At 40.8% G+C, this 60637-nt stretch overlaps 1 protein-coding gene and 1 non-coding gene across 2 annotated transcripts; one reads left to right on the forward strand and one right to left on the reverse strand.

Moving 5' to 3' along the window:
- Window positions 1-14882: 14882 nt before the first annotated feature.
- Window positions 14883-59896, forward strand: DDX58 (DExD/H-box helicase 58). The gene is made up of 18 exons (XM_006060270.3): window positions 14883-15125; window positions 21358-21492; window positions 24435-24616; window positions 25580-25727; window positions 26767-26889; window positions 28368-28469; window positions 28870-29023; window positions 29770-30028; window positions 32161-32323; window positions 34634-34753; window positions 38108-38265; window positions 39227-39362; window positions 40438-40586; window positions 43358-43448; window positions 46026-46196; window positions 47646-47797; window positions 56325-56468; window positions 58700-59896. Exons 1-18 carry the CDS (start codon window positions 15020-15022, stop codon window positions 59036-59038), a joined length of 2832 nt encoding a protein of 943 aa, XP_006060332.2. The 5' UTR covers window positions 14883-15019; the 3' UTR covers window positions 59039-59896.
- TRNAG-UCC lies at window positions 30566-30637 on the reverse strand. The gene has a single exon. It is a non-coding gene; the product is annotated as a tRNA-Gly (tRNA).
- Window positions 59897-60637: the final 741 nt, after the last annotated feature.

Consider the following 60637-nt stretch of genomic DNA (forward strand, 5'->3'; position numbering starts at 1 on the left):
GCCTGATTGATGTAAGATTGATTGCCAATGAACAGTGGAACTTGGATTAGGTTCTAAATTTAGGTGTCACTTTGCCTGGCTGCGATGTTAGTTCATTGTTCAACAGAAATTAGAATGCCTGCTGTGTGGCAGGTTCTGTTTTAGGTTTTTAGAGATTCGGTGACAGAACAAAGCAGGTATGTTCCCTGTCCTCATGGGACATTTATGTATATATATTTATAAACATTACAGACTATAAGTTCTCTCGAGAGAAAGTATAATTTTCTATAAGAGCATACAGTGGGGGCCTAATCTTAGGTGGAAGTGATGGTTGAGACAAGTAGCTATTAAGCAGGAGCAGAGTTGTTAGTAAAGGAGATGTACAGAAATCCAGGGGTGAAAAGGAGTCTGGTATATTCCAGGAACTAAAGGCAGGTTTCGTTACGGGACAAGAGTGTGGGACCAAGCTTTGTAGGCTGTGTTTAGCCTACGGGCAGTAGGAAACTGGTTTAAAGTGACGAAAATCTAAAGTTGATACTGACAATTTTGGTAAGCTCAGACATTGAGAAGTTTTGGGATGATTATAGTTAATCAAGAAATATACTTTGAAATTATGAAGTGACTAGTTTTTCTGAAGTATGTAAGAGTGCTTAAAAAGGTAAGAGTGCTGTTTTATTGCACATTCTGCTTTTGCATAGTATTTTAATGAAAAAGCTCAAAGCACTAGTGAAAAGCCATCTTCATACATGGCTCCATTACATCATTCTAGGTGTTCCGGCCCCAAATTTCCAAGTTTTTGATTCTTTTTTCTCCTTCAGCCTTCTCATCCAATCAGTAAATCCTGGTTATTAGATATTTTTCTAATATTTCTAATGTGTCTGTACCATCATCCAGTCTAGACAGCCATGATCTCTTCACTTGTGCTACCATAATGGGTCTGCCTGCATCCACTATTTGCCTCCATCCATTCTTGATATAGCTTTCAAAAGACCTTTACAAACATTTTTTATCCTTTCATTCTACTTAAAATCCTTCAGTAGCTTCCTGTTATTCTTAGGATATTTATTAAAAGGAAACGAAAGTCCAAAATAATATGAATTACAAACATCTGCTTAATTAGAGACTCTAGTCCATCTTCAGCTTTTCTCTCTCTTCATTTGTGCCTGGGCCTCACTGACATGCTTTGGGTCTGTGTGCATGGTGCTCCCCACTAACTCACAGCCTTCATGCATAGCATCTTTCTTCTACTGGAAACTAACTGTAGCTAAACTAGGTTAGTGTTAGTGTGCCCTTCCACTCCATTCCTGTCAATCATTTGCTCTTTTAACAACCCTGGATTCCTTTAGAGCATGCATCACTGCTTGCAACTGGTTACTAATGTCCTCTTTCTCACCGCTTCCCTTGTGGCTCAGCTCGTAAAGAAGCCACCTGCAGTGCAGGAGACCTGGGTTCGATACCTGGGTTGGGAAAATCCTTGGAGAGGGGAAAGACTACCCATTCCAGTATTGTGGCTTGGAGAATTCCGCGGACCGTATAGTCCATGGGGTTGTCGAGAGTCAGACGCGACTGAGTGACTTGGACTTTTTTTCTCTCTCACCAATCTGAAAGTTGTTTGGCAACTGTGTGTGTTCTGCTGTATTCCTTCTCTTTCACATAAGATACGCTTAAAACCCTTACTGGGTGGAGGTATAGGTGCTAGAGATTTTAAAAATTGCCTGAGGCCTGCTTTCATGAAGCTACATAATAAACTTTCAACCAAACATTACATTCACTTAGCTTATTCATCCAAATCTATTGTCAACGAGTCATTTTCTTTTACCTCAGGATTTTAGTTTTTGTGACTTATTTGTGTAAAGGACATGCAGGCATTTGTGTTTGTACTTATCCTCTGATAAACAGGAAAACTTACTGCTGTTTACTCTAAATACTTAAATTCAGCCTTAGCTCTTGGGGAAGGTAATCCAAGGGCTTTCCTAATCTTTCTAGTCTGTAATAACAAAGGGTGGTGTGTACAAAGGGGCAAGGGTTTATACAAGGCCATTTGATTGCCTCTGCTTATTGGGAATTATTCTTCCATCATGGAGAATAATTTCAGTCCCCTCTAGCATAGGCTGTGGACACTTGAGCTAGCTGGTAATGTGTCTGTGAACTTGGAAAGTTTTTTCAGAAGGTGCTTTTGGGTGCTGGAAACCACCACCACCCATTGTCCCTACCAGTGATGTCAGGGGTTGAGAAATGGGAGGGGTTCTTCATGGAAAACATTTCATCAGTATTCAGAGCGTGGATCCATTTCTAACATTAAGCTCAATAGACCTTTGTACTACTGAAATGGTGACTGATTAATTACTATGATAATATAGAGACCAGAATTTGTATAGGTCTGTCTGGTGATTGGTGCCTTTAGGAAAACCCACTTGGGCATCTGAATCATAATCATTATGTAACCTACCCTCAAATGGTTCAGAAAAAAAACATAGTTGGAGAGGAATAATGATAAATTGTGGCAAAATTTAAAAATTGGTGAACGAGGGTAAAATACAGGAATTCTCTGTACTTTTTTTTGGTAATTTTTATGTAAGGATGAAGTAATTTCAAAACAAAAGTGCCTCCAGGCCTTCAGGGTTGCCTGCATATGAGAATATATTAGTTACCAGCCTTGAATATTTTCCAAAAGGGGGCAAAAATGATAAAGGAAACGTGTTTATTAAAGCCATTTTCTCTTCAGGAAAATAGAAGTCATTAGACTGTTTATAAGGCTACACCTGTTGAAGATGAGGGTCTTGCCTGAGATACACAGTTAACTACTCTTGGTTCTGTGCTCAGAAGCAAGCTTGTCAGGGTATAAAACCAAGGGAAAGTTTGCTTAATTTTTAAAATTTTGAATGGGAGGGAGACAAGATTTTGGGGAAGGAGCTCCTAGAAGGAAATGGCAACCCACTCAGTATTCTTGCGTGGAAAATTCCATGGACACAGGAGCCTGGCAGTTTACAGTCCATGGGGTCGCAGAGTCAAGACACAACTGGGCATGTGCACACATGCTCCTGGAATAGGAAAAGTTGAGAGTAAAGGGGAGGGACAGCTGGTGAAGCAAAATGGAGAGGGGTGGTTGCAGAGCACAGGTACATGAACTAGCAGCAGCAGAAGGAAGTAAAAATGCAGAGTCGTTGGTGGGTAGATGGTTATGATGAAGTAGTTCATTATCTAAAGCCTCTCTTCTCCATGAAGTAGGAAGCAGTGCCATCCTCTGAGAAAGATGGATGGTCAATAGGATTGGGCTTCAGGAGAGGAGTGGAAAAACGCTTTTTAAGGCGTGTGAAGGGATTAGCCACGAATTGCTGGCGAATGTTGAGGCCTCATGGTGATAATGGAATGTCTGTGGGGCCCTGAAACTTGTGGTTTTGCTCTGGTAGCATTCAACAGAATGGAAGTAGAAGCAGAAATTAAAGTTGGACATGGAGTATGCATTCAGTGTTTATACAGCAAATGAACAAATGGATTTATCTACGGTTAAAGTATCGTTGAATGTAAGTAGCAAAAGAAAGGGTGGGCTAGGGAGTTGAGTGAGATAGTGTAGTTAAATTGGTGTATTCTGGCATCTGGGCTGGGTAGGGAAGGAAGTGAAGCTATGAGATGACCGTTAGAGAACAGTGATTGTCAAGGGATGCATTTTCCAGTGAGGTTCAAGTATGTGTATGTGGGGGTATGCCTTTTTCAGAAGACTGAAAAATGTTTTAGAGAACGCCTAATTCTAGCCATGATTGAAAGTAACCAACGTGACTGGAGGTGAAGGTGATTGGATTTGAGGACAGTGATCTGTGAGGCTATTGTCTACATGGAAGAACACTCTGGGTGATGCTGGGATATAACCGGATGGAGAAGAAAATGATAGTTGTGTCACGGGTATTAATTACATCTTGTCCTTTAAACTACACTCATTGCTGCTGCAGCAGCTGACTCTTGTACCGGAGGTAACCAAACCTTGGGAGATGATTAATTTCCTCATTTTGAGTTTTCAGTCAATAACTGAATCTTTTAGGTGTTGGGAAACAGTAAGTGAGTGGTATCAGATCAGATCAGATCAGTCGCTCAGTCTTGTCCGACTCTTTGCAACCCCATGAATCACAGCATGCCAGGCCTCCCTGTCCATCACCAACTCCCGGAGTTCACTCAGACTCATGTCCATCGAGTTGGTGAAGCCATCCAGCCATCTCATCCTCTGTCGTCCCCCTCTCTTGCCCCCAATCCCTCCCAGCATCAGAGTCTTTTCCAATGAGTCAACTCTTTGAATGAGGTGGCCAAAGTACTGGAGTTTCAGCTTTAGCATCATTCCTTCCAAAGAAATGCCAGGGCTGATCTTCAGAATGGACTGGTTGGATCTCCTTGCAGTCCAAGGGACTCTCAAGAGTCTTCTCCAACACCACAGTTCAAAAGCATCAATTCTTCGGCGCTCAGCCTTCTTCACAGTCCAACTCTCACATCCATACATGACCACAGGAAAAACCATAGCCTTGACTAGACAGACCTTTGTTGGCAAAGTAATGTCTCTGCTTTTGAATATGCTATCTAGGTTGGTCATAACTTTCCTTCCAAGGAGTAAACGTCTTTTAATTTCATGGCTGCAGTCACCATCTGTAGTGATTTTGGAGCCCAGAAAAATACAGTCTGACACTGTTTCCACTGTTTCCCCATCTATTTCCCATGAAGTGATGGGACCAGATGCCATGATCTTCGTTTTCTGAATGTTGAGCTTTAAGCCAACTTTTTCACTCTCCACTTTCACTTTCATCAAGAGGCTTTTGAGTTCCTCTTCACTTTCTGCCATAAGGGTGGTGTCATCTGCATATCTGATGTTATTGATATTTCTCCCAGCAATCTTGATTCCAGCTTGTGTTTCTTCCAGTCCAGCGTTTCTCATGATGTACTCTGCATATAAGTTAAATAAACAGGGTGACAATATACAGCCTTGACGAACTCCTTTTCCTATTTGGAACCAGTCTGTTGTTCCATGTCCAGTTCTAACTGTTGCTTCCTGACCTGCATATAGGTTTCTCAAGAGGCAGATCAGGTGTTCTGGTATTCCCATCTCTTTCAGAATTTTCCACAGTTTATTGTGATCCACACAGTCAAAGTCTTTGGCATAGTCAATAAAACAGACACAGATGTTTTTCTGGAACTCTCTTGCTTTTTTGATGATCCAGCGGATGTTGGCCATTTGATCTCTGGTTCCTCTGCCTTTTCTAAAACCAGCTTGAACATCTGGAAGTTCACGGTTCAAATATTGCTGAAGCCTGGCTTGGAGAATTTTGAGCATTACTTTACTAGCGTGTGAGATGAGTGCAATTGTGCGGTAGTTTGAGCATTCTTTGGCATTGCCTTTCTTTGGGATTGGAATGAAAACTGACCTATTCCAGTCCTGTGGCCACTGCTGAGTTTTCCAAATTTGCTGGCATATTGAGTGCAGCACTTTCACAGCATCATCTTTCAGGATTGGAATAGCTCCACTGGAATTCCATCACCTCCAGTAGCTTTGTTCGTAGTGATGCTTTCTAAGGCCCACTTGACTTCACATTCCAGGATGTCTGGCTCTAGGTCAGTGATCACATCATCGTGATTATCTGGGTCGTGAAGATCTTTTTTGTACAGTTCTTCTGTGTATTCTTGCCATCTCTTCTTAATATCTTCTGCTTCTGTTAGGTCCATACCATTTCTGTCCTTTATCGAGCTCATCTTTGCATGAAATGTTCCTTTGGTATCTCTGATTTTTGTAAATACTGAGAAAAGTGACTTGGAATCTTTGCTATCAACCTGCGATAGCACTCATCTTTGCACTCAGTGAAGTAAGTCCTCTTTCTCTCGGCCTCTGTTCTCAGACTTTCACATGCATCAGAATCACTGGGAGAGTTTGTTAAAACATAGATTGCTGGGCTCCACCCGCACAGTTTATGATTCAGAAGGTCTGGGATGCCAAGAAATGTGTTTTTCTCACAAGTCTCTGGGTGGTTCCGCTGCTACCGGCCTGCACACCAGTTTGAGAACCACTAGTTGAGGCTCATCCCTCCCTGTGTGCTCTGGGTTTCACTTCCGTTCACTTTAATAACAACTTTGATTTTGCAGTTCTCCTCTGTTTCCCTTATCTCTGACTTTGCTATCTAGACTGAGGTCTGTGGCCCACCACGTCAGCATCACCTGGGAGCTTGTTAGGAATGCAGAGTCTCAGGTACACTGGATTAGAATCTGTACTTTCGTCAGGATGATTCGTGCACACATTGATGTTTGAGAAGCACCACCTGTGGGTTGTCCTCGTCAGCAAGTGAGTGAGCCTGTTCTTGATCTCCTCCAAGCTCGCCTCTCTTCCAGCGTCCATGTTAGCAGATGGCACCCCTACTCTTGCAGCTGCTCGGGAAACCAACAGGCATTCTCCTTGACTCCACGTATCCTTCATCCAGTCCGTCAGCAAATTGTCGTGGGGTTTTAAGGTTACACATCCAGCAACTTCAGCACTGCTACTGCTTTGACCCTAGTTCAAGATTCCATTCTCTCTCACTGGGACCAGTGCTGTCGCTTCTTAGGCCGCTGCTCCCACCTCCCCCTTGCAGTTTGTTTTCTGTTCTCCCACTCAAAATCCTGCATTACTTACCTAGTGTACTTAGGATCAAAATCGTCCTTGTCGTCTGTCAGGCTTTATATGAACTGCCTTGGCCACCTCTCTCTCCCCTCTCTTTCCCCAGTCCATCCCACTCCCACAGCCCTGCTTACCTTTTTTTTTTTTTCCTGCAGACTCAGTTTACTACCGCCTTCCAGACTTTGCAGTTTCTCTTCCTTTTGAGTAGAATGCTCTTCACCCAGTTGGCATGTTCTCACTTGATATGAATCTTGATCATACGAATATGATCAATTCATATAGCATAAGCAGCCCCCATTTACTCTTTATTCCCTTATTCTGCTTTATTCTCCTCACTGCTCTTACCTGACATCTAGTTGCTTGTCCGCCTCCCACACTAGAATGTCGTAAAGTCTAAACGTACCTTCTCCATTTTAGTCACGGTGCAACCATTTTCAGTCATTCAGACCAGATACCTGAACGGTAGGCTGGATTCTTTTCCCTCTTCTTTTCTGCTATTGACGCAATCCTGTCTCTAAAATATATCTCTTCTTCTACTTTCCACTGCCACTGTCCTTATCTAAGCCTTCATATATCTTACTTGAGTCATCTCCCAACTGAACTACTAGTTCTGCATAGGAACCAGACAGTTCTTTTAAAAATGTTATCAGATTAAGTTGTTTTGCTTAAAACCTTGCGGTGTGTTACCACTGCCCTTCATTCCTTGCGTTACAAGGCCCTGCTTGCCTTTTTAGCAGCACTGCCTACTATTTACCACTTGTTCTTGAAGTTCCAGCTACCAGTGTTTTTTACTTTTTCTTGTTGACCTGTTTCTGTTTTCTGTCCCCCTGCATGAAATCCACTGTCCCCGCTTTTTGTGAATAGTGATTCCTTCTCATTCTTAAAGATCCAGCTGAATGAAATGTGGCCTATTCAGAAAAAGATACCCTTACCATTGTATTAAAAGTTTTTTCCCAATGTCCATTATTTTCTGACTCATGACTTTACTTGCTTTCTTTGCATTATTTCACATTGGTCAATTTCTTATTTATGCTTTTCCACCTGAGGGAAACTTTTTTCACTTATCTCCACATACCCAGTTCTTTTCACAATACCCCTGATATAGTAAATACTCTGCAAATGTTCTGGTTAAAATTAATGCCCAGGTGAGCTAGCAGTTCTGCCGAATCCAAATCCTTTCTTCTCATCGTTCTGTGATGCTTTCCTTCTTCCGCTTCCTCTCTGACCTCTCAAATGACTCTGTCTATGGAACTTCAGTTCTTTCAGATTCTACACTGTAATTGTTGATGTTTAATTAATTCATTGTTATTCAAAGCTCTGTAGCATAAAAGGAGGCATGACTTTCTTTTTTTAAGGAATTTTAGATCTGATTTTTCTTCCTCAGTTAAAAATTTAAACCCAATTAGTGGCAGAATAGCTTGTATTAGAAAACAGTGATAAAAATGGACAAAATATAAAGAACAAGTACTTGAAGGCATTGAAAAAAAAAAGCAGGAACTAGAGGGAAGTAGAATACTGAAAGACAGGAACTGTACTGCATGAGAACTGCATTTATTTGGCTTTTCTTCTGAGGGTTCTCACTAGTCCTTCTTCAGTTTGAACACAAGCAGAGAGTCACTGAATTCAATGACAAGCAGTCATTGAATTAGAAGCTGAACCCTGGGGCTTCAGTGATGATACTGAGGGGGAAATTTCTGAAAGGAAACAGAGGGACCCCTAGAATTTGTATATAACGTTCACTCAAATCCTTCCATGGAGGGGAGAATCCAAGGGCCCAGGTAAGCAACGGCTGGAAGGCTGGAAAAGCTCAACAAGGTAGCTGGAAAGGGAAGGCAGAATTTGGAGTCTGAGTTTCACCAACTTGGAAAGGCAGTGGAAACATGTAGGGCTTTTCACTGAAACCCCTCAGTACCACACCTGAACAGAAAAGACTGTATCCCCAAATAAGGGAATCACCTTGCATAAAGGCAAACCTTTAACAGATGTGTGAAACCCACCAGAACTATGAAACAAGGCCTCTATGATTTCAAAATTAAGAGCTGGTAAGTTAGTATATTAGACAAAAAGCAACACTCCCCAAAGTAAAATAACAGAATCCAGAGATTCTACGGCATATCTGTGATGTCCAGTGTGAAATAAAAGATTATTAAACGTGTGAGGGAATCCATAGTCAAGAGAAAAAAGTTACAAAACCATAGTGGGGCACCTCCCTGTGGTCCAGTTGTTAAGACTCGGTGCTTCCGATGCAGGTGTGCAGGTTTGACCCCTGGCCAAGGAACTAAGATCCCACATGCTGTGTAGCATAGCCAAAAAAGTAAAGAGAAAGAAAAAACCCAACCACATACTGTGAGATAATCCACATGGTGGAATTAGCAAAGATTCTAAAGATATAATTAGAAATATATACATGAACTTAAAAGACAGCCATAGTGATGAACATAGAGTTTCTCAGCTGAGAAACTGAAAGAAGAAAAAAGCAGTGGAAATCTTAGAACTCTTCAAAACAATATTAAAAATGATAAATTCATTGGAAGCCTAAACAACATATTGGAGGAACCAGAAGAAATGACATCAGATGGGAAAAAACCATTATCTACAAATGGGAATGAATAACACTAGAAATTGTAAATGGGAAAATAAGAAAATAATTTTCTCATTTTATTTAAAAGACAACTGACTTTTTACAATAAAGCTTATAGCATTGTATTATGTGGTTTATAATGCATAAAAAAGTAAAAATTAGGACAATAAAATGATGGGCTGGGATGGATGGTTGCAAGGATCTTATATTTTTACTTGATATGGTATAGTATTAATTATAAGTAGACTGATCAGTTAAAGATGCACATTGTAATCAATAGAGCAACCACTATATATGGTTGCTCATACATATATATATACACACACACAAACACACAGGGACAAAACTAAAAAGAAAACAATTCATAGCTAACAAAATCAGGTGCAACAAACAGCAAAATTGCAGTTTTAAACCAATAAAGTGACTAAATATAAATAGATTTAATGTTCCAATTAAAAGGCAGAGATTGTCAGACTGGATAAAAAAGGAGCACCTAACTATAAACTGTATACTAAAGGTACACTGTACATATTAACGGAGAAGGTGAAAATAATAGGATGGAAAATGATATACCACGCAAACAGTAAGCATAAGAAAGCTGTTACAGGTTCTGTAATAACACATGAAGTAGACTTTGATATAACAAGTATCAATATAGACAAAAAGACATTTCATAAAGACATAATTTATTAGGAAAACAGCAATTCTAAATGTGTATGCATCTAATAACAGAGCTACAGAAGTTATGAAGTAAAAATTGATGGAACAAAAGGGAGACATGGACAAACCAGCAGTCATACCTGCAGACTTTACCCCCTCAGTGCCTGATGCAACAAGTAAGCAGAGCTATGAATAGTAAGGGTATAGGAGACTGGAACCACGCTTGTAAACCAGCCTGACATAATTGAAATTTATCAAATCTTCTACTCAAGAGCTATAGCATACACATTCTTCTTAAGTATATCTGAAAGGTATATCAAGATAGTCTATATGCTGGGTCATGAAGCAAATTCCAATAAATTCCAAAAGATTGAAATCGTACAACATATGCTTTTGGATCACAACCGTTTAAAATTGGAAGTCAATAACATCAAGCTATTTGGGAAATTCCCAATATTTGAAAAATAAACAGCATACTTCTAGTTAACTCATAGGTTAAAGAAGAAATCACAGGCATATTAGAAGCTGTTTCAAATGGAATGATGTTGAAAATAAAATCTATCAAACTGATGGGATTTTAAAACTTCTCAGCTGAGGAAAGGAAAATTTATAGCCTTAAATATCTTTTATTAGGAAAGAAAAATGTATAAAATTGTGATTTAAACTTCTAATTTATCAAACTAGTAAAAGAAGAGCAAATTAAACCCAGTGGATGTAGGAGAAAATAATGATTAGAGCAGAAATCAATGAAACAGAAAATAGAATAACAATGAAGCTATCAAAGCCAAAGTTAGTTTTTGAAAAAACAGAGTTGGTAAATTCCTGGCAAGGCTGATTTTTTTAATTGATGTATATTTGATTTGCAATGGGTTAATTTCTGCTATACAGCAAAGTGATTCAGTTATACATATATATATTCTTTTTCACATTCCTTTCCATTATCGTTTATTACAGGATATTGAATATAGTTCCCAGTGCTATACAGTAGGACCTTGTTTATTCATCATATGTATAATAGTTTGCATCTGCTGCTCCCAAACTCTCAGTTCATCGCTCCGCCACCCCGCTCCTTCTTGGCAACCACAAGTCTTTATTCTCTATGTCTGTGAATCTGTTTCTGTTTTGCAGATAAGTCATTAGTGTCATATTTTAGATTCTACAAGACTGATTTTTCTAAGGTAAAAAGATAATGAAGAATTTCATGAATAGCTTTATACCAACAAATTTAATGATTTAGAGGAAATGGCCAAATTCCTTAATAAGCACAACTTAACCAAAACTGATTTGACGTCAGGTAAAAAATTAGGGCTTCCCAGGTGGCTCAGTGGTAAAGAATCCGCCTGCCAGTGCAGGAGATGAGTGTTCAATCCCTGGGTCTGGAAGATCCCATGGAGAAGAAAATGGCAACCCGCTATAGTATTCTTGCCTGGAAAATCCCATAGACAGAAGAGCCTGGTGGACTTCTGTCCATGGGGTCACAAAAGAGTCAGACACAGCTTAACAACTAAACAACAACAACAACAACAACAACAACAAATTAGAATGGCCTTATATCCAGTAAAGAAACTGAACTGTTATGAAGAATCTTCATGTATCAGTCTAGAGGGGTGGGAGATGGGAGAGAGGTTCAAAAGGGAGGGAATATATGTGTACCTATTCATGTTGAGGTTTAACAGAAAACAACAAAATTCTGTAAAGCAATTATCCTTCAATGAAAATAAATTAATAATAAAAGAATCTTCAAACAAAACTCCAATCCCAAGTGCCTTCACTGGTGTATTCTGTTAAATATTTAAGGAAGGAACAATACCTGTCTTACACAAACTTTTGTTTTATAAGGTCAGCATAAGCCTAAAATTACAAGAAAATGTATGACCATAGATACAAATATATGACCATAGATACAAAATATTAGCAAACTGAATCCAAAAATATATTTTTAAAAGGGTGCTACTTCATGATCAAATGTGATTTATCCTGAGAGTTCTAGGTTGATTTAATATTAAAAAATCAATAAATGAAATTCAGCATATTAACAATATATGATCACCTCAATAGATATTAAAAAGTTGAGAAATTTGACACCTATTCATGATTAAAAAATAACTCTGAGCAAAGCAGAAATGAAGAAAACATGATAAAGGGCCTCTAGGAAAAACCAATAGCCAACCTGTTTACTGAGTCCAAGCTTGTACCACTCTCTGTATGACTGGCCAATAAATTCAGAGACAAGTTGCTGGGGCAGGGAATAATGACTTTGTTTGGAAAGCCAACAGACCAAGAAGATGGTGGACTAGTGTCCTAAGGAACCATCTTTCAAATGTTAAAACCAAGCCTTCTTTTATATTATGACTTCCCTGGTGGTGCAGATGGTAAAGCATCTGCCTACACTGCAGGAGACCCAGGTTCGATCCCTGGGTCAGGAAGATCCCCTGGAGAAGGAAATGGCAACCCACTCCAGTACTCTTGCCTGGGAAATCCTATGGACAGAGGAGCATGGTAGGCTAGAGTCCATGGGGTCACAAAGAGTCGGACACAACTGAGTGACTTCACTTCTTTTATATTAAAAGGGCTGGTGTGGCTGGTTGTTGCAAACTTCTTGGCATTGGAATCCTTTGTTCTTACTGCTGTTGACCTAGGTCTGGCATAATGTTCCTACAAACCTCCGACAAGACAAATATTATGCTCTGCTTTCAAATTTTTCTCTCTCCATGAATGGAAAGGTGTTACACCTCTAAAGATCGGAGTCTTGAGAATGGACTATCCTGTATATTTCAGGCTCCAGGCAGCATTCTCTTGAGTTTGAGGAGCCCTTGGTGCAGTCAGTGTGACTAAGCACAGGCAACAGACCACACAAGTTAGAGCTAAAGGAATGGATTCAGTATGGAATCAGGTTTGTTATTCTCTGTTACAGAGTTTGTAATTAAAGTGAACATTATTTCCCTGCTGAGATTAGTAATAAGGTAAGGGTATCAACTCACCAGTTTTATTCGGCTTTCTTCTGAAGCCATGCCCCTGCTGCTGCTAAGTCACATCAGTTGTGTCCGACTCTGTGTGACCCCATAGACAGCAGCCCACCAGGCTCCCCCATCTCTGGGATTCTCCAGGCAAGAACACTGGAGTGGGTTGCCATTTCCTTCTCCAATGCATGAAAGTGAAAAGTGAAAGTGAAAAGTGAAAGTGAAAAGTATAAGTGAAGTCACTCAGTCGTGTCCAACTCTTAGCAATCCCATGGACTGCAGCCTACCAGGCTCCTCCGCCCATGGGATTTTCCAGGCAAGAATACTGGAGTGGGGTGCCATTGCCTTAGGAGGTGCCATTTGGGAAAGAAGCAAAATAAAAGGCATAAAGATTGGAAAAGAAATAAAACCCTGTATTCCCAAATGGCATACTGTTTACATACAAAATTTTAAGGACTCTACAGAACAGTAACTCTCTAGAGCTAATAAGTGAATTAGTGAATTGCATAATACAAGTGAATTAGTAAATTCTATATACCAGCAACAAAAAATTTGAAAATGACACATGAAAAACAATTCAATTTACAGAAGCATCAAAGAATGTAATAGTTAAGAATAAACTTAATAGATATTTAGAAGATCTGTACTTGTAAAACTATAAAATAATGCTGAGGGCAATTAAAGACCCAGATAAATGAAAACTTATGTTCATGGATTTGAAGGCTCAATACTGCTAAAAATGTCATTTCTCCTCAAGTTCGTCTGTAGGTTTGATGTAGTTCTGATCAAAATCCCCATATGCTTTTTTAAAAATAGGAATTGGCAAACAATATTTCATGAAAGTCATTCAGAGGTGTCTGACTCTTTGCGACCCTACGGACTGCAGCCCGCGAGGCTCCTCTCTCCATGAGATTCTCCAGGCAAGAAAATTTCATAGCAAAATCCAAAGATCCCAGAACAGTCAATGTACTTTTTTTTTCTTTTGTATTTTTAAATTTATTTGGCTGTATCAGGCCTCAGTTGCAGCACACAGGATCTTTAGTTGCAGCATGTGGGATCTAGCTCCCCACAAGGGATCACACCAAGGCCCTCTGCACTGGGAGCAAGAGTTTTAGCCAATGGACCACCAGGTAAATCCCAATACAGTCTTTACAAAGAGACATAAAGCAGTATCAACAGATAGATAAGTGGAACAGAATAAAGTTAGAATTAGTGCACAGTCAGTTGATTTTTTTGACAAAGGTGCCAAGCCTATTCAAAGGGAAAAGTTTTTGAGGAAATAGTTTGTGTGAATCAAGTACAAGTATGGAAAAAGTGAAAGCTTGACCTCTACCTCCTCCCACAACGAAATTAATTTGAGACGCCCATAACCTAAAGGTAAAAGCTGAAAACACAAAGACCCTAAAAGAAAACACAGATTATCTTTAGTAGGCAAAGATTCACCAAAGAGGACACAAAAGGCAGTAAACAACGACAAAACTGGTAAATTAGGTTTCACCAAAATACATTGATGCTCAAAAGACACCTTAAAGAGAATGATGTAAGTCACGGACTGGGAGAGGATATTTGGACTACATATATTTGACAACAGCGCAGTATTTCATACCAGGCAAAAGCCCAAACCAAACCAAACAAGCGAACAACAAAGTGACCAGCGTGTGTATTTCCTGGGCTTGCAGCACCTGCAGCTCTCTCAGCTCCAGGTGGGAAGGCCCCACGGGATGGCCACTTTGGAAAACAGGTGACAGTGTCCTGTGAAGTTAAGACACTAGACCACAGGACCCAGACAACCTGGGCAAAGTGGTTACACCCGCATACATTTCCCCAAACTCAGAGAAGTATAAATTAACATCTATGCATTTTACCGTATCTAAACTTTACGGCTCTAAAAGCCAAACAGAAAGTAAGATGAAGTGAACACCAAAGAGCAACTCGCAGGGGTCCCCTTGGGTCCCTCGGGATCCGCGAGCTGGCGAGGAAACGAAACCGAAACGGCGCAAGTTGATTACGGAGCCTGGGGGGCCCCCCGCCCCCAGTTTCAGTTTCTATTTTCCCTCCGCAGCCCGGCTTCCCCTGCAGCTCCGCCTCCGCGCTGGGCGCTCACCTCGGCAAATTTCTCGCGCCTCACGGCTGTATTTAGGCAGAGCGGAGCCGAGCTCTGCGGAGCCGAGCAGAGCGCAGGAGAAGCAGGGGGTCGCGGGGAGCGGAGCCGCAGGCATGACGGCAGAGCAGCGGCGGAATTTGCACGCCTTCTGCGGCTATGTCAGGAAGATCCTGGACCCTACCTACATCCTGAGCTACATGACCCCCTGGTTTAGGGACGGTGAGTGGTTGCCGCCTGCCCCTTGGTGCAAGAAAACAGTTCAGGATTTCTTTCTTATTCCACCCCTCAACCCCCATCCCGGTCTTGCAATCAATACAGTTAACGCCGGGTTTGTGGCGAGATCTTTGCAATATTTTAGACTGGGGATTGTCAAGAGTTTGAGAAGCCCTTGGAAGCCCACATGGGGAAACTGAGTCCTAGCGAAGTGAAATGACTTGCTTAGAGCTGCACATTTGTTTAGACTTAAAGCTGGGGAAACATGTCGCTGTCCGTTTCATTTATTTCTACTAATACTTGTGTCCGTCTACTGTGTTGGTCTTTGCGCTGACATCAGAGATTCAGAATAAGATACATGCCCTTCCTTAAAATACTTTGAAGTCCAAGGGGTTGGTGGAGACAGGTGAGGACCGAAGTACACAAATGATAAGAAAGTGCTGTACTCCGGAGGAAGTTGAGACTCACTCTGCCAGATCTGGATCTTATCAGCAAATGACTGGAAACTTTTATAAATTTTATTTTTATTTTATATTGGTATAGTTGATTTACAGTGTTGCATTGGTTTCATGTACAGCAAAATGATTCAGTTATACCTATACCATTCTTTTTCAGATTCTTTTCTCATATAGGTTATCACAGAATATTGAGCAGAGTTCTAGGTGCTATACAGTAGGTGTCCATAGATTACCTGTTTTGTATATAGTAGTGTGTGTATGTTAATCCAAGACTCTTAATTTATCTCTCTCCCCCACCTTTCCCCTTTGGTAACCATAAGTTTGTTTTCACCGTCTGTGAGTCTATTTCTGTTTTGTAAGTAAGTGCATTTGTATCATTTTTAAGATTCCACATATAAGGGATATGATATGATATCTGTCTTTCTCTGAGTTCACTTGGTATGATAATCTCTAGGTGCATCCATGTTGCTGCAAATGGCATCGTGTCATTCTTTTGTATGGCTGAGTAATTCTCCATTGTATGTATGTACCATATCTTTTTTATGCATTCCTCTGTCACTGGACATCTAGGTTGCTGCCATGTCTTGGCTACTGTAAGTGGTGCTGCAGTACATACTGGGGTGCATGTATCTTTTCAAATTATGAGAGGAGCAAGACTCACTGGAAGGAATGGCTTTAGGCTTCAATTCAGGTGTTTCCCCACAGCGTATGAGTCCCATGATGATGGATAATGGCCATTTTACAGATCTGTATTGAGGTACTTTGTGCCAGAGGTGAGCAGAGCCTTGGGGAGAAGAGAAGGGAGGGGGTGCCTGGAAAGAGTTGAGATGAAAGAAGGAGTGTGCTCCAAACGCCTACATAACTTTCCTGATGTGAGGTAGTTTTTTGAAACTGTATTAAAGCAGACAGGTAACTTGCATGCTAATTGCTGTGTACAGCCAAAGCACAGCTTTGTGCTGTGGAGTGAGGAGTGAAAGAATGCCACCAACACGAAGGACTCCCACTTTGTAGCTATGCTCAGACAAAAGTAACAAAATAACATCCTAATGACTGTAGAGTAGTTGGGGCCCTTGAAGAATGTAAGCCATGTAAGCAAGACATCTGTCTCTTCTAGAAATCCTCCAAAGAGTGAAACACTAACAATGATGTGAATCCCATTCTTTCATGTACTGTGTATTGATTTAATAACCAGCAACTTAGCAGTTAAGGTGTGTGTCAGGCATTAGGCAAGCACTGGCTAGCATTAACACACATTACTACACATATTAGTTAATAGGAAGCATCCTTTTAGGAAATGAAGGATCGATAGGAATGGTTCTGCCCTGAGATTAGAGTGCATGTGTGAAGTCAGGTAACTGAACATAATAAAGTGTGATGAGTACGTTGATGGAAAACCATAGTGTGCTTATGGGAGTGCATGGGTGGGAGTGTTTTTTAATATATATTAACTTTAATTTATAGTTATAATACAGCACAATAAAAATACCAAAAGTTTCTGTGGAGTATGTATCTCCCTGAATAAACCTTAAAAAAAAAAAAAAAGACAATAAACTCCTCATAAAATAAAAAAAAGCCAAAAGGTAAGTTCAAAAAGTGAGCTTGAGGGCTTCTCTGGTAGCTCAGTGGTAAAGAATTGCCTGCCAGTGCAGGAGAAGTGGACTCAGTCCCTGATCCGGGAAGATCCCACGTGCTGCGGAGCAACTAAGCCCGTGCGCCGCGACTGTTGAGCCCGCGCTTTAGGGCCCCAGAGCCACGACTGCGGAGCCACCTGCCGTGACTGCTGAGGCCTGCATGCCCAGAGTGTGCCCCACAACCAAAGAAGCCACTGCAATAAGCCTCCACACAACTAGAGAGTGGCCTCAGCTCTCTGCAACTAGAGAGCCGCCCACGTGGCAATGAGGACCAGTACAGCCAGAAATAATTTTTTAAAAGCAAGCTTAAAAATACTGTGTATAATATTATCTTATTTCAATATTTATCAATACCGTAGAGGTCTTATTTCAAGTCCAGCCCCATAGGCAGCTGTTCTCATATAGTTGGTTGACATCTTTCTTGTTCATTTCTTTGTATTTTATCACATAAACTCTTTGCTTTCCCAGCCCACTTTTTCTGTTTCTGTTACACTGATTAAATTCTCTATCCCTCCCCTGCCTTGTTTTCTCAGCTCTTTTGGTTAAATCCTAACCCCAGGCTTCAGAATGTGACCTTAAGACCCAGCAATCTTGTGCCTAGCAGTATATGTACTTAAGAGAAATGAATATATATGGCCACACAAAAACTTGTACATGAATGCTTATAACATTACTGTTCATGAACGACAAAATGTATAAACCTAAATGCCCATTAACTGATGAATAGATAGATAAAACTGGTATATCCATACAATGGAATATTATTCAGCAAGGAAAAGGATTAAATATGATACATGATTACAACATGGATGAACTTGAAAACATTATGCTAAGTGAAAGAACCCAGCCATGAGGACCACCTACTCTATGATCCCCTTCATATGAAATATCCAAAATAGGCAAATCCATAGTTTACCATGGGGGAAATGGGGAATGACTGCTAACGGGTATAAGATTTCTTTCTACAGTAATAAAAAGGCAGTAAAATTATATAGTGGTAATGGATTTACAGCTCTAAAAGCTGTAAATTTTATACTTTAAAAGGGTTTGTTTTATTGTTGCAGAGACCTTGGCAGAAAAGGGAGGCGTTCCTTCCTGTCTTCTTACATTCATTCAGCATACCTTTGTTAAGTGTACATTGAGTACTAGGTCTTCTAAACTCTGAGAATACAGAGGTTAACCTGCCAGACAATTGGAATTACTCCTGAGAATTTACATCCCACTGGCAATAGGACTTTCCTGGTGGCTCAGATGGTAGAGCGTCTGCTTACAATGCAGGAGATCTGGGTTCAATCCCTGGGTAGGGAAGATCCTCTGGAGAAGGCAATGGCAACCCACTCCAGTACTCTTGCCTGGAAAATCCCTTGGATGGAGGAGCGTGGTAGGCTACAGTCCATGGGGTCACAAAGAGTTGGACACGACTGAGCAACTGATTTCACTTTGCTTCGACAGTGGGGAAAATTATCAAATGTCAGGTCATACGAAGGTAACTGTTTGGTTATCAGCCCAGACATGGAGTTACTGTGCAAAATCAGTAAGACCACCAGCTGGTTGGTGGATAGTTGTCTGTTACCTGGCCTCACTGTGTTTTCTTTAGCTCCTGCTTTTTCTTTTCTACCATATTTCCTACGGGCATGAAATAAATAGCCTGTCAGATATTTCTCCAGCAAACACAGACTTTTTCAGGATCAGCAGAGAACTGCAATCTGGAATCTGCAATCATGGCAGCCCCATGCAGGTCCCTGCAGGGCAAAGGAAGAACACTTTTATAGAGGAGAAAAGGAGTCTGGGAGGGGCTGGAGTAAACAGTCATTGGCTTTTCCTTGGCTCAGTCCTTGCCAGGAAAGAAGTCTGACTTCTTCCTCTTGGGCTCTGCTATGGGCACAGGGCATGAGAGCGCCCCCTTCTGGTCTCCTGACTCTATTGTGATTTCTGTTTACTAATTTTTTTTTACATGTCTGAGCAAAAGCCTCGGAGAAGGCAATGGCACCCCACTCCAGTACTCTTGCCTGGAAAATCCCATGGACGGAGGAGCCTGGTGGGCTGCAGTCCATGGGGTCGCTAAGAGTCGGACACGACTGAGCGACTTCACTTTCACTTTTCACTTTCATGCATTGGAGAAGGAAATGGCAACCCACTCCAGTGTTCTTGCCTGAAGAACCCCAGGGACGGGGGAGCCTGGTGGGCTGCCGTCTATGAGGTCGCACAGAGTTGGACACGACTGAAGCGACTTAACAGCAGCAGCAGCAAAAGTCTGGAAATAGGACCATGAAAGGACCTCTGTTTATTCTAACTCTGGTTGCTGTTCAGTTCAGTTCAGTCACTCAGTCGTGTGTGACAGTTTGCAACCCCATGGACTGCAGCATGTCAGGCCACCCTGTCCAACACCAACTCCCGGAGCTTACTCAAACTCATGTCCATCGAGTTGGTGATGCCATCCAACCATCCCATTCTCTGTCGTCCCCTTCTCCTCCTGCCTTCAATCTTTCCCAGCATCAGGGTCTTTTCAAATGAGTCAGTTTTTCGAATCAGGTGGCCAAAGTATTGGAGTTTCAGCTTCAGCATCAGTCCTTACAATGAATATTCAGTACTGATTTCCTTTAGGATTGACTGGTTGGATCTCCTTGCAGTCCAAGGGACTCTCAAGAGTCTTCTCCAACACCACAGTTCAAAGCATGAATTCTTTGGTGCTCAGCCTTCTTTATAGTCCAACTCATACATTCATACATGACTACTGGAAAAACCATAGCTTTGTCTAGACGGACCTTTGTTGGCAAAGTAATGTCTCTGCTTTTTAATATGCTGTCTAGGTTGGTCATAACTTTTCTTCCATGAAGCAAGTGTCTTTTAATTTCACAGCTGCAATCACCATCTGCAGTGATTTTGGAGCCCCCCAAAATAAAGTCTGTCACTGTTTATCCATCTATTTCCCATGAAATGATGGGACCAGATGCCATGATCTTCATTTTCTGAATGGTGAGCTTTAAGCCAACTTTTTCACTCTCCACTTTCACTTTCACCAAGAGGCTTTTTAGTTCCTCTTCACCTTCTGCCATAAGGGTGGTGTCATCTGCATATCTGAAGTTATTGATATTTCTCCCGGCAATCTTGATTCCAGCTTGTGCTTCATCCAGCCCAGCATTTCTCATGATGTTCTCTGCATATAAGTTAAATAAGCAGTGTGACAATACGCAGCCTTCACATACTCCTTTTCCTATTTGGAACCAGTCTGTTGTTCCACGTCCAGTTCTAACTGTTGCTTCCTGACCTGCATACAGACGTCTCAAGAGGCAGATCAGGTGGTCTGGTATTCCCATCTCTTTCAGAATTTTCCACAGTTTGTTGTGATCCACATAGTCAAAGGCCTTGGCATAATCCATAAAGCAGAAGTAAATGTTTTTCTGGAACTCCCTTGCTTTTTCAATGTTCCAACGGATGTTGGCAATTTGATCTCTTGTTCCTTTGTCTTTTCTAAATCCAGCTTGAACATCTGGAAGTTCACGGTTCACATACTGTTGAAGCCTGGCTTGGAGAATTTTGAGCATTACTTTACTAGTGTGTATGAGTGCAATTTTGCGGTAGTTTGAGCATTCTTTGGCATTGCCTTTCTTAGGGATTGGAATGAAAACTGACCTTTTCCAGTCCTGTGACCACTGCTGGGTTTTCCAAATTTCTGGTTGCTGTGTCCACTGTAATTGTCACTGATGACAGGAGTGGTCCTGTCCTCACACCCTTTTAGTCCTGCGATTAATTCAGACTTTTGAACAAGAAACTTTCAAATGTTAGAAGAAGCCATGGTTTTTCTACCTAACCTGGTGCTACCATGAGTTCTCACTTGTTAAGGGGAGACTCTTGCAGACATCTTTAAGAGACTCCTTTTCTTAAGGGCTGCCCTCCAACGTGTGTCCAGACTTCCACAACAGACTAGGAGAAGTTTCCAGAGAGGCTGGGGGTAGGGTTGGGGGGTAGTGAAGAATGGGTATGATTGACCAAGACGGAGAACTTGCTGCCTTCCTGCAGGTCCTTCCATTGCTGTGAATCCCCAGCCCTGTTTGAGAAGATCTGACAACCCTTCCAATGATTAGTGGTTTTACTTCCAGTGATTAGCAGTTCTGCAGTTTGATGAGTCCCTCTTGCCTCTGTTTGTAGATGTGGTGCAGCATATTCAGGCCGAGAAAAACAACAAGGGGCCCATGGAGGCTGCCTCACTTTTCCTCCAGGTCCTATTGGAGCTCCAGGAGGAAGGCTGGTTCCGCGGCTTTTTGGATGCCCTTCAACAAGCAGGTTAGTTCATTCTTTTTACTCACAAATCAGAGTTATTACTTGATTGTTTAAGGATTCTGTAAAGGTGAAATTCTATTAATTTATAAGTATCCACATTTAGTTTATGTCTCTTAATCTGAGGCAATGTAAAGAATATTTTCAGGCAGATGCTATAACTGCATACTTGAAATTTCCAAAGGAATCTACAGAAAGGTTATTACAACTAATGGAACAGTTTAGCATGTTTATTGGATAGAAGATCAGTATACAAAAATTAGTTGTATTTCCACCCACTGGGAAAAATGGCAAATGTAATCCAAAATAAAATACCATTTCTAATAGTAAAAAAAGTTATATTTAGCAATAAATCTAGCCAAAGGTGTGTGGAGTCTGAATAGAGAAAATGACAAAAGGTTTTTGAAAAAATATAAAGAAATTCTAGGGAATTCCTTGGTGGTCGAATGGTTAGAACTCTGTTCTTTCACTGTCATGGCCTGGATTCAATCCCTGGTTGGGGAACTGAGATCCTGCAAGCTGTGTGGCAAAACCAAAAAAAAAAAAGTCCTAGCTAAGTGGAGACATATACCTATGCACGTGGAGAGGAAGACCATAGAAGTGTCAGTTCTCCCTACACTGAGCTATACATTCAATACAATTCTAAATAAAAATCCTGCATGCTTCTTTATGAACTTGACAAGCAGATTCTAAACTGTATGTTGAAGAATTATGACCCAAGAATAGTCAGTATACTTCTAAGGAAGAATTCAGTAGGTTGGGGGTTCCTTTTTAAGATATCAAGATCTATTAAAAGTCACAGGCATTGATACAGTGTGATGCTGGTCCTGGTATTGAACAACTGACCGATGAGATACAATGGAGAGCCTTTAGTCAGACTCGTATATTTATGGAACTCTGATGTACTGGAGATCAGTGGGAAAAGAAGATTATTCAGAAAGGAGGGACTTTTTGATACATTGCAGTGGGCATTTAAAATGGGATAATGTTAAAAACCAGGCAAACCCTAACTTTCATATCCATGTGGATACAAATAAACTTGTCTTCCTTACCTCATTCCATGTACATACATACACTTGCACACACACAATAAGTCAAAAGAATTCAAGACTTAATTCATAATAGCAAAAGCTCAACTATTTTAGACCAGTATATAGAAGGGCATTTTTCTGACCTTAGGGTATGACAGGATTTATGAGATAAGACATTAAAACATTAACCTAGATTGATAAATTTGAGGATATTAAAAGTATATGTTTATCAAAAAACACTATACAGAAAGTGAAAAAACAAGTGACACACTGGGGGAGGATATTTTCAAACTACATTATCACCAAAGAATTAGTATCCATGATATATTTAAAAGGCTTAAAATCAATTAAAAAAAAAAGAAAATATTTACAAGGCAAAAGATGTGAACTGAGTCTTCAAAGAATAAGAAGCATAAAAGGTTAATACACATGAGGAAAGACTCTCAGCCCAATTAGCAATCAGGAAGTTGTACATTAGGAACATAATAGCAAAATCTAGGAAGTCCAAGAGTGGGAAGGCTCAAAGAGGATTTTTAATAATGGGAAATCTGAAGGATGACAATAGGGAGTGTAAATGCTACAACTGTTTTGAAAAACAATCGGCATAAGCTCGTATAGTTACAACTCTCCTTCTATCTAGCAGTTTCAGTATTAAGTATATGCCCAGAGAAATTCTTAACACATATATTCCAGAATGTACATACAAAGAATGTTCATACTGTAATCAGTTGGTAATGCCAAAAACAAGCAAGCAAAGAAACAAAACTAGAAGCAACACCAGTATCCTTCAGAAATAGAATGGATAAATGCATTTTGTGATGTTCACACAAGAGTCGATTATCCTGCAGTGGAGATGTGTGAACATAGCTACAGATGACAGCATAGGCGAAACTTAGAAATGCAATATTAAACTTTCTAAAAAGTCAGAGAAAATTGCATTTAGTGAAGAATAAAATTAAAACATTTCAAACAAGCTTAAATTAAACATGTATTCTTTAGAGAATTGAGCATATGCCACACAACTATTCCAAGAAATCAAGAGTGATAAATCAAATACAGGATAGTGCTATCTTTGCAGGAAGATAGAAGAGCAAGAGAGAGGAGACACACACCCACAAAGGTACTGGAATATTCCAGGTATTAAGTCATATGTGCTAATATGGTCTTTATAGCCCAGTGAAAAGAGTGTGGGCCTGATAGTCAGACAAGCCTGGTGGTTCTCTGAAGAGAAACTTAGAGCCAAGCATTCCTGGATAATTCTAGTTGGAAATAATTTTTTCACTCAAATTTCCCATTGTACTTACTATTCTTTCCTTGGAATAATGTAGGCAGTAAGGCCCTGAGGGGCAGGAATTAACATTTATATTTCTTTTTGCCCTTTTTACTACTTTGCACTGAGAAGATACTTAGCATGATGGTTTGACTCAATTGAAAGGCAGATCAGAGATTGTGGGTGAAGTCCATGGGGTACCTTGGAAGGAAGAGGTCTTACTAAGACCAAATATAAGACCTCAAATTTATTCTCAGTGAAAGTGTTAGTCACTCAGTCGTGTCCAACTCTTTGTGACCCATGGACTGTAGCCCGTCAGGCTCCTCTGTCCATGGGATTTTCCAGGCAAGAATACTGGAGTGGGTAGCCATTCCCTTCTCCAGGGGATCTTTCTGACCCAGGGATTGAACCCAAGTCTCTTACATCGCCTTCATTGGCAGACAGGTTCTTGCCACTAGTTCCACCTTAAATGTGGGGTGCCTAAAATGAATATTGAATTTTCTTTTTGAAAGATCATAAATAATGGAAGTGATTTACAGTTGTTTTCAATTCTCTCACAATACATTCAAATGTGATTTCTAAATCTTAATCTCAACATATTTTTTTAGTTGGTGTCCTAAGAGCCCCATTTTCCCCCTACTCTTCAGGTTATTCTGGACTTTATGAAGCCATTGAAAGTTGGGATTTCCAAAAAATTGAAAAATTGGAGGAGTATAGATTACTTTTAAAGCGTTTACAACCAGAATTTAAAACCACAATCAATCCAGAAGATATCCTTCCTGAAATATCTGGATGTTTAATTAATCAAGAATGTGAAGAAATTATTCAGGTATTTTAATTAATATTAAATATTGAATTTGGGGGAAGAATTTGACCATGAGGAATGTCTTCTGTTTTCTATGTTATTTTAGAACTGAACAAGATCATTAAAGTCTACTAAAGTCCTCAAATCTAAGGCATAATTACCTAGAAGGATACTTTTATTTGTCATCTGAGTAATCAATTTGTGTCACAGATTTTTTTCAGGTTTGCCCTATTTTCAGCTAAAATTACTTTACTACTTTTGTGAATAATGTTTTATACAAATTTAAATAAAATCAAACAGTTTAGCAAATAAAAAGAAAAAAGGTTATGGACTCCAGTGGTTAAGTATTCAGTCTCTGGACACAAATCAATTTTGTTAATCCAAGCTCATCCACTTACTAGTGGTGTGATCTTGGGCACATTTAGTTTCTCTAAGTCTCTGTTTCCTGTATGAAATGGGAATACTAATGGTACCTTATTAGTAAGGTATTTTTATAGGCTTTGAATGAGATAATATATGTAAAGTGCTTATAAATCTCTGGCACATAATAGTAATTGCTCAATGAATTTTAATTATCATGATTAATAATAAGAACCATGTAAGTCTCACTATCCAGAAAAAACTATTTGTTAATATTTTGTTATATCCTTCCGAATATGCCTATGCCAGTATACCCATATTTTGAATAGGTGTGAAGTAGTTTGTTATCCTGATATAGCTGATGTTAATATAATAACATCTCAGAGGAGGTAAGAACACATGGCTTGACCTGGTGATATCATGTGTAAGAGGACAAGGATAAAGGGAAGTGTATCTTAAAAGATCAAGTTGCACTGGGGCAAGAACGGTCATGAAAGAGACCTAGTGAACCAGAATATACAGTGATTTTAAATTTGATAGTATTTGAATTGACGTTTCTTCAGTAAAAACTCATAAAATGAAAACTTTTGAAACACTTGATCAGTCCACTACAATTGTCTTCCTTAGATAAGTTCCAACAAGGGGCTGATGGCAGGTGCAGAGAAAATGGTTGAATGCCTTCTCAGATCAGACAAGGAGAACTGGCCCAAAACTTTGAAACTTGCATTGGAGAAAGAAGAGAGCAAGTTCAGCGAACTGTGGATGGTAGAGAAAGGTAGGATACTTGGAAGGGTGTGAGGGTCTGAAAATAGGCCCTTCTTCATAGTTCTGCTTAGAGCTTCTTGCGTTCCTACCTGCTTTTCACACTGTCAGAAGCATTTTCCCTTCAAATACTCTTGTCTATATCTCTAGTGAGAGGCCAGCGTGAAGTTGAGTTCTGGGAGGTAGGTGGTTTTTTTGTCTACAGAATTAGTTGGGTTGTATATATCCCCTGAAAATGGATCAGGACAAACCCTTTCATCCAGAATTAGCCTATCTGCCCAGAGTATTTGGGGGAAAGGCAGAGTCTGAGCTCACTCTCCAGGTTTAGATGATGAGAGAAATAGCTTGAAAATTCTAGAGTTAAAGGTTCAAACTCCACAACTCACTGCCTTTTCAGAATAGAATCATCTTAGACACTATCTGGTGGTTCTCTTGTCTAGAATCCATCTGGAACCAAACTAGAACAAGATTGAAAGGAAGAATCTGTTTTGATTAAGTGGCTGAGCTATCCCTTGGCTTCCTGAAGCTAATAACATCTTCTCAGAGCATTATTTTAAGAGCTCAGTTTGATAAACCATCTGAGTGTCTGGTCTTAGCCTTTCAGAGTCTTCTTTAAGATCATAAATTGTTTCAGAAATTATCTGTCTAAATACACATCTGGTGTCTTGGGTTGGGTCAGGAATGGAAGACAAGAGTGTTTTTGCTAATAGGTGTGCTAATTTGGTGTGATTGTGGATCACCTAGGGATCTCGTTAAAATGAAGCTTCTGATTCAGTTGGGGCTCAAGAGTTTGCATTTCCAACAAGCTCCTAAAGAAGTTGCTGGTCCGTGTTCCACACTTTGAATAATAAAGTCCTAAATGACACTGGAGTTCAAACTTCAAATCAAGATTTCAAATTCAAAAAGATTTCATTTAGTTGTTTTAAAAGGTAGAGGGAATGGTTATGAGAAATCATAATGGAAGTTTAAAATTTTATGACCTCTTTGTAGGGCTTTCACCATTAAGATCATAATCAGATAAAGATTATGAGATGTGTTTTGTTTTCATAAAGGTGCAGAAAATGTTCAAATGAAAGATCTTGAGGATGATGAAATGAAAACTTTGGACGTACACATTGTCTACAAAGAAGAACCAGAAAACCAGAATCTTAGCCAGAATTCCTGTTCTTCTTCAGGTACTCAGCATTGTTCGTTCTTCTCTGTAATGATGCTCTTGAGGTATTTCGAGTAGGGTCGTGTCTTGCAGTGCCAAAAGTCATAGCCTAATGGAAAGGTTTTTAAGGAAAAATCAGAATGAAAAGAGAATATATGTTAAAACAGATATTTTCCCTACAACCAGAAATACCATTCTCTCCCTTCCATGGCACTTGCCAGCTTCTTCCTTTTCTTTTTCCTTCTTTTTTTTTTTTTTTTGGTCTTCTTTTATCACTAAGGATGTGCATGTCTACATTGAAAATGCAAATAGAGTCCTCCCAGAAGCTCAGTGCCTGTGACATCTGAAATGAGCCCTGCTTTCTAAAGAAATGCTTCTGCTCTTTGTGAGTCACTTGTTCAGTTTCCTCTCAAGATCCCAGGGCTGCATGTATGTTGATAAGTGTGTGCACTGTACAAATGTGTGGGCCTGAGAGCTTGAGCTGGGGCTGAGAGCCAGCCTGCGTTGTTTGCCAACGCAGTGCAGTGAGGGGCTATATCCTCCAAAAGGGAGTCCTTTCTCTAATTCACACAAAGGCACTATGAGTTAACTGCATCCCTATAAGGCCTACTTTATGTTTCTAGAAGCATATTTTCACGAGGAGACCAGAAAGCAGCATAATAAATTAAGCCAAGAGTTATTTATAAAAGGGCATCAGAGAAAAAAATAGGATCAATAAAGAAGTGTTGGAAGAAGGATGTGATTTGGGGTTAAGAACATAAGGTGAGAATTGATGGACTGCTTCTGCAATAAAATGATACATATTTTTGTCACTCCAGAATAAAATCAGTGAGTGTCAATTGTTTTAAGTTTTCTGACAGGTAAAGGTCCTTAGCGAACTCACTTAACCATTTAGAAATTTCCATTTACTTTAAAATAGGTAGGTTCGACTCAACAGATGATTTCCAAGGTCTTTCTAGCTCTTAACATTCTGTACACTTATCTGTTAGTGAGATACCTCTGATTATTTTTTTAAAACTTTTGATTCTGTTAAGAGAGAATACCATGTGAGAGCTTGCAGAATTATAAAGCACCGTTGCTTGTCAGTAAGAGATTATTTTGGAGTTTGGTATTCAGTTTGGTGTTTTTCAAAGACCTTAGAGGGATTTGTTGTTTTGTCTCATGCAGCATTTCCTTCAACCGGTGGCAATCTGTTTTGCCCTGGATTAGGTTTAATTTCTCCTGATTAGGCTTCCATGATTGTTTCAGAAAGAAATCTTTGTGGTTTTTTTTTTTTTTTTTCCTTTTTTCCTTCCTGCCATTGGTACTTTGTTATTGAGGGAGAATTCTGTATTTCAAATCAGTTTAGAAGCTGGAATGTTTAATTAGAGACAAGAATTCTAAACTTTCTTAAATGAGGTCTTTCTTGCTAGAGTCAAATTTCTTGTCCTTTGGAGGAAGTGTTGACTTGATTCCTCAGAGTGGTCACTGTTTGCTAACTTAGTTTCTGTTGTATTACAGAAGTGCCTCCTACTTATAGCCCATTGAAACCAAGAAATTACCAACTAGAGCTCGCTTTACCTGCTCAGAAGGGAAAGAATACAATAATATGTGCTCCTACTGGTAAGCGGATGCAATTACTGAAATAGTTTATTTCTCTGTTTGCTTCCTTTTTTCCACTTTATTGAACACTGGGACCAAGTAGCAAGTTTCAATTGTTTCATTGTTCCATTGATCTTTTGAAAAAACCATTATTCATATGGTTTCGTAGTGTTTTCAGGGACACGAGCAAGGAGAGAGAATGCTTTCTTTTAGCTTCCTGCAGTCCCTTGCTGTGTGCAAGTGCCTAGGAAGTAGCTTGGTTTTTGAGTCAGAGTGTGAGTTCTACAGTTGTTAACCCACCCTCATCATCCGTTTACTTTTAGCTCTGTGGTTTTAGAGGAGCCCTCAGTAATGACCTTTCTCCAGAAGCATTTTAGTATACTATTAGTTACGTGTTGTCTTTCTCTTTATATGTTAAAAGGTTGTGGAAAAACCTTTGTTTCCCTACTTATATGCGAACATCATCTTAAGAGATTTCCACAAGGACGAAAGGGGAAAGTTGTCCTTTTTGCTGTTCAAGTCCCACTGTACGAACAGCAGAAATCTGTGTTCTCAGAATATTTTGAAAGATTTGGGTAGGTATAAGTCGGTCCAGCTTTTTTTTCTCTAGGTCATGTAACCAATGTGTTTTGTGCTTTGTTTTGCTTTTAGAAAACCATGATTCAAAAAACTTATGGTAGATTAAGCTTTTTTATTATTTAGATATAACTCCTTCATGAATACACCTGAAATCCTAAACTCCTTTGATTAGCTCTTGTAGAGTGAGTAAATGACTTAAGGTAAATTTTATATTTAAATGGAACATTTAACTTGTTTAATGATTTTTTAATTTATTTAATATTACTCTTTTCTATGTTCTTTCATGGTGGCTTGAAAGAATTATGGTTGGCCCTCTGTATCCTCAGGTGCCACATAGAATATATTCTATCAATACTAGCAATTCTCCCTAGATTATGTTTATGATCACTTACTATATGTCAGAGACAGTAAAGAATCCACTGACAATGCAGGAGATCCCAGTTTGATCCCTTGGTCGAGAAGATCCCCTGGAGAAGGGAATGGCTACCCACTCCAGTGTTCTTGCCTGGAGAATCCCATGGACAGAGGAGCCTGGCGGGCTACAGTCCATGGGTAGCAGAGTCTGACACGACTAACACTTTCACTTTTTTCACTTTACTATGTGTCAGGCTTTGCTCCAAGCACTTACCTTTTCTCCAAATCCATTCCTTTTGGACTTAGGGAGAATTTAATTGACGTTCTGATCTTTGTGGTTCCTTATTCACATCATGGTTGCTAATGGGAAATTTCTGTCATCTTCCAGGTACAAAGTTTCAGGCATTTCTGGAGCGACAGCTGACAGTATCTCTGTGGAACAGATTGTTGAGAACAATGACATCATCATTTTAACACCACAGATTCTTGTGAACAGCCTTAAAGATGGGACTATTCCATCACTCTCCATCTTTACTTTGATGATATTTGATGAATGTCACAACACCAATAAACACCATCCATATAATATGATCATGTTTCATTATCTAGATCAGAAACTGGGAGGATCTTCAGACTCACTGCCCCAGGTATGTCCAAAGTCAGATGGATTTCTTCCTAAATCGTATTTACTTACCCTTGTGGCCATATTGAGGATGTCCTTCTTAGATCCTTGCATACTGTACAACTCATTAGGTTAGTTTTGATTGATTCATTCATTTATTCACTTAACAAATATGTATTAGGTACCTCCATGTGTCATGCCCTGTGCTAGGCACTGGGGCACAAATATAAAAAGATAGTCCTTGCCTTCAAGCAGCTTGAGTTTTGTGGGGAGCCACATATGTGAGAATTATGTCATAATTTATGGTAATACGTGATGGAGTTGTACAGCAAAGAAATGAAAGTGATCTTAAATGTGCTATGAAAGTAAAGTGAGACCTAATAGAAGTTAGGATAGGTAAAAACTAACAAGAGTTTATAAGGAAAATAGCTGGATGGTTTGCAGTAAAGGCCACTGTGTGTCTAGAGGCACAGGGGCATGAGAGTGCACAGGGGCTTGAGAAGCTTAAAGGTTTGTTTGTTTTTTTTTTTTGGCTGTGCTGTATGGCTTATGGGGACCTTAGTTCCCCAACCAGGGATTGAACCTGGGCCACAGCAGTGGATGTGCTGAGTCCTAACCACTGGACTGCCAGGGAATCGCCAAGAATCATGAAGTTCTTAATATTGCCTGAGTGCAGAGTATGAAGCTGTGGATAGCCACCAGTGGGGCAGGATGGGAGAGAGGGAATGATTGGCAGAACAAGATGCCAGGAGAGACGAGCGGGTATGGGCTGCGTAGGTGCATTAGTACCGGAGAGCGGACGAGGCATTGTTTTTGGTGTCATCAGAGGGGAAGGGCTGAGAGGAGTCAAGACAAAGAATAGTTTATAGGTGGGGGCAGGAAGGGTATGGAATCCCTGGCATTTTCTCTTGAATGAAGGAGAGAGAGATGGTTCACTGAGAATAATCAAGATGAGAATGGAGGTGGGAGCTCAGGGTGCATGGAGAAAATTTGAAATGGGAGACACAACCGAGAGGAACACAGATGAATGGCCTGGTATTATTGAGGCCAAATGAGGTTGGAAACCATGCCTCTGGTTTACCAGTCTCACCTCTGTGTTCTCTAGGCTTAACAATTAACCATTTAGGAAGCACAGGTTAGAAGAAATCCAGTATGGTGCCCAAAATTCAGACAGAATTTAGTAGAAATCACATTTCTTACAGTTTTTTCTTCTAGAATAAAATTGATAGTTAACTAGATTCCTTGTTTATTTGAATGATTCAGTCATTCAGTCATTCAATATTTGAGTGACTTTTAGAGGAAGAAATAAATATTTATTAGAAGACCATTAAACTAAATTCTTTACAAATGTCATCTTATTGAAGTCACCCAGCTACCATTGTTTTTTAAATTGAAGTTATCACTTTTTTAAAATTGAAGCTACCATTTAAAAAAAATTGAAGCATATTTGATTTACAGTATTAATTTCTGTTGTATTAATTTTTGCTGTACAGCAAAGCAATTCAATTGCTTTCATATTCTTTTCCATTATGGTTTATCACAGGATATGGAATATAGTTCCCTGTGTATACAGTAGGACATTGCTGTTTATCCATCCTATATATAATAGTTTGCATCTGCTAATCCCAAACTCCCAGTCCATCCCTCCCCCACCACTCTCTCCCTTGGCAATCACAAACAAGTCTGTTCTCTGTCACACAACTTCCAGTTTAAATGGCTAAAGTCACCCAACTTTACAGAGAGATAAAGATTTTTGTCCAAGACACCCAGCCAGTGTGACATGGCTGAGATTGAAATGGAAGCATGTCTGATTTTAGTCCTTGCCCTTTTCAGCGTATTGTTCTATGCGTCACGGGGAAACAAGGATAAAGATGAGAGCAGTCCTGCCTGGAAAGGGTTTCTTCTCTGGGCTTCTGTGCTGATTCGTGTTCAGCTGCAGAGCAGTGATTCCCGCATTTACTCAGTGCTTCACCTAATGGGGACCTTTCCATTTTTGATGTCATAGAGAATGTCAGAAAAAAAAAAAAATTCTTGTTCTTTATCTGAAGTTAGTTTAAAAAATAAAAACCCTACTTTATCAGGAAAAAGTTACATGAGGGATTGTGGAAACATCTCGCTATGTCCCAGACATCTGATGATTTGGAATGCTCCTCACAGGTCATTGGGCTGACTGCCTCAGTTGGTGTTGGAGATGCCAAAAACACAGCCGAAGCCACAGAATATATCTGCAAGCTGTGTGCTTCTCTCGACACATCAGTGGTAGCAACAGTCAGAGACAACTTGGAGGAGCTGGAGGAGGTTGTTTACAAGCCCCAGAAGTGTAAGTGGGACCCAGTCACAAGCCCTTTGGGACTTTGTTACCCTCTGCTATTCTTAGTTCAGGGTCATGTAGATGAACACTGAATTCTTACCCTTTCTCTGTTTAGAGGAAAATATTTATCTGCAAACTTGGAAAATAATCATATTTCCTGCTTCTCTCCCCAGTGAAGCTCAGGAGTGGCCTGTAGAAAGCAGTCATTCTTACTCTTCATTTCCATAAACCTTAACAAAGGTACCGGCAGTGAGAGAGGTGCTGAGAACACCTTAGCACCCACGTGGCTTGGTCCTTCCTGCCTTCTGTGCCTGAGGACGATACTGAGTTCCTATCCATTATTTGAATTTGTATCTGGAATTTTGGTTGAAGTGAAAGTATCTGAACTCATCCTGTCCTTCCTCAAAAGATCAGAATATGATTTGATTACTAAGATTGACTAACAAAGATTGATATTTCTTGAATATCAATGCTATACTAACCCAGCAAGAGAGAGAGGGTACAGAAGACAAGTACGACTTCACCCCTTGCTCTCTAAATAGCACACAACCAAATGACTACAAGGCAGAACAAACACACCAAAGACGGTCAGGGCGCTGGCTGTAAGGAATTTAGACAAGGCACTCAACCTACAACTTTTGATGTCGTATACAAATTTCTTTGGGCTTCCTCAATGGCTCAGCAGTTAAAAAAAAAAAAAATCTGCCTGCCAATGCAGGAGACACAGAAGATGCAAGTTCGATCCCCGGGTCAGGAAGATCCCCTGGAGAAGGAAATGGCAACCCACTCCAGTATTCTTGCCTGAAAAATCCCATGAGCAGAGGAGCCTGGTGGGCTACAGTCCAAAAGAGTTGCAAAGAGTTGGGTAGGCACAACTTTCTTTCTCATCTGGTCTCTCCCACACGTTGAGCTTCATCTCAGCTTCATCTCCCACAAACCCAACCAAGTTGCATTTCTCTGGGCTCCTGGGATGGAGGAGTCATGTGTGTTCTCCCTCTAAGCTTTGTCCATCCCAGCCTTTGCACATGACTGTGCTCACTCCTCCTCGCCTCTTCCCCTGTTTATCCCCTGACATTGCCGCCCCAGGAAGAATGAGAGAAGCCTCCCTGTGCTCCATGGCACTTTGCACATACTGTCACAGCTCTCTGTCTGGTCATCTGGCTTGTGTATCTTTCTCTGCTAAGAAGATAGCCTTCTCTGGAGCGCAGAGCATGTTCTTTTCAGCTATCACCAGAACCCAGCATGTTCTGTGGATACTGCAAAAATGAGTATTTGGAGCATTGTGAACAACCCTGGGGGTTAGGTGGGAAGGGAGAAGATCAAAGAACAGAGACAGGGCTTAAAATACGGTATTTGCAGAAACAAGATGGGTATCAGCCTAGTCAGAGCAGGAGCTCTGTGTTGAGTTAACAGGAAAGCCGGAGTAAGAAGTTGAATTAGGGAAAGGAAATGGCAACCCACTCCAGGATCCTTGCCTGGCATATCCCATGAACAGAGGAGCCTGGAGGGCTACAGTCCATGGGGTCATGAATGAGTTGGACATGACTTTGTGATGAAAAAGCAGCTGCGGGGCATTTTTGAGGGAAGAAAACAGTCCCAGGAAAGTTGAGGCGCTCGCCAAAGGCCCCAGAGCTTTTGATGCAGAGTCTAAAGTGTGGCTGAGGACTCCCAGCTCCCAGGCCTCTTGATTCTGACCTCTTTCACCAGATACACACGTGGAAAACTAGAATCTAAAATGTGCCTGAGGGCTTCTCTGGTGGCTCAGTGGTAAAGAGTCCACCTGCCAATGCAGGAGACACGGGTCCAATCCCTGGTCCGGGAAGATCCCACATGCCATGAAGCAGCTAAGCCCATGTGCCACAACTACTAAGCCCGAGTTCTAGAGCCTGGGAGCCGCAACTACTGAGCCCACTGCTGAAGTCCACATGCCCTCGCGCCTGTGCCCCTCAACAAAAGCAGTCACCACAATCGGAAGCCCACGAACTCCAACTAGAGGGTAGCCTTTGCTCGCCACAACTAGAGAGAAGCCCATGCAGCAATGAAGACCCAGCACAGCCAAAAATAAATAAATAAAATTATTTAAAAAAAAGTTGAATTAGACTTGGACCATGGAAAATGTTAGAATGAGTGCATTAAACACTAGGGAGTGGCTGAAGGTGTCTTGAGTATTTGTCTCATCTTTCAGATGACCTGCCTGTGAGCTTGGGGCCTAGGGTTTTACAGAGGAAGAGACAAAGGCAGAGAAAGGTTTGGAGATACCTGCTTTGAACTATGATGTGTTCTTCCTGAGAAATACTAACTTTCCTTTGATGGCTCTAGTTTTCAGGAAAGTGGAATCACGGACTACAGACAGATTTAAACACATCATATCTCAGCTGATGGCAGAGACAGAGGCTCTAGCAAAGAGTATCTTTGAAGAACTTGGGACTGTAACTCTTGGTGAGAATAACCTCGTTTTGTCTTCTCTCCATCTGGGAACGGCCATTTGTTGTTCACTGGGGTCTTTTTGCACTTTTCTTAGTCCAAACAATGTCAAGACCATACCCAGAGTTTGACTTTCTTGTTTGTTATTCAGGAGGCTTATAAGTCCTCCTTTATTTTCTCTTGCTTTTTTTTTTTTTCCTTTTTAAATCCAAAGTAAATCCACCTAGACACACACAGCTGAAAAATACCATATTTAATTCAATTCATTGCTTTTTTGACCTTCCAAATTTAGCTTTTCATTGTATGAATGAAACCACCATTGCCCTGAAGTCTTGGATTCAAACCTACAGGTGACCTTTGATTCTTTATTCTTTTGAGGCTCTCTTGAAGTTGCCAAGTTCTCTTCTCCTTTTTTAAATCAAGTAATTAATTCATCGGGTATTGTGCCAGGTACTATGCTAGGTAAAGGAAGCACCAAGATTAAAGACAGTCTTGCCTTCAAGGAACTCACCATCAAACAATGAGAATCAGATGCGAATAGTTGCCCTGTGGCAAGGCAGGGTTACACACTGCTATCATGGGCGCACAGGGGAGCTTAGGCCAGGACTGGGCTGTAGGGAGGACTTCCTGGGGGAGGTAATATGTGCGACAGATCTTGAAGTCAGCCAGGTTAAGAAGGAGAGGTGATCAAGTGTGGTCAAAGAGACAGCAGTTGCAGAGGGAAGAGAGAGGACAGTGAATTTTAGAATCTGCAGGATTTCATGCTAATTCTAACAGGTGACTAGTAGAAAGGAGAGTGGGGCTGGGGGAGAGGCCGGGGGCAGACAGTGAAGGTATCCTGTAGGCCATGCTGAGTTTGAATTTTATCCTAGCAGTGGGACTTCCCCGGTGGTCCAGTGGCTCAAAATGCCGGGGGCCTGGCTTCCATCTGCAGTCAGGGAACTCGATTCCCACGTGCCACAACTCAGAGCCAGCGCTGCCAAATAAATAAATAAATATCCTGAAAGCAAATGGGAAGCAATGCGCGATTTTGAACTGCTAAGTTCTGTGATGAGAAATGACGAGAGCCAAACTGAGGCAGTGGAGATGGGCTAGTGAAGGGAGCTGGCTCGTGCAAACAGAAGCCTTCGGATTTAAGAGCTCACTGGGTTTGGGTGGGAGTGAGCGAGTGAGCGAGCGCGGGGCTTCTCTCTTGGCACCTGTGTGTGCACCGGCAGGTGTTACTCGTTCTAGAGCAAGGAGCAGCCTGGGCAGGCACGAGTGTAGAGTTTCGGAGATGTTGAATTCTCGTCCCCAGGGTAACTTCTGTGTCTCAACTTCTCTCACGCTTAATCTCTCTTCTTTCTTTCACAGCTTGATTTCTAACAACTTAGTCTAACAGCTGCTTTGCCCGCCTCTACCCTCTTTCCCGTCGAACCCCCCATTACCCAGCTCGTCTTCCTGGGATTACCTGTTTTATCTTGCCAGTGTCCTGCTGGCAATCCTCGTTCTCCCAGGCAGAGCTCTCACGGCCGGCCGGCCGCTCACCCGGCCATGCGCGCCCTGCTCGCACAATCTGGTTCTGCTTCTCTTGCCAGCTTTCTGCTCCTTGCCTATTAGCAGTTCTCTTGAACGAATTCATTCTCTTGTTCATTCAGTGCTGGGCTAAGTGCTCGGTGGTGGGAACACAGCGTGGACCCTCAGACACAAGCCCTGCCCTCACGGCATTTTCGGTTTGGCTACCGGCAGTGCCAAAGGTGGGTGAGTGATAGTAGCGAGGCAACATGGGGCGGGGGAGTGGTGGGAGTAAGGGGAGTGAGGGGTATTTCAGGCAGAGGAGACAGGCGCAGAGAGAGTCTGGGGACTTTCACTGATCCTGAGAACTGTAGGAAGGAAAGTTGCTAGAGAGGAGAGTCGGAAGCCAGACCACAGAGCCCCCTGAGGGCCAGACTAGGAGTTTGACTGGAGAAACCCACTAAACACTGTATTTTTTAAAGCATTTATTATTGTTATTTTTAACATTTATTTATTTGGCTGTGCTGGGTCTTCGTTGAGGCGTGTGGGATCTAGTTCCCTGATCAAGGATCAAACCCAGGCCCCCTTCGTTGGGAGTGCAGAGCCTTAGCTACTGGACCACCAAGGAAGTCCCTCAAGACTTAAAAAAAAAATACATGTATTTATTTATTTGGCTGCACCGAGTCTTAGTTGTATCACGAAGTTTGTTACATCATTTGGGACTCTGGTTCTCTAACCAGGGGTCAAACCTGCACCCTCTGCTTTGAAACGTGAAGTCTTAAGCCCTGGACTGCCAGGGAAGTCCCTCCCTAAAGGCTTTTAATCAGTGGATTAGCATTGTCTCTCATCTGCAATTTTGGAAATTCCCTCCGGTTATTGAATGGAGACTGGACTGGAGGGAAGGAGGAAGGAGGTAAGGAGACCAGGTAGGAGGAGATCATGGTATTATCCAGAAGCGTTAGGATGTGGTCAGGGTTTGGAGGTGGAGAAGGGTGGGGAGACATGGTTTTCTACCTTCTTATTCTTCTTGTCTCTTATACCCTCCGCCATCTCTTCATCTGTTCAGACACTGTCAGCTGCTCACTGCCAGATGGCCTAGCTCATTTTTCCACCTACCTAAGTTCAGTAAATACATGTTGATTGCTCTAGTTTATTGATAGCCCCCTTGTTTGTAGATGGGGCCACTGCTACTTGTCTGGGTAACCGCCTTTGTTCCTCTGATTAAAGATGAATGGGTGAGGGGACTTCCCTGGTGGTCCAGTGGTTAAGAATCTCCCTTCCAATGCAGGGGACCAAGATTCAAACCCTGGTCAGGGAGCTAAAATCCCACATGCCGTGGGGCAGCTAACCCCGTGCACCCCAGCTAGAGAAGCCCACATGCAACCGCTAGAAAAGCCCCTGTGTGCTGCAGCAAAGACCCAGCGCAGGCAAAAAAAAAAAGGTGGGGGGCAGTTAGGTTTTATTCCATGGCCTTTGTTTGGCCTCTGGGCTGTTTGGTTGTCAGCTCAGAGAATCAGTAGAGCTTGGGTATGGGACACATCTGGGTTTGAAATCCTTGCTCCCTCTGTATACTAGCTGTGTGACTTGGTGTGATGATTTCACTTCTCCGAGCTTCCATTTCCTCATCTATAAAGTGTATCTACGTCATGGCGTTGTGAAATGAAATTATAAATACAAGACATGTTGATTCTTGGTACGTAGTCGGTATTCAGTAAGAATTGTGTTTGTACGTAGACACTGCTGAAAACTGTCTCAAGAGAAATACTCTGTGTGTACAAAGAGTAAGGAATCAAAATTAGAAGGCGAGACATGCTTAGGGCCTTAAATGACTAGCCAGATGAAACAATGGAAAACTGTTTTTGTTTTTTTTTCCAGAAAACTTATCTCAAATTCAAAATAGGCATTTTGGGACACAGAAATATGAACAGTGGATTATCGCAGTTCAGAAAGCGTGCATGGTGTTTCAGATGCCAGACAAAGAGGAAGAAAGCAGGATTTGTAAAGCCCTGTTTTTGTACACGTCACATTTGCGGGTATGTGGCTTCTTTGGAAAAGGATATTTCCATCATAACACCTACTGGGAGCTGTGCTGTGGCAGCTGAGAGAGCATCATTTAGGAACTTTCCCGGTGGTTCTTATGAAGCAAATGCCAAAAGCTATCCTGTTCAACATCTGTCTTTGCTCTCTGAAACCTAGCCCTAGAGGCCGGGGGACAGAAATAAAGGCCGTGGGTCTGTGCTGTACCTCAGTATCCCCATATTTGACCTTGGGGGTGGGGAATATTACTGTAGATACATGACCAGGGACAGCCATCTTTAAGTCTTTAAAGTTCAGTAGGTGGGTCGTGTTGCCATAGCCTGAAGCATGTTTTCCTACCTTTGGTCAAACCACATGCTAAGAAGTCCAGAGTCTGTAGTCGTTGCTGGTTAACCAAGAGCTTAAGCAACAGTTACCACCATCACCTCTGCTTATCGTGCCATTGAAAACATTTAAAATACATTCAATCCATATGAATTTGTAGAATTTTAATGGACTTAACTGAATATCTGGTGTAAGGGGTCAGCGCCATCATTCTGAACAGGTGCCATTCAGTGATGGTTTTGGATGTACAAAGAGGTTAAGTTGAATGTCTAAATGATGAAGCAGGTTGATGTGGAAGTTGCTTTACTTTCATTTTTGTGATTTAATCTTTGACATTTGTTTTTCATGTAATTTTCTTTCTCTTCCAAGGATTCTAGGATCCAAAGTGATCTGAATTAATGACTAATTCTAGCTAATTGAGGTGTTTTCTTGTTTTTTTTCTTCTTTTTACAGTATGGTTCTAAGGTTTTATTACAGTACTGTTAGAGATGATTCATCTTTAAAAACTAAGTTGGAATAGACTTGAGATGTTTATTATTAAAGTTAATTCTGTGTTAAGTACAGTGAAATGAACTTAAGTACAGCAGTTGTATTAGACATTAGAAACATACTGAAACTTTCCATTTTCAACAGAAATACAATGATGCCCTCATTATCAATGAGGATGCACGGATGAAAGATGCTCTGAATTACTTGAAAAACTTCTTCAAAAATGTCCGGGCAGCAGGATTTGATGCAATTGAGCAAGATCTCACTCAGAGATTTGAAGGTGGGTGGTGTTTCCAGGGGGAGGAAGCCAGTGGAGCCTGGAGACTCCAGGGGCAGCGTACACATATGGTGTCACACGTAACAACACCTGGTGATGCTCAGGGACTTGTCCTAGGCTTAAGAAGATAGGATATGTGGCAGGACTGTGAAACTTCAGGGAAATCTGCACTTAGGAAAAGAATCTGCTGCTTACACTATTTGCTGTTTCGAAGAAGGAAAAAATAGTAGGATTTGCAAAAGATACGTCCCATAGAAATAGTCAATTGATAGGAACATTTTTTGGTTTAACTTTTAGTAATTTTATAAAGATTTAAAAAATATAAAAAAAGTTTTAATGATATTAAGACTGTGATTTGAGCTAACTCTGCAAGATAGAGAAGGACAGGGAAGCCTGGCATGCTGCAGTTCACGGGGAGCAAAGAGTTGGACACGACTTGGCGACCAAACAAGATTGTAATTATGTACTTCTATATAAAGAAGAAAACCGATATGGCTCTTGATGCCACTGTGTCCATATTAAGAAAAATATAGGAAAATATTAAGTGAAAAGTAAGTCTTTCTTCTTCCTCTCTCAAATGCCTTTTCCCAAATAATAATTTTTTTGGTCTATACCAAAGTATTAACTATACATATGCTAAATACTGAACAACTAGCTCTCTGGGGGAGGGAAATTTATGCATTTGTTAGTGTATTCAGTGTATGCATTGCATTGGTGGTTATTTATCATAAAATTCTGGTCAGAGATTGAGAGATGAAATGTTTGAACTATAGCTAAAGGTTGCAGTGTGTTCTAAATTATTAGAATTTATAAACCTTTTGTGGGCTCCCAGGTGGCACTAGTGGTAAAGAACCTGCCTGCCAATGCAGGAGATGCAAGACAGGTAGGTTTGACCTCTGGGTCAGGTAGATCCTCTGGAGGAGGGCACGGCAACCCACTCCAGTATTCTTGCCTGGAGAATATCATGGACAGAGGAGGCTGGCAGGCTATCGTCCATAGTATAGCAAAGAGTTGGATATGACTGAAGCGACTTAGCACACGCACATAAACCTTTTGTAAAATATTCCCCTTTTTGCAGAAAAGCTGTTGGAACTAGAAGGTATTTCTATGGATCCCAGCAATGAGAACGCTAAACTCAAAGATCTCTGCTTCATCTTGCAAGAGGAATACCACTTAAACCCAGAGACCAGAACCATCCTCTTTGTGAAAACCCGAGCACTGGTGGATGTAAGCTTCTTCCTCTGTGTGGATACAAGTTGGCCCAGTACCATTTTAATTAAAAGAGTGTCCGTTCTTCACTTCTTTGCAATTAAGCATCCCTATATAGGGTCTGTGTGGGTCTGTTTCTGGGCTCTTTATTCTATTCTGATTTTCTGTTTGTTTATCCTTACATTAGTACCTCACTGTCTCAGTCACTCTGGTTTATAATGCCTTGATACCCTCACAGCAAACATTTTACAAATTTTTATTCTTTCCATCAATTAAAAAATTTTTAGCTGTGTCTGTGGGCACCTAGTGGTACCTCACTAAGGTTTTAATTTGTATTTCACTAATGACTAATATGATTTATCATTTTTTTCATATGCTCATTAGCCATTCATGTATCTCCTTTGATGAAGTATCTGTTTACATCTTTTGCCCATTTTAAAATGGGGTTTAACTGGGTTATTTATTATTGTTGAGTTTTTAAGTTATTGTTGTTAGTTTTTTGAGAGTTCTTTTTTCTGACAAAAATGTCCTCTATCAGAAATGTGATTTGCAAACATTTTCTTCAGGATCTTTTCATTCTCTTAACTGTATCTCTTACTGAAAGTTTTAACCTTTGACAAGTCCATTTTATCTTTTTTTTTTTTTCTTTTTGTGGATTGTGCTTTTGATTTTGTGTCTAAGAAACCTTTGCCTACCCAAGAGCACAGATTTTTTCCCATGTTATCTTCTAGAAGTTTTATAGATTTAGATTTTATATTTAAGTCTACAATTCATTTTGAAGTATGGATTGAGATTTTTTTCTCTTAGCATGTGGGTATCCAGTTATTTCAGCATATATGATGAAAAGACTATCCTTTCTCCATTGAATTGCATTTGTAACTTAAAAAGATCAGTTGACTCTATTCATGTTGGTCTATTTCTGGATTCTATATTCTGTTCCATTCATTTGTACATCTATCCTTCCACCCATCCTACGCAGTCTTGATTACTGTAGCTTTATAGTAATTAAGTCTTGAAATCAGGTAGTGTGAGTCTTCCAACTTTTTAATTTTTTCAACATTGTCTTAGCTATCTTTCTTTACCTTTCCATTTTTATTTTAGAATAAACTCACACACATCTATGAGAAAATCTATTGAAATTTCGTTTGGGATTTCACTGAACCTATAGATAAAACTGGGGAGAAATGATATCATAACAATGTATCTTTTTTATTTATATAGGGCTTCTGTATTCGTTATCTACTGCTGATAACAGTTTATCGCAAAACTAGGTAGCTGGAAACAACAGACATCTATAATGCATATGGGTCAGTAATCTGGAAACAACTCACTGGGTGTTTCCATCTCAGGATGTCTCATGAGGCTCCAGTCAGTTGTTGGCCATGGCTACAGCCATCTCAAGGCTGGGAGGATCAACGTCCAACCCAACTTGTGTGGTTTTTGGCAGAAGATGTGCTTAGCTCATTCATGGGGGCTTCCCCAATCACTCAGTGGGTAAAGAATCTGCCTGCAATGCAGGAGACACAGAAGACACGGGTTTGATCCCTGGGTCAGGAAGATCCCTTGGAGAAGGAAATGGCAACCCACTTTAGTATTCTTGCCTGGGAAATCCCATTGACAGAGGAGCCTGGAGGGCGACAGTCCATAGGGGTCCCAAAGAGAGTTGGACATGACTTAGTGACTGAGTATGCACACACATGCTTAGCTCATTCATGGGGGCCTCTGCACAGGCTAGCCTCACAGAGAGGTGCTGGCCTCCCCTAGAGTAAGTGATCCAAGAGGGGTGGAGAGGGCACCTAATACCAAGGTCACAGTCATGTTATAGCTTCAACTTGGAAGTGATTCCCCTCAGGTCTGCCTTATTTTATTCATTAGAAGCAAGTCAGTAAGTTCAGTTCACACTTGAGGGGAAGGGATTAAACAGGATCTGAATTCCAAGGGGTGGAGATCACTCACAGCTACCTTAGAGGCCCCTGCCACATCTTCTTTGGTTTCTTTTATCAGTGTTTTGTCATTTTCAGCATACAGATTCTGCACATATTTTGTTAAACTTATACCTAAGTGTTAATGCTATTATAAATGATACTTTTGTTTGTTGCTGGTATTTAGAAATACAACTAATGTCTGTGTATTGATCTTGTGTCCTGAGATCTTTCTAAATTCACTTATTTTCTACCTACCCACTATTTTGAACCTTGCCTTTTTCACTGAAAAAAATGTCTTAGAAATTGAATCATATTGGATTACAAAGATAGACACCATTATAGTTATTTGTTGCATAGAATTCAATCACAAGAAGCTTTTGATTCCTCAGGTCTGTTAGTCTGAAAACTACTTCAGCGTACTTGTCTGTATACTTTTTAAAAATTGAAGTAGAGTTGATTTATGGCATTGTATTTATTTCTGCTGTACAGCAAAGTGATTCAGTTATACATATACATACATTCTTTTTTAATTCTTTTCCATTATCGTTTACTTTAAGCTTTTTTTCTACTTGCATTGTTGTTTAGTCACTAAGTCATGTCCAACTCTTTGTGACCCCATGGACTGCCACATGCCAAGTTCCCCTGTCCTCCACTATCTCGCGGAGTTTGCTCAAATCCCATGTCCATTGAGTCAGTGGTGCTATCTAACCATCCCATCCTCTGCCATTCCCTCTTTTTGCCTTCATTATTTCCCAGTATCAAGATCTTTTCCAGTGAGTCAGCTCTTCAAATCAGGTGGCATATATTCAATATTGAATTAATACAGATAATATACAAATAGTGACAATTTCTTTGTATTTTCAGGCCTTAAAGAACTGGATTGAAGAAAATCCTAAACTCAGCTTTCTAAAACCTGGCATATTGACTGGACGTGGCAGAACAAATCAGACAATGGGTATTTATATATAGTGCATTAGATCTAATATATATATATAAGAACATATATATTTTAATTCTTTCTTAGTACTTGTATCAGTCAGGGTTCAACCAGAGAAGCAAAACCAGTAGGAGATTATAAACACATACATTTATACATTCATATATATATATAGCAACACATGTATATTGTACACAGACAGGCACACAGGGATTTAGTACAAGGAATTGACACACACCTGGACTGGCAAAGCCAGTCTGAGTCTGCAGGGCAGGCCAGGATCAGGTGGAACCCCATAGGCATGAGCTGTCCAGAGTCTGAGGTCACGGATCACCTCAGTCCTCTTTTCAAGGGCTGCCTTGTTTAGGTCAGGCCTGCCTAAAATGAAGTCCCTATTGAGTAACCATATCAACTGATTTAAGAAGTTTAATTACATCTGCAAATTCCCTTCACAGAAACACCTGGGTGAATATCTGGGGACTGCAGTTCAGCCTAGCTCAGTGGACACATTGAAAAGCCATTGCCATGCTCAAATGTCAGAAACTTGTAGACTTTCCTCCTCCCATATGTCCTGCATACAAAACTGTAGTTTTGTTTTGTTTTTAATATTGTTTGAGTATATTACTCTCTTGCTCAAATTTTCAACCAGTAGATTAACTGGAAATAGAAATGCTGTCTATTTTATTGTTATTCTTTAAAGTGTAAAAAACTTACATGCATTATGTATTTTATAATTTTAAAAAGTCCTAGAGATAATCCTAAAATCTGGGTAGGGGGGTTAAAGGATGAAAGGCCACCTTTGATCCTCAGTGGCCAGTCCTCATGCTGACATTCTCACAGCCTTACTCCCCACGCCTCAGTGATAAGCAATGACAGGTCCTCACTGTATCTCTTATTTAGTGCTGTTTATAATAAACAGTCCTGCTCTCAGTCCTCGGTCATCACCCTTGAAGTTTCCCTTTATGCAAAATTTAAGCCTCACTAATCTAAAAAGCAAAGTCAGATTTTGAATAGTTGACTTACCAAATGAGGTTGTGGTTGGAATTCAGAGGCTTCTGCCATATGACTCCAGCATGAGTCCAACTTGATTTTCAAACTTTGTTATTCATCCATACATAAGCACCCAGAAGATATTTGTTTGTCCATCCCTCCGTTCATCCATCCATTCATTCATTCATCTATCCATCCACCATCCACCCGCATTCATTGAGAACTCACTCTGTGCCAGTAACCGTGCTTCTGCTGGGCAGCCACCCCCTCCTCCTAAGTCTAGACCACTAGGGCGGAGTCTCCCTCGCCCACATCCCACAGCACACAGTTCTGGCTCCATTCATTGTCATCACATTGAATTATACTTTCCCATGTATAGCCTTCTTCTACAAACTAGAAGCTCCCTTTAGATAAAAATGAACCTTTTAACCATTCTATCCTTATCTGACAAACCATAATTGTAGAATAAATGTTTGATGAACAAATAGTTAAGTTCAGAAATTAGTGAAGTGTGGTGTCTGTCTTGGGCATGTTCATTGTTCAGTAGATCATGTTGAAAAGAAATTGTTTTGGCCTCAGCAAAATATATCTCAAGATTTTGCTGCCAATATACTGGGACAGAGTTGGAACTTTCATAAATTCTGTTAACTCTGAGGTGGAGACCACTTAAGTTCCTGCTCTGCTCAGTGTATCAGTGGCTGGAAACTGCACGGTGGTGGGGCCCTCAGCTTAAATCCCAAGCCTGCTTTGCTGGTTAGCTGTCAGTTTACCATCCCTCCCGAACCTCCAGGTCTTCACCTGTATTAAAGGGGAGCCATAACACTCGCCATATCAACCTAAAAAGGGCCTTGTGAAGTTGCAGTGAGTAAGTAGATGTGAAAAGGTCTTGTTAGCTGAGAACTCCTCTATGTGCACAAAGGCGTTACAGTTAGCTATTGATATATTTTTAAAAATTTTATTGGAAATAGTTGATTTATTGGAAATAGTTGCATTAGTTTCAGGTGTACAGCTAAGTGAATCGGTTACACATATACATATAGCCACTCTTTCTTTTAGATTCTTTTTCCATATAGGCCATTACAGAGTATTGAGCAGGTTCTTATTAGTTATCTGTTTTGTATGTAATAGTGTGTATATGTCAGTCCCAGTCTCTGTTTATCCCTTCCCCCCTTCCCCTCTGGTAACCATGTTTGTTTTCTACATGCATGACTCTACTTAGGTTTTGTAAATACATGCATTTGTACCCTTTTCTTTAGACTCTACACATAAGTGGTATTCTATGGTATTTGTCCAACTGTTGGTATTTTTTCAAAAGATTTAATATTTGTTTTGCGATATCGTGACCGAAACCACATAGCTAGTAGGTGCTGCAGCTGGAATTTGAGGTCAGGCAGACTTGTGATAGAGTCCAAGATGTTAGACCCCCACCTTATCTTCTCTAAAGCAAGGACAGGGATAGGCCCTTCCCTGAAGGCTGTTGTGAGATCATGAATGTAAAGCACTTATCACAGTACCTGGCATGTCCTAAGCTTTCCATAATTAACAGCTATTTTTTTCAAGGGTAAAGTTCCCTCTTGGTGAGTTATGTAATGTCCTCTGACACAGGAATGACCCTCCCAGCACAGAAGTGTGCACTGGATGCATTCCGAACCAACAGAGACAGCAAGATTCTAATTGCTACCTCGGTTGCCGATGAAGGCATTGACATTGCTCAGTGCAATCTGGTCATCCTCTACGAGTATGTGGGCAATGTCATCAAAATGATCCAGACCAGAGGTAAGAAGAGCTGTGATGCCAGGACTCAAAGGCTGCCGTTTTGTCTGACTTGTGACCGTGTCTGTCCTTCCAGCCCTTCTCCTTTGCTGTCACTGGCGGCACAGTGGCCCCTTCTGCCACTGGCCCTTATGGTGACCTACTTGGTCAGGATGGGGTGGCTACAGTTGTGTCCACAGTTTTGTCTGTTTTTGTTCTTGTTCACAATGAATATTGCTTACTTAGTTAATATTGGCTGACATGTTGATGGAAGGAAAATTCCAGCTTTGAGGCTTCGGCAGTCATACGTGAGCCCTTCATGGCTGTGCTTAGGTGCTGGTGGGTCCCCTGTGTGCCAGAAAGGACGTGCAAGGAGTTCTCCCGCTGGAACTAAGCAGCCTCTTAACTAGTCTTTCTTATTTTTTCTTAATTTCTATAACTACAGCTGCCACATTATTTTTCCTGAAAAACAGCTCTGAGCATGTCACCTCCCTGTATAGAAACTCCCACGGTTCCCAAATCTTCTTGATGTTAAAGCATTTTCAAAATCCGGCACCCTCTTAAGTTTCCAACCTTGTTTCCCATTCTTCCACTTTGTGTATTATCCACTTCAGCCTCCCTGGCTTCATCTTTTTTCCTGTTTGAAGGACTTGCTCATGTATTGCTGCTGCTGATCTTTGTTTCTCTTGCCCTGCTTCCACATCACTGGTTCCTCAGTCTCCCAGCTGGCAATCATCTCTAATTTGAATGCCTGTGGCCCTTTTATCCATCTTTCTTATACCACTTCTCATTTTCCACCTATATTCTGGTGGTTGTGAACATGTCTCTTTTTTTAAAGTTTTATTTATTTTTGGCTATGCTGGGTTTTCCTTGCTTTTTGCTCGGGCTTTTCTCCAGTTGTGGTATGCGGGCTTCTCGTTATGGTGGCTTGTCTTATTGCAGAGCACAGGCTCTAGGGTGTGCAGACTTCAGAGCACGTGGGCTCGTAGTTGTGGTGCACAAGCTTAGTTGCCCCGTGGCATGTGGTATCTTCCTGGACCAGGCCTTTAACCTGTTTCCCCTGCATTGGCAGGTAGATTCCCATTCACTGGACCACCAGTGAAGTCCTGTGAACGTATCTTATTTCCCCATTTCCCCATCTGTTTATCATTCATCTTTGGGGCCGTCACAATGTCATCCTGGAGGTGCTTGCTGGGTTGTTTTTAAGCAGTGTCTCTAATAATGTGTCTGTCCCATCACACTGCACCAGGGAGACCCTGAGCAAGCAGCCTAAGTGGGCTCCTTGTTTGTCTGAATGTTTAATGTGCAGCTGCACCCCTGCGTTGACTCACACCCTACCAGCTCGGCTTTTCCAGAAAGTGGGATTCAGTGAACCCAAGTCGAATTTTAGGACTAGCCCTGCTTTGTTCACATTCTCAGATTTGTCAGAGTTTTACATCAAAGACACCAAGTAAAATGTTTATTTTCTAACAGGCAGAGGAAGAGCAAGAGGCAGCAAGTGCTTCCTTCTGACTAGTAATGCTGATGTAATCGAAAAAGAAAAACTGAACATCTGCAAAGAAAAAATGATGAATGAGTCCATTTCAAGGCTGCAGGGATGGAATGAAGCAGTATTTAAGGAAAAGGTAAGTCTTTGCATCCGTGTTACTCCTTCAGAATCTAACTGTAAGCCATGAACAGGGACCATGAGCATGGTTGGTACCTGTTATCATTTTGCTCTGTTTCTTAGGTTATATTTTTATTTTTTTAAGTATTTGTTTATCTGTCTGCATTGGGTTTAGTCGCAACACATAGGATCTTCGTTGTAGAGTGCAGGCTTCTCTCTAGCTGTGGTGCACAGGCTTAGAAGTTGTGGCAGACTAGTTGCCCCACAGTATGGGGGATCTTCGTTTCTCAATCAGGGATCAAACTCTCGTCCCTGCCACTGGAAGGTGGGTTCTGAACCACTGGACTGCCAGGAATTCATCCCACAGTGAATATCAGGTTCATTCTGCTTTATTTCTCAGTGAGCTAAAATACATTTTATTAGCACTAATGCTTAAAGCTATGCTTTTAGATATAAAAGGGAGACAGCTAGAATAGCTCCAACACGGACAGTTCATTTTGAGGACAACACCCTAACACTGCAAGACACAGCTCTTAGTCTTTTCTTCACATCCCTTTCTAACATCTGGAGTCCTCAGGGAGAGGGTCCTGGCGCACTGTGCCTGGAGCTGTGCCCAGTATTGGAAGGCCTGTTTACACATATGGATGATACAGTGGACCTTGAAGTAGCATGCTGGCTCAGTCCAGCCTCTCAGTAGTGACCTTAGTTTGACTTTAATTTTCTTTATGACACAGCATGGAAGCAGATTAGGGAAAGACACACACACACAGATACCCCCACACACAGACACCCATACTTTCTCCAGACTGTTTGCAGAGACTTCATCTCAGACTCTCTGGAAACACTGGACTCTGCAGGCCTGGGGAAGAGCTTTAACGTTAGAATCAGTGGTTCCAGTCTCCACTCTGCCACTTACAAAACGTGTGACTTCAGGTAGTTCCTCTTTGAAATTATCATTCTTATTTGTAGAACTCACAGGGTGGTTTTGGAGATAAAGTGAGATGTATGCATTTCTTCCTACAGTGCCTGGTTTAAAGTAAGTGCTTAAAATGGGAGTTGTTACAGGACAAGGGTGAGAGGCCTACTTTAACTTCATGAAGATGAGTCTTACAATTCAGTAGACTAATTCCATAGGGTTCATAATTTTGAAAAGTCATAATCTGTATGCTCAAAAAAGTACTGAGAAGGAATGAACTATCGAAAGCAAACTAATGCTTACTTTAGGAAAAAATTATGATGTTATGTCAGTGTTGACTCATTTTAAAAAACGTTTCTCTCTAAAGTTAGGAGAACAAGATATTTGAAAGCACCTCGTCTACATTTTCACTGAGAATTGCAGGGAAATTCTTTAGTTCCTCTTAATTTCCCCCCTTAATTTTACTTAGGATAGGGTTTTTTCACTGAGCCACTTCTCCATTTTGTAGAATATAGGGACGATGCTGATTAAAGGCTTTAAAACCTTTTTAGCTTTGGCATAATATTTTTTATCTCCTCCACTAGGTAACCATGTGTTTACATTCATGTGTGGCAAAAGCAATAGAGTAAAAGCCTGTTGAGGAAGACAGAGGCTGGAGCAAACATATAGGCATTCTTTTTTTTTTTTTTTTAATAATTTTATTGATTGATTTATATTATTTTTGGCTGTGCTGAGTCTTTGTTGCTGCCAGGACTTTTCTCTATGTGCAGTGAGTGGGGCTACTCTCTAGTTGAGGCGAGCAGGCTTCTCATTGCTGTGGCTGCTCTTATTGCGGAGCATGGGCTTAGGAAGTGAAGGCTTCAGTAGTCGTGGTCCTCAGGCTCTGGAGCACAGGCTTAATAGTTGTGGCACACGGATTTAGTTGCTCCACAGCATGTGGGATCTTCCTGGACCAGGGATTGAACCCATGTCTCCTGCATTAGCAGACGGATTGTTTACCACTGAGCCACCAGAGAAGCCCTAGAGTTCAATTTTTTTTTTTTACTTTTTAAAATTATATTTTAAATTAAAATTTAATTTTTGTCTTTTGACTTTTTTTTCCCAAACTTTCTATTTTGTATTGGGGTATAGCCGATTAACAGTATTATGGTGGTTTCAGGTGAACAGCGAAGGTGCTCGGCCATACGTTCTTTTGTAGCCAACGCATCAGGCCATAGGGTGCAGTGAGGAGAAAATGGACTGTTGTTAAATATCTGTTGAATTAGGCTATTTAATAGCACTGGGGAATTCCCCTAACATGCATCGATTGAAAATGGGCAGAGATGGTAAAGAGTGAGCAAGGACCCAGCTCTAGGGTAGCCAGGAGTCGTTGCTAGCTGGTAATGCCCTGGCGGTCAGGAGCTCAGAGTCTTGGCCTCGTCTCTGTCCTGCTGTGGTGACCAGTGCACACTGCCGTGTTGAAAGAGGCAGGCTTTGTTGTCAAGGGCAGAGGCTTAGGAGAAGTATACCAAGGTAGGGGAAACCTCATTCTCTTAAAAGTCAAAGGATTTATGGTTCTTGGGGTGAGCCCCCTGTCTGTGGTGTTTTGAAAAGAGAAAGACTAGAGATCTCTTCAATAAAATTAGAGATACCAAGGGAACATTTCATGCAAAGATGGGTTCAATAAAGGACAGAAATGGTATGGACCTAACAGAAGCAGAAGATATTAAGAACAGGTGGCAAGAATACACAGAAGAACTGTACAAAAAAGATCTTCATGACCCAGTTAATTACAATGGTGTGATCACTCACCTAGAGCCAGACATCCTGAAATGTGAAGTCAAGTGGGCCTTAGGAAGCATCACTACGAACAAAGCTAGTGAGGTGATGGAATTCCACTTGAACTATTTCAAATCTTCAAAGATGATGCTGTGAAAGTGCTGCACTCAATATGTCAGCAAATTTGGAAAACTCAGCAGTGGCCACAGACCTGGAAAAGGTCAGTTTTCATTCCAATCCCTAAGAAAGGCAATGCCAAAGAATGCTCCACAATTGTACTCATCTCACTCGCTAGTAAAGTAATGCTCAAAATTCTCCAAGCCAGGCTTCAGCAATACGTGAACCGTGAACTTCCAGATGTTCAAGCTGGTTTTAGAAAAGGCAGAGGAACCAGAGATAAATTGCCAACATCCTCTGGATCATGGAAAAAGCAAGAGTTCCAGAAAAACATCGATTTCTCCTTTATTGACTATGCCAAAGCCTTTGACTGTGTGGATCACAATAAACTGTGGAAAATTCTGAAAGAGATGGGAATACCAGACCACCTGACCTGCCTCTTGAGAAACCTATATACAGGTCAGGAAGCAACAGTTAGAACTGGACATGGAACAACAGACTGGTTCCAAATAGGAAACAGAGTATGTCAAGGCTGTATATTGTCACCCTGCTTATTTAACTTATATGCAGAGTACATCATGAGAAATGCTGGGCTGGAAAAAGCACAAGCTGGAATCAAGATTGCCAGGAGAAATATCAATAACCTCAGATATGCAGATGACACCACTCTTATGGCAGAAAGTGAAGAGGAACTAAAAAGCCTCTTGATGAAAGTGAAAGAGGAGAGTGAAAAAGTTGGCTTAAAGCTCAACATTCAGAAAACTTAGATCATGGCATCTGGTCCCATAACTTCATGGGAAATAGATGGGGAAACAGTGGAAACAGTGGCTGACTTTATTTGGGGGGCTGAGGAAATATTTGAGGTTATTATAATGCAGTGAGAGGCTTTATTTTTTTGGGCTCCAAAATCACTGCAGATTGTGACTGCAGCCATGAAATTAAAAGACGCTTGCTCCTTGGAAGAAAAGCTATGACCAACCTAGACAGCATATTAAAAAACAGAGACATTACTTTACCAACAAAGGTCTGTCTAGTCAAAGCTATGGTTTCTCCAATGGTCATGTATGGATGTGAGAGTTGGACTATAAAGAAAGCTTAACACCAAAAAATTGATGCTTTTTAAACTGTGGTGTTGGAGAAGACTCTTGAGAGTCCCTTGGCCTGCAAGGAGATCCAACCAGTCCATCCTAGAGGAAATCAGTCCTGAATATTCACTGGAAGGACTGATGCTGAAGCTGAAACACCAGTACTTTGGCCACCTGATGTATAGAACCGACTCATTGGAAAAGACCCTGATGCTGGGAAAGATTGAAGACAGGAGGAGAAGGGGATGACAGAGGATGAGATGGTTGGATGGCATCACCGATGTGATGGACATGAGTTTGAGCAAGCTCCAGGAGTTGGTGATGGACAGGGAAGCCTGGTGTGCTGCAGTCCATGGGGTTGCAAAGAGTCAGACACAACTGAGCTACTGAACTGAACTATTTAATTGCATTTTAGTGTATGATTGAACATCATTAGATGTATTTAATTTTTTTAATTGGATGCCCAAAGGGCAAGTTTATATTTTTACCTTTTTTCCCGTCACATTCCCCCCACCCTGAGCCTGCCTTAAGTAATGATCAGAACCATGTCTGAGAAATTAAAATTCCTCATAGGGAAATGTAACCCAGGAATTTCATTTCTAGAAATTTACCCAGAGGAAATAACGAGGTAAATGCACACATCATGCAGCAGTTTTGCAGCAGTGAAAATGTGAATTGGAAATAGGGCACATTAAGCTTCCTTTATGCTTACAGAAACAATGAAGATAATTATAGGTGGGATGGAGTAGAGTGGGGAATCGGGGGAGAGAAAATCATATTTTGATTGCTTTCCTGACCTATATTCCAGGCCTAAATTTTTTTTAATATAAATCAAGTTGTATTTGAATTTGAAGTGCTTTAGAGATCAGTGACTTCTCAGTGGGTGATCAGTAACCAGTACAAGGTGTACGGGGCTGGGACATTTCTGCTCACAGTGACAATAACTGTCTCATCCATGCAGAATATGGGCTCTCCACCAAGCCCTGCAAATGCTTATTTTTATCAGCGGTTCTCACAGTGATCCATGTGGTCAAGCCTCTCATGAAGTCACTCTCTGGGAGGGAAACTGAGGCATGAAAATTTCATTGTCAGTAGATCACACAGCTAGGTCGCAGTAGAGCTGGCAGAGTCCATCTGTCTAAACTCTGCATCTGTTGGCCTAACCAGAAATGTTTGAAGCATAAATAAGGACAACTAAAAAAATTTTACCGAGCAATAGAAGGTAATTAAGAGAAAAGAAACCCTGGGACTACCCTGGTGGTCCAGTGGCTAAGACTCCGAGCTCCCAATGCAGGGAGCCCACGTTCAATCCTTGGTCAGGGAACTAGATCCCACATGCTGCAACTAAGACCCAGCACAGCCAAGTAAAAAACTTTTGAAAAAGAAAGAAAAGAAACACCATTTTCTTGAATGGAATGACTGGATATTTTAAAGATGTGCATTTACTGCAAATTCAGTTGTACATTTATCATAGCCCATAATCAAAATATAAATGATATTTTAGCTTTGTAAAATGGCTCCAGAGTTTATATAGACACATACATAAGTGAAAATAGCGATGACATTTCTGAAAAAATAACTCATGAATAGGTATTGCCCTACCCAGTATTGAAGTACAAATCACCATCATTAACATTTTCATGGTTCTCGGCAAAAGACTAGCGTAACAGACCAAGACGAATACCAAGGAGCATTAAAGCTATGCCAGGCAGTCCTGATCAATTATTAACTCATGTTACCTCCCAACAACCTAGGAAGTAAATGCTATGACTATTCCCATTTTATATTTGAGGCACTTGCCCAGAATGACACAGCTGCTCAGTGGTAGGAACAGGGCTTACTTACACCTAAGCTGTCTGGTTCCACCTGGAACACTGGATAAAAAAGAGGCAGCCCCACAGCAGCGGGGCAGAGCAGATCCTTCCACACACAGCTCTGCTCTGTAGTCACCATGCTTTCTTCCTTTATTCTTCTGTCATGTTCTTCTCTTTGGAGAACTTCTTTTTGCTCTTCTTTTAGGGAAGGGAACGTCTGCTGGTGCACAGATTCTTAAAATAATTTGTTTTGCTTCACTGAGAATGTCTTGATTTCCTCTTTATTTCTGAAGTATATATTGCGGAGTATATAGGCATTTGGATTGACAGGGTTTTCTTTTAGCATTTGAAAAACATTGTGTCACTTTTGTCTGCTGTCCACATTCTCTGGTGAGAAATCTGGTGTCATTCAGATTGTTTTTCCCTTGTAGGTAAGGTGCATTTTTTTTTTTTTTCCTGGTTGCTCTCAAGATTTTTTTCCTGTGTGTTTAGAGAACAGACTTGTGTTTGCCAAGGAGGAGTGGATCGGGGAGGGAAGCTTGGAATCAGCAAATTAAATGTAAACTCTTATATATAATAGTTTAAACAGCAGCAGAATAAACAACAAGGTTGTACTGGATAGCACAGGGAACATATTCAGTATTCTGTGATAAATCATACTAGGAAAAAAATGTGTCTATATGTGTGTAACTGAGTCACTTTGCTGTACAGCAGAGATTGGCATAACATTGTACATCAACTACACTTAAATTGAAAAAAATTTTAAAAAGACAATATAAATCAAAGGGTCTGGACTTCCCATAGGATAAATCTCTTAAAGGTGAAATTACTACATAAAAAACCATGTAAATCCAGAAATAGATAAATACATGAAGGTAAGGGGCAAACCATACACACACACCGAAGTGTGTTTTCCCTGTGCCTTTAGTTTTCAGAAGTTTCATTATAATGTGTCTTGGTGTGGTTTCTCTGCATTTATCCTGTTTGGATTTGTCCAGCATCTTATATCTGCAGGGTTCTGTTATGTAAAATTTGGGAAATGTTTAGTCATTGTTTGTCTGAGTACTTTTTAAGCTCTGCTCTTTCCCCTCTCCTGTCGTAACTGTTAGATCTTTTTAAAATAGTCCTAAAGTGACCTGAGGCTCTGCTCATTTATTAATTTTTTTCTATTTACTTTCTGTTGTTTAGATTGGGTCATTCCTATTGTTCTGTCTTCCAGTTCACGGATTCTCTCCTTTGTCCTCTCCATTCTGCTATTGAGCCCATCCACTAAACTTTTTGTTTTGGTTATTGTATCTTTAAGTTCTAAAATTTCCATTCTGTTCTTCTTTATATCTTCCATTTCTTTGTTGAGCCTCTAAATTTGTTTGTTTCAGGAGTGTTTATGATGACCCATTGAAGCACTTTTATTATAGCTAGTTTAAAGGTTTTGTCAGATGATTCTCAAATCTCTGTCATCTCAGTGTTAACATCAACTGGTTGTCTTTTTTTTTTTTTCCATTCAATTTGAGATCTTTCTGGTTTTTGGTATCAAGAGTGATTTTTAAATCAAAACCCAGAGGTTTTCATACCAGATAATGAAATTTGGGGTCTTAACCTTCCGTGTTAGCTGGCGTCTTCTGATAGTGATCTGGCAGGGGAGGTAGGTGACCCTGCTTCATAACTGCCAGGTGAGGGTAGAAGTCTGGGTTTCCTACTCAGCTGCTGTTGATGTCAGCAAGGGCAGGCTCCTTGTAACTTCCGCTTGGGAATGCAAGTTCTGGCCCCCAGCGTGATCTCTATGGATTCTACAGGCAAGGGGGGCTACCATGTGGCAGGACTGAAAATCCTGGCTCCCTGTGTGGCCTTCTCTGACACCACCAGGGGGGAGTGTTGAGATGCTTCATCTCAGCCCTGCAAAGTGGAATTCTAGGTTCCTCCCCACTAGATTCAGGGTTTCTTGGTTCTTGTTTTTTTTTTTGTTTGTTTTTTTTTTTTTTTTTTGTCATTGTTGTTGATTTCTCCCTGTGGAACAGCTATTGTCTAAAAGTTTTCTGTCTTGCTAGCTGCCCCTGTCTTCATCCTTTGGCTAGAGAGACAGGCTTTTGTTGAGACTTTCTGTGTGTGCCGAGAGGCATTTCTGGTTGCCAGCTTCTTCGGCCCCATGTCTAGGATACACAAGGCAAAAAAAGACAAACCCCAGGGATCTCACTCCCATGTGGTTTCTAGGGCCCCATGGTTCCTAGCTGGTCTGCTTTCTTCTCTTCGTCCTTCAGAATCTTATGTTTATTTTATATATAATGTTTCAGCGTTCTTAGTTGTACTTAGCCAAGGCCTAAATTTTGAGGTAGAATGTAGTCATCCTATTTAGACATTTAACTTTAATGTAATTCAACAATATTCTTTGTGGTTTGGAAGGGAAGAGAGAAAAAAGATTTTAGGTGGTGGGGGACTCTTCTGCCGGCTGTTCTATTCAATGGGTTTATACCTTGGGAGTGGGTATTTTATTCCTAAAACAGTCAATGCATATCATATATCTATTTGTGAAGGATTTAAAAAATTTTACCAACTACTAATGTAGAAAGCATGGTTCACATGACTATTTTATGGACATCTTTCATGCTTTTATGGATCTTTGATGAAGATATTGGAAAGACTAATTGGAGAGGCCACAGTTAAACACTAACAAAGAATTAGGAGAATCAAAATTATCTGTGGGATTTTTATAAACAAAACCAGGTCCTGTATGTTCATAGAAGTTGTATAGGAATAAATTATTATGTACGTGTGTGTGTGTGTGTGTATGTGTGCGTGTGTATCTTAATTATACCCAGAGTACATATTTGAAGGTTTTCTTGTCTGCTTTTTTGCACTTAGATTCGCCAGATACAGATTCAAGAAAAATTAATCAGGGATAATCAAGGAAAAGTAAAACCTGTTGTTGATAAGAAAAATAAAAAACTGCTCTGCGGAAAGTGCAAAACCTTTGCATGTTACACAGCTGATATAAGAGTGGTGGAGGTAAGCAACCTTTTTCACAAAGAGCACTGGGTCATTTTTTAGCACTCATTAAAGCTTATCTATCTGTGAGAGAATTATAGTAAGAATACTCTTATTTCTTTTATTATCCTGGCCAAGGTCCACGTATTTTTAAAAGGCTAAAACATTTAAAAGAAACCCTAAATATTCAACAATAAAGGAATACTTTAAAAGCTGCTGCTTAACTAAATATTGTATAGCCATTACAAATAATCGTTATGCTAAATGCAATGTGGTATTCTGGATTAGATCCTAAAACAGATAAAGGTATTATTAGAAAAGTAGTAAAATTTATAGCTTAGTAAATAGTAATGTGCCGATATTAATTTTTTAGTTCTGACAAATATGCTATGATATGTAAGATGGAAGTGCTTATTAGGGAAGCTAGGTGAAGGGTACTCAGGACAGTCTTTCCAAGTTTTCTGTAAATCTGCAGTTACTCCAAAATAAAATTTGTTAAACAAAATTATTAGGAAGCTTATGTAGTATAAGGAAAAACTTTTTACAAATTAATGGCAAAGTGGAAAAAAACCAGGATATGTATTAAATATGCTATGATCAGAGCAGTGTGAAATAATAGCAACAATACCACCATCACCACCACCAATAAAAACACTTATGTTTGTACCAAAAAAGGCTAGCAGAAGTATACTAAAACATACTCACATTTTGCAGTGAGACACCATGATTCTTTTCTCTTTCTACTATTTTATGTTTTCTTTAAAAAATTTTTTTAAATTGGAGTACAGTTGTTATACAGTGTTGTTTGAGTTTCTGCTGTACAACAACGTGAATCAGCCACAAATACACACGTGTCCCCTCCCTCTCGAGCCTTCCTCCCACACCTATTTTACATTTTCTGAACTTTCTTTTGGGGATATGGATCACTTTTACAATGGAAGCAAAATCTCCTGATTTTAAACACATCTGCAGCTTAGCTTTCTATTTTTTTTTTTTTCTTAAAACTTTTAGATAAAGGATTAGAAGAATCTCCAAAGACAAAAATTGAACGTAACTCTATTGCTGCTGACTGGGGACAGTGGAGGGCCTGGGCTGGTTCATATGATGAGTTATTACATTACATTAGCTGTTACATGTAACAGGTGTAATAGGTGTGGGAGGAAGGCTCAGGAGGGAGGGGGCACGTGTGTACTTGTGGCTGATTCAACGTTGTTGTACAGCAGAAACTCAGACAACACTGTATAACAACTGTACCCCAATTAAAAAAATTTTTTAAAGAAAACATAAAATAGTAGAAAGAGAAAAGAATCATCGTTTAGTCTTCTGTTTAGTCTCCAGAAAGCTGAAGTCTCTAGTCAGTACAACACTGGAGCAAGAAACACATTTAGGGCTAATATTATCAAGTTCCCATACCTTCCTGAGTCTTTTTCTTTAGCTGTAGAAGGTCCTTTCAGCTCCAATTTGGGTGATTTTCTCTTGAAATAGCCCTTTTAGACTCTGTTTTCCTGAGGGCCGGGTTTGTAGGATCTGTATTTGTTCCGTGCACTGTGAAGTTTATTTGTGTTTATTCTAATGTTGTGGGTGGGGCCAGTGGACAGCTTAGTCCCTGAGACTCTTCAGATACACATTGACCCTTTGTTGTTCTCTGTATCCTTGGGATTCTTCCTGTCAGGGACACTGGTGAACTTGGGCTTCCCGGATCTTCAGCAAATACCCCTTTGTCTCTGAATTAATAAGGAGTATCTATTAATATTTTCAGGGGTTTCCCTGATGGCTCAGTGGTAAAGAGTCCACCTGTCAATGCAGGAGACTCAGGTTCGATCCCTGGGTCGGGAAGATCCCCTGGAGAAGGGAATGGCAACCCACTCCAGTATTTTTGCCTGGAGAATCCCATAGAGAGAGGAGCCTGGTGGGCTACAGTCCATGGGGTTGCAGAGTCAGATGTGACTTAGCGTCTACAACAATGACAGTCTGTTTTCAGAGCCAGGCTGCCTGGAAACGTTAGTCCTCCTCAGCAGGAGGTGCCCCCATCAACTCACTGTACCTCCACCTGTGTGGCTGGGCGTCAGACTGCATGGATTCTACTCTGGTCTTGAGGGGAATTCACATTTCCTCCCTACTCCATCTGTAAAAGAAGTGGGACCCCGTCTCCTTGTCATCTCAGATTATTGTGGAATTTTATTTTTTAAGTTACAGTTACATTCTGGTTCTAACATTCTGTTTTGGGTGCTATTCGATCCCTTTATCCGTAGGAATGCCATTTCACTGTGGTTAGAGATGCTTTCAGGGAGTGCTTCGTGACTAAGTTACATCCCAGACCGAAGAAGTTTGGGAGTTTTGAGAAGAAAGCTAAGATCTTCTGTGCCAGGAAGGATTGCCTCCATGACTGGGGAATTCACGTGAAGTACAAGACATTCGAGATTCCAGTTATAAAGATCGAAAGTTTTGTGGTGGAAGATGTTGCGACTGGAGCTCAGACACTGTATGCAAAGTGGAAGGACTTTAATTTTGAGAAGATCCCATTTGATGCTGCAGAAATGTCCACTTGCGCTCAGGACCTCAATCTGCAGGGAGTGGATGGCCTTGAATGAAGAAGTTAAACCTGCGTGTAAATCATGGGTCTCTTTGTACTACGGTCGTTATTTTTCCTATGGCTTGTATCATACGGAGTATGTATCACTCAACTTCTATTCATTTTCAGCAGTTTGTACTGATACTATATCATGTCTGTCAAGCACAAGTGAGTGGATTAGAGCACTTGATTCTTTGTTGGCTGGGAGAGCTTGGGAAAAATGAATAAGCCTTAATTTGTTGCCATCCGTCCTTTCAGAACCCACTGTACCCACAGCCACTCAGACACACTGGGATCAGTGAATGAGTGAATGGAATGTTGAAAGCTTTTCCATACTTCCTTTTCCTTAACCCACTATGCTGAAGCTGAAACTCCAATACTGTGGCCACATGATGCAAAGAACTGACTTATTGGAAAAGACCCTGATGCTGGGAAAGATTGAAGGCGGGAGGAGAAGGGGATGGCAGAGGATGAGATGGTTGGATGGCATCACCGACTCCATGGACATGAATTTATATTTAAGCCAGCTTACTTGCTGATTTTTATTCATTTTCCATTTGTATTTTATAAGACTATTAAGGTTCTGATCACCGGTTTTAATGTGGGCTTTTTCCCCACACCACCAAGAAATTTATCAATGGGGTGTCTTACCACTCAACTCAGTTCTGACATTCTCTGCCTGGAGATGGCATCAGAGGCCTTACAGGTTAAGGGCTCAGTCCTATAAGACTGCCCGCCTCCTCCCTACAAAATGTCATTACCTGTGCTTTGACCAGTTGCCAACAAAGGTCCATCTAGTCAAAGCTCTGGTTTTTCCAGTAGTCATGTATGGATGTGAGGGTTGGACTATAAAGAAAGCTGAACACTAAACAATTGATGCTTTTGAACTGTGGTGCTGGAGAAGACTCTTGAGAGTCCCTTGGACTGCAAGGAGATCCAACCAGTCCATCCTAAAGGAGATCAGTCCTGGGTGTTCATTGGAAGGACTGATGCTAAAGCTGAAACTCCAATACTTTGGTCACCTTATACGAAGAGTTGACTCATTGGAAAAAGACTGATGCTGGGAGGAATTGAGGGCAGAAGGAGAAAGTGATGACAGGATGAGATGGCTGGATGGCATCACTGACTCGAAGGATGTGAGTCTGAGTGAACTCTGGGAGTTGGTGATGGACAGGGAGGCCTGGCGTGTTGCAATTCATGGGCTCGTAAAGAGTCGGACACGACTGAGTGACTGAACTGAACTGAACTGACCAACTGAATACAGATGAAAGTTACAGCAACCTCCTCTGTGGGCTTAATTAATTTGCAAGACTCATAGGACTCAGATTATTGGTTTATTGTAAGAGGAAATAACTCAGTGTAGGGATTGTTCCTACAAATTAGCCAAGATGGCAGTGGTCAGGCTCTCTTGCCCCATGACCTTTTGCTGTCACCCCACGTTTTGTAAATAATGCCTTTGCATGGTTATGTAACAGCTGAGGTCACTTACAGAACTGCGCATGCATGCCATGATGTACTCGCGTGGCTCGGGCCACTTTTTGTTCTGTAAGGCTATATAAGCCCCACCTGAAACGCTCTTTAAGGGGAGTAAGAGCTGCATTGAGTTGGGTTGCGTAGT

This window comes from Bubalus bubalis, chromosome 3 (genome assembly GCF_019923935.1).
Source record: "Bubalus bubalis isolate 160015118507 breed Murrah chromosome 3, NDDB_SH_1, whole genome shotgun sequence".
Taxonomy (NCBI): Eukaryota; Metazoa; Chordata; class Mammalia; order Artiodactyla; family Bovidae; genus Bubalus; species Bubalus bubalis.

Coding starts and splice junctions, on each gene's coding strand:
- DDX58 (XM_006060270.3), top strand. CDS start 15,020: ATGACGGCAGAGCAGCGGCGGAATTTGCACGCCTTCTGCGGCTATGTC. Junction 30,029..32,160: donor CTTCAGACTCACTGCCCCAG/GTATGTCCAAAG, acceptor TGCTCCTCACAG/GTCATTGGGCTGACTGCCTC. Junction 43,449..46,025: donor CAGAACAAATCAGACAATGG/GTATTTATATAT, acceptor CCTCTGACACAG/GAATGACCCTCCCAGCACAG.